Raw genomic sequence first — 72,089 nt, forward strand, 5'->3', positions numbered from 1 at the left:
GCTGTGGTTTACAGAGTTAGATATGCCTTATTTCTATAACTTTAGAGTTTATTGTGAGCACAGAAATGTGCCGCAACATAGAGCACCTCAACATCACTGACGGAACTGTACTGTAACTGTCTACATAGCAAAAATTAATGTAAACTCATTTATTTTTCCAAGAATTTAGATTAAGCTATGAATCAACCTACAGCTCAGTAGAGAATCAGTCACAGAATCATAGAATCATAGAATGGTTAATGTTGGAAAGGACCTTGAAGATCATCTTGTTGAACCCCCTCTGCCATGCGCAGGGAAACTTTCCAGTAGGCCAAGTTGCTTAAAGCCCCATCATATCTGGCCTTGAACACTGCCAGGGGTGGGGCATTCACAGCATCCTTAAGCAGCCAGTTCCAGTGCCTCAGCACCCTCACAGTAAAGAACTTCTTCCTAATATCTAACCTAAATCTCCTCTGTTTAACTTTGGACCCGCTGCCCTTTGTCTATCATGACAGTCCCTGATGAAGGGTCCCTCTCTGGCATCCTTGTAGGCCCCCTTCAGATACTGGAAGGCTGCTATGAGGTCTCAGTGCAACCTTCTCTTCTCCAGGCTGAACAGCCCATTTTCTTAACCTGCCTTCAAATGGGAGATGACCCTTACAATCCTTATATATTATATCCTAGTATATGAGATAATTTATTTAGAGCTTGCTGGGATGCCTGTAAGTCACACAAAAATCTGCCATGTGAACTTGTCAATGTACTGGGACTGTTTGGCTGAGCTGATAATTATTAGATCAGGTTAGGATTGGATTTTTTGGTTAGATAAAGATACAGCAATTTCATGGCAGGTGTCACACAAGACTAAAGTCTCCAAAAATGGTCAGAAAAACTGGTGAAACACATTTTTACATTAGGTCAGGATGTTAAGTATCATAATAAACACATCATTTAGTGTGCTGGTCCAAATTTAGCAGGTTTTTCTGGCTCGTCCCACTTAATCTTTTGAAGCTTGTGTTCAAAAAATTACATATGCTACTTCGCCCAGAAATACAAGCAAGAAACCCAGAAGTCAAAGGGTTAGAGTAACTAGTATGACTGACAGTCTTAATAGGAACCCTCAAATGAACTTTGTCAAGGATTTGGATTAATTTGTTAATGGATTAATTAGTTAATATTATACACCAGGAAAGGTGTTATTAACAGAAGCATGGGTGATGTGCCTTAGGGATATGTAATAATTAATAACAAAGGTAAACAAGAACTCCTTTTTCAAATGTAGAAAATATAATAGCTGGCAGTAAAGGTAACTCAATGAAAATGCTGTATTACCAGTCATATTGCCACCATTAGTGTGCACCATCCCTTTCAGCAACTGCTTGATGCTGGGAGCCAGCCAGACCATTTTGGCCAATCTCTACTCATCAGAGTGCAATGTAATTTGGGAACTACCATATGGCAATAAACACAGCTACACAGATACAGTACAGACCCTTTATCACAATGTTATTAGGCACTAAGAACATTATGTGACAGAAAGAGAGCAGATTGTCCAGGGTTGCCTTGCTGCTGCCTACATATATGAAATATGTTAGCATAATGTTTTGCTTTGCAACCTTAGAGAGATAAGTATCCTTTCTGAAATTGAATAAACAAATATTTCATTACAGTAGTCAGTTTTAATACACAAATCCTTCCATGCGTATGGTTAAAGAACTAATATTAGTTTGAGGGATAAAACTGAAAAGCTTACAGCCTACGCCAAAGCTCACAGAGTTTCTTTGATAGATGGATTCTCACATTTCCTTCCACAGGAGAGACAGATTACTTACACCATTCCTATGTATTTGGCAACACTGAAGAACTTAGGCTGACATACTTAAAGCAGAAATATTTAAAGGTTGACAGATCTGATGCATGGGCCATTCTTATTTTCTTTTTTCTTTTCTTCATTTTTCTGCCACACACACCTGTCAGGAAGCTATGGTGTGCCTCTAATACACTGGACTCTGTTTTCTCTTGTCTTTCAGTATTGCACTTAAAGTGCAGCTACCTGCTGAGACAGTAAACATGACTTCCCATGACTTTTCAGTAAATGAAGCTCACTTCTAAGGCCCCGGGGTATAGTCAATGTAAAATATAGATATGAGGGCTGGAATTAGAAATTTCATGATCAGCCGAGTGTACTTATAGCAGCTACATTTTGAAGGGGCATTCTTTCATCTATTAATTATATTCCACTTCCCCCTCTCACCAATACTAGCAACTCATCATTTTACATATTTAATGGAATATGACTAAAAATACATCAGAAAATTAAACAGTATTCATACTGTACCAAAGAATTTTCAGAGTTAACATTCATTTCTTTCAGACAGGCTGCTAAGTCTTGGAAAATCTAGAAACAAAAGGAAAGGACTTACAAAAAAAATATTACAAGATAGCTGCAGGATATAACAAAAAAATCAACGCTCACTGCGCAGCACAATTCAGCATAGAAAGTAGTTTCCCAATCTTTTTCTGTATCTTTGGCTGCCTACTTCCTTTCATGCCATGTATCACAATACAGATTTTGCAAAGTAGATTGCACAGTGACACTGCCAACCTCCCCAGACCTCATCTTTAAAGTTAAAAAGATACAGAAATGGAGAGGGAGAAGTATGCTGATCTGTTTTAAAGATACTTTAATTTTGTTGATACCTCAAAATAAAGAATACAAAAAAGGTAGACTCAAGAGAACAGAATATATACTATAAGGAAAACTTACTATCCTACTGCAGTTTTCATTCTGGGTAGTTTAGAACATAAGTATGCATTTTAAAGGCATGTGAGAGGACATTCTTTTACAGTATTAAATTTTAAGATGTGATTGTTAATTAGGATGAAAAAACAGTGTTGTTTTTTTTTAATATAATATTTATCATTTACTCATGCTGAGGTTTTGGTCCTAAAAGGCTTACTCACCTGCAGTAGGGAAAGTAGGATTTAAAACTGCCTATATTGGAATTAAGAATGAGGCAATAGGAAAAACTTCAAGAATTTGCCCATGGTGGATTTTCTGGTTTAGACTTTACCATAAAATGCCTGTCCAACCTGACCTTGAACACTGCCAGAGATGAAGCAGGGACTGTGAGAATGAAGACCTTGGGCCCACTGTAGGAAAGGATCTGTCTCGAGAACATCTTAACAATCTGAGCATGCACAAGTCCGTGGGTCCTGATGAGATCCATCTTTGGGTCCTGAGGGAGCTGGCAAATGAAGTTGCTAAGCCTCTGGCCATCATATTTGAAAAATCATGGCAGTCAGGTGAAGTTCCCGACAACTGGAAAAAGGGAAATATAACCCCCATTTTTCAAGAAAAAGGGAAATATAACACCCATTCTCAAGAAGGGGAAAATGGATGACTCAGGGAACTACAGACCAGTCAGTCTCATCTCTGTGACTGACAAAATCTTGGAGCAGATTCTCCTGGAAGGCATGCTAAGGCACATGAAAAACAACAAGGTGCTTGGTGACAGCCAGCATGGCTTCACTAAGGGGAAATCCTGCCTGACCAAGTTGGTGGCCTTCGATGATGGGGCTACAGAACTGATGGACAGGGGTAGAGCAGTTGATGTCACCTACCTGGACTTCTGCAAAGCGTTCGACACTGTCCCACACGACATCCTTGTCTCTGAATTGGAGAGACATCAATTTGAGGGATGGACCACTCGGTGGATAAAGAACTGGCTGGATGGCCTCACACAAAGAGTTGTGGTCAATGGCTCAATGTTCGGCTGGAGACCAGTAACGAGTGGCGTCCCTCAGGGATCGGTGTTGGGACCGGTCTTGTTTAACATCTTTGTCAATGACACAGACAGCGGGATTGAGTGCACCCTCAGCAAGTTTGCCGATGACACCAAGCTGTGTGGTTCAGTTGATATGCTGGAGGGAAGGAATGCCATCCAGAGGGACCTGGACACACTTGTGAGGTGCACTGATGCCAACCTCATGAAGTTTAACCATGCCAAGTGCAAGGTCCTACACCTGGGTGGGAGCAGTCCCAGGCACAGCTGCAGGTTGAGCAGAGAAGAGATTCAGAGCAGCCCTGCAGAGAAGGATTTGGGGGTGCTGGTTGATGAGAAAATGAACATGAGCAGGCAGTATGCGCTTGCAGCCCAAAAAGCCAACCGTATCCTGGGCTGCATCAAAAGGAGCGTGACCAGCAGGTCAAAGGAGGTGATCCTGCCCCTCTACTCTGCTCTTGTGAGACCTCACCTGGAGTATTGTGTGCAGTTCTGGTGTCCTCAACATCAAAAGGACATGGAACTGTTGGAACAAGTCCAGAGAAGGGCCACAAGGATGATCAGGGGGCTGGAGCACCTCCCGTATGAAGACAGGCTGAGGAAGTTGGGGCTGTTCAGCCTGGAGAAGAGAAGGCCATCAAATTTGAGAAATCATGGCAGGTGAAGTTCCCAATGACTGGAAATGGAAATATAACTCCCATTTTTAAGAAGGGGAAAATGGATGACCCAGGGAATTACAGACCAGTCAGTCTCACCTCTGTGCCTGGCAAAATCTTGGAGCAGATTCTCCTGGAAGGCATGCTAAGGCACATGAAAATCAACAGGGTGCTTGGTGACAGCCAGCATGGCTTCACTAAGGGGAAATCCTGCCTGACCAATTTGGTGGCCTTCTCTGATGGGGCTACAGAACTGATGGACGGGGTAGAGCAGTTGATGGCATCTACCTGCACTTGTGCAAAGTGTTTGACACTGTCCCACACGACATCCTTGTCTCTAAATTGGAGAGACATCAATTTGAGGGATGGACCACTCGGTGGATAAAGAACTGGCTGGATGGCCGCACACAAAGAATTGTGGTCAATGGCTCAATGTCCGGCTGGAGACCAGTAACGAGTGGTGTCCCTCAGGGATCGGTGTTGGGACCGGTCTTGTTTAACATCTTTGTCGCTGACATGGAGAGTGGGATTGAGTGTGCCCTCAGCAAGTTTGCTGATGACACCAAGCTGTGTGGTTTGGTTGATACACTGGAGGGAAGGAATGCCATCCAGAGGGAACTGGACACACTTGTGTGGTGCACTGATGCCAACCTCATGAAGTTTAACCATGCCAAGTGCAAGGTCCTACACCTGGGTCGGAGCAATCCCAGGCACAGCTACAGGTTGGGCAAAGAAGAGATTCAGAGCAGCCCTGAGAAGGACTTGAGGGTGTTGGTTGATGAGAAAATGAACATGAGCAGGCAGTGTGCGCTTGCAGCTCAGAAAGCCAACCGTATCCTGGGCTGCATCAAAAGGTGCGTGACCAGCAGGTCGAAGGAGGTGACACTGCCCCTCTACTCTGCTCTCCTGAGACCTCACTTGGAGTATTCTGTGCAGTTCTGGTGTCCTCAACATCAAAAGGACATGGAATTGTTGGAACAAGTCCAGAGAAGGGCCACGAGGATGATCAGGGGACTGGAACACCTCCCCTATGAAGACAGGCTGAGAAAGTTGGGGCTGTTCAGCCTGGAGAAGAGAAGGCTGCGTGGAGACCTCATAGCAGCCTTCTAGTATCTGACGGGGGCCTATAGGGATGCTGGGGATGGGTTTTCATTAGAGACTGTAGTGACAGGACAAGGGGTAACGGGTTAAAACTTAAACAGGGGAACTTTAGATTGGATAGAAGGAGGAAATTCTTTCCTGTTAGGGTGGTGAGGCACTGGAATAGGTTGCCCAGTGAGGCTGTGCATGCTCCATCCCTGGCAGTGTTCAAGACCAGGTTGGATGAGGCCTTGGGTGATACGATTTAGCGTAAGGTGTCCCTGCCCATGGCAGGGGGGTTGGAACTAGATGATCTTAAGGTCCTTTCCAACCCTAACGATGCTCTGATTCTGTGATTCTTCCTTATACCTAACCCGAACTTCTCCAGTTTAAGTTTTAACCCATGTCATGTCTGTTAATATGTCTGAAGTAGCTTGACTGGAGGATTTCATATGGAAGACAAAACAATGTATTATGGAATAAGATTGTTCAATGTCCCCACTTAAGCATGCAGCACAAATCCACTATTATCACAGAACCATTGAATGCATAAAAGCATTATTTCTGACCTAGCAAAAATGTCGTAGTTCTATTTTCTATTTTTTCCCAGATACATTTCAGTGTCCCCTGTCCTTCTTCTCTCAACAATATTATGCCTTTTCAATAATCCCTCATATCTCTATATACAGCTGAAAGGGTGCAAAGGGAAACGGAAACTAGAAACAAGAAAGCTGATGTAATATATCCAGCCTGCCAAACATTTATATTTTCAAGAATTTATATTAATGCACAGCATTTATTGTCCAGTAAATTTTATTAATTGTAAAAGATGCTGAATTTTTGAAAATCTTAGTGATTTCTGTTCACTAGGTTTGTTGTTGTTTTACTTTTGCGCATAAATTCTATGAGGATTTGTGGCCAGATGTTTTTAAGATTAGTACAAAATATTAGTGTAATTTCTGACAAAATTTCCAAATTTTAGGTGATATTCACCCTAAAATATTAATTCATCTCTTGTCCCTCCAGGTTGATAAATGTGTTGTATGTTGCTAGATTGTTGGTGTTATTATTATTATTAATTATATCAGTATGAATGATGTTATTATTAATTATATTATTATTAATTGTGTTAATAATAAGTAGTAGTAATATTACTTTTATATATTAATTTGAAAGTTTTGAGTGGTCTTTATTTCAAAGTCTGTTTATATTTGTCTGTCTATATTAAGCGAAATAGCAAATGCATAAATGTTTGGCTCTTCTGTACACTTTACAAACTCTCTAATGTAAAGCCCGCATCACATGACTGGATGAGACAGAGGTTAAGACTGAGGTGATTTAGTGAGTTATATGGTTCCGTTCCACTGTGCTAACTCTCAGCACTAGCCAAGATTTAGCTGTGACCTGCTTGTATGAATGCTAACATTTACCAAATAGTTTTATATGAACATATGTTAACGCTGTGAACTGCATGTGTGAAAATATATTTAAAAAAAAAGCAAGTAATATGAAAACAAAAAGTGTGGGTGAAAGAGAAGAGTCAGAAAGAAAATTAGTGAAAAAAGTACAAAGCGAACATCCAAATACAGGACAAGGACCAAGAAGCCCTGACAGGAGCAAAAGAAAAACAATTTAATTTTTTTGAAATATGAAGATACAAGCTTATATTGTGCAGAATTGGAGAGGTAAAAATCCAAGATGGTCAAGGCCACACTTTAAGAAATCCGGGACTCAGCAGATGAAAAAAATAATGAGATTTAGGCTTTAAGCACAAGTCCAAATGAATCTAACACAAAGTGACTATTTCCAGGAGACATCTGAACAATTGGAGATACAAATATGAATTATATAGATACAATAAAATAATACCTTTAGCTGTTTTGTCAACAAAACCAAGAAATATGGAAGTTTGGGGTGTAAGCTATGAAGTGCAATGTTGAGGTTTTGAGTAAATACAATGAAAACTAGGTCTCAGACAGAACTTTGTGCCTAATCCCATTGTGTTTATTGCTTGGTATCAAGGGATGGTGCCTGAAGCTGGAATTTGAAATACTGTACTTAAACCACTGTATTTGAAATACCATATAATTTAGATGGCACACCCAAATAATCATTTAAATAGTCTTTATTAAGCACCAACAGTGTAAAAAAAAAAAAAAGGAATAATATTATGTATGTTGCCTTTGGCTAATATGCTTAAGTTCCTCTCCTATGACTGGAAGTCATGATGAGTGCCATTCAATGGACACTTCTTACGCAGTTATGTGTGCATGAATCAAAGCTGCTGTTGCCATATTGAATTCCAAATTATGGATACTTGTGTGTGCAAAGCCCAGTTTCATAACTATAGATTTATTCTGGCTATTTCTTATAAAATTTTGCTTTGCAAACTGCTTTTTAAACCATTTAAATACCCATTAACTCTCAGAACAGTATATAAATTAAAAAATTGCAGAAAACACTCAGTCCAGTGAAAGGTTATCTATGGTCTTGGAAAGTATGTGTTTCTGGGTAATCATCCAATGATACTGCATTGCTTACATTGGATGAAAGTGAATCACTAATAAAAAAAAAGAAGTTAAATCATAAAGGGACTCCTTTGACACACCCATGTAAATGATCCTCCTATGTGAGTATTTATTTGAGTAGATACTTTGGCATTTTTATGTATGACTTGCAAGCACTTTGTTACTATGTTTGATCATGACTTTGAGGCTTTTCAATAAAGGTATCATTCCCAATCATATTCTGAGCCTCAAAATAGAAATTCCTTGAAACTTGACCTTGCTTATCCTGAAAAAAAAAATCTAAAAATGCACTTTCATTATTGAATCTGTTGACAAAAGTAACAGGTTTTTCAAGTAATCTTGAAGGAAAATGAGAATCAAATTGTCTTTAATTTTCAGGAATTTCTTGAGCTCTTTTCATTGAAGAACAGTCATATTTCAATAACTTGGAAAATGGGCGAGTTTCACATCAGGAAATTAAAACCATCAAATAACAGATGCTGTCAGCAGAATGGCATAAATACTACAGACTACAAAAAAAAAAAAAAAAAGAATCACATCTTTCATGGACTGGAAAGCAGGTCACAATGCTGTCAATTTCATCTGCAAAATGAACAGGAACCCTAGATGTTTTCTACCTTGCAATCTTTAGTTTTTAGAAGTCCCTCTGGGTTTTCAGGGTTAAATCCTTTGGCAGTAAGAGATTGTAAATATACCTCAGCCACTAGATAATAACCATTCTATAAGGAATATATGTTTTGCTGTTCAGAAGGAGACCCATAGTAATTTTCCATGCAGCCAACCTCCATGTAACGAAAGACAGTCTCATGCACTATTGTTATATACAGCTGCAGATACTTACTTATATTGCTGGCTTTCAATGCCAAACTACTACATACTGAGAAATGCAGAACAGTGAGAAAATGAGCTTGCTCCTCAGTGATCAGAAACAAAAGATACTTGTTTCCTTAGGAGCAGAATAAATGCAAGATCTTGCCTCCCTAAAGCCCTCACATTTTTGCCAAGATTATAGGCAGAAATAATGGGCAAATAAAGAGCACACTAGATAATAAAAGACATCCTCCCTACAGTTTTCTTTTGCCTGGAGGATGAATTGCTCCAGTGGATGGCCTCCCTGCCTTTCATGATGAGGTCAAGAAACTTGCTGTCACTATCACTGTTATGATTAATGATCCAACTGGTAGTGACAGTAATCAAACCATAGTCTCTCAAGTAGAGCCTGATTGTGCTAGTCTTCCAGGGCCTTGAGTCACTATGCTGGCAGGGGACCTACCTGCTTCTGCTACAGGCATCTCCTTGTGTCCTTCTTGAAGCACATTTCATGGAAATACAGGCAAAACCAGAATAACTTATGACTATTAAAAGGAAGAAAACATTAAATTCATTTTTTTGAAACCAAATGACAAAAACCTTTGTAAGATTTGGAAAAATCATGTGTAATGAATAATTAAACTATTAATAATATAATCCTCTTAAAAGCATAGAACTACTAGCTGAGAAGATTAAGCACATAACTGCTTTCAGTACAATGAAAGTGGTATAAGGAAAGAAGCTAAGTTTCCTTCTGCCTTTTTGCCTTCTTTTTTGTGACAGATTGTCAGCACATTCAAATTAATTGTATTTTATTAAATGTTTATTATTTGAGTATACAAAAACATCTGTATATAAGATTAGTAGGTAAGAAGTTAGTACACGATATATTACATTGTCTAAACAATTATAAGCATCAAGGGGTAACTTTTGAACCTGGGATTATGGCAAAATCCACAGAAAACCAGAAGGTGAAGACAGAATGCAGAAAAGAAGATGACAGTTGAAAATCAGGAGACTGGTAACATTATATAAAAATAACAATGGAAAAAATATATTAAACCTGCTATATTCTTAGGAAAAAAAAGAAAAAAAAACAACTTCTATCTGGTTAAATGCTATCTAAATTAATTTTTTGAATCACATAGAAGATACAGTGCTAGAAATAGAAAGTACTTGTATTCTTGTATCTAGTTAACAAGTCAATTCTTATTTTCTGTTTCTCAGTACTTGAAGTTGTCTCTCCAGGCCTAGCCCATGGCAGGAGTTTTAACTCATCATGCTGCCATGAGAAAGACTAGGCTGGAAGGAAATGATGAAAAGTCAAGAGTGGCAAGTCAAAAGTGACCACATGCAGAAAATTATACTCTGTGGAGAAAGGAAATGGAATAGCACTGGCAGCAGCCTAATGGACTGCAGTCTTCCTGGGCTGTCCAGGAATAACTCATTTTTTTTTTGTATGACACAACTTAACCGTTAATACCCATAGTCAATTAGACGCAAGTCTTAGCAGGTGAAGTCCTAGTAGTTATCAGGAGGGAGCTCTGCTGGGGAGTAGTGAGGGGTTGAATGTGCTGGATCAGGCAGGACAATGGGTTTTAATTGTTGGAAGGCAACTATCTTGGCTTGTTCTAACATTCTGGACTTAAGGAGAGACGTTGCTAAACTGGTGTGGTCTCTGTGTGAAAGAATGTTCAATGTGGAGAACTTCGTGAGCTATGTAACTCCTACTTCAGGGAGCCGTGACCCGGATCCCCTGCCTCAACAGAAGCAATTAGCTGCCTATTATTGTATTTAGTAGGTTTATTTATTTATTTATGATGACAAATACAATTAAAAAAAACCAGTTCTTACCAGGGGTCTGGGAAAAAGACCAAAAGGTAAGACATCGAGATTGCTAGGTGCAATATTGTCCTCCAAAGGCAGTCAAGGTCCAATAACCAGTCTAGCACAACAAACAACAAAGGCTTTGATAGCTTTTATTGCCATGAAGAAAAAAGCATGAGATAGATTTCATTCCAATTTTAAGCTCTTTTATTGCAGTTCAGAAAATAATTCAGTTCCCTCTCATAGTGTTTTACTTGAACAATCATCTACCAGATAGACATTCACTACCTTGTCATAGAAGAGAAGAATGGATGTTTCACTTTAAATTAATCTTATCAGTAAAACATTCATGGAAAAGAGCTGAACTGCATTTATTTGCTTCTAAGCACTAGCTCATAGAACTACATTTTAATCTCATTATAATATGACCTTCCAAAGTCTATTGCTCTTTTGCTTAGCCCTTTTTGGGGATGGATAGAATTGTCGCTTTGTTTTTTCCATAACTTCAACTTTATTTAAGTCATGTGGAAGAAGATGCACCCAGTCAAGTATTTAGTTTGCCTAAATAAAATGTAGATGGGGATGGGGGAGGGGGGAAGTGAAGGCAAGGACAATAATAAGCTCTAATATAGATATGAAAATAGCCTTCATAAAACAAGGATAAACAACATTGCGGTCTAACTTACCCCCACATAAAATGCAAAATAGAACTCCATGTGTAATAAAACATTAGGATCTTTATTGCCAGCATAATCTTAACTAATCCTTTCTTATATTATTTCTATAGTTACAGTAATTCATCTGCATGAAATTTGACTGAATAAGGTTAGCCTTGCAATTGAAACCACACCAATTTTCCCCTCTCTTCTATTCACAAAATCCTTCATTAGCATTTGCATATGTTCCTAAGTCAGTTCCAGGCAGGATCAGCCTCTAGTCTCCTCAGAATGTCAGCAGCCCAAAACAGTTTTCTTTTTAACATCCCCTTCCTTTGTAATACACAAATACAATCTTCTGGGGCTCTGTAATTATCCAAAATGAGCTTTAGTGTTGCAAATTACTTCAGCACCCCTATGATTTATCTCTTGTAAACACAATTTATAATATTTATATTCCTATTAGAACCTCTACTAATAATAAACTAACAGTACATAAATATTTATATGATAGTACATGGACAAATGTTGGATATCTTTATATTAGTTACGTTTCCTGTTCTCCCTACCACACTTGGAAAAAAGCTAAACCTTGATAATTTGCCATGTTCACAAAAATACCTTTGAAAATGGCTCAGAACATTAACAGAGCTTCAAATTTGCCACACTTTTCTTTAAAGAATGGCATTCCTTCGTACTTATGCAGTCTGGGTTATTGCTTCTTCACATTATGCATCATTACTCTGAGTAGGTGTCTTATCAGCAGCTCCAGTTGTTGTGGAGACGATTGGAATTAAGCACTGGAAGCCTTTTATTTATCTTACATTCTTTATTCCTACAAGATTTTCAGCATATAAGCTTCTTTGTTCAGCTCAGAATTGGATACATAGCCAGGCATTGTAAAATTTACATCTTTCTCTTTTTGTATTTTTTCCTAAAGAGGATTGAAAACAAAGTATAGCTTTAATTAAGGCTCTGCTTAACAATAGACAATTTTTTCCATGCAGTGACATTTCTAATCAGTTGTGAGGATTTTGCAAAGGCCTAGTAGGTGACATTCACCACTAAGCTGTAAGTAGAACTGCAACATACTTACCTGTGCTAAGTGTCTGACTGACAATATTCACACAAAGAGAACTGTAATAATGCTGTGGAAATACTGATTTAGCCAACAAAAGCCATGGAATTTAAAGTGAAGGTTACTCTAAACTGTGTATGATATGTAATAACATACAAGTTCAAGGGATGAATGTTGAGTTTTAGAAAAGCAAAAGGAAAGAAAGGGAAGACAGTGACAGAAGGGAGGAAGGGTGGAAGAGAGGAAGGAAGGAATGAGTACCTAGAGTCTATCATTCTTCATCAAAATTTATTGCATAACAGGGACACTCAAAAAATTTGGGAGCACAGAATTAATAATAAATGTCAACCTTTCTATTGAGGCTGATTCTACACTACTTATACTGCAGATGACAGAAGGATGAAAACAAAAAATTCAACCAAATTTACTGATCTAATGCATGCATATTTTTGAAAAAAATAATAATAATAAAAAAAAAATGCCTGTTAAAAGCTGTTCAATAAATGTTACTATTCCAAAGACTAAGTCTTTTTCTCCTTTATTTCCTCAATACTTTTCAGATGTCTGTAGTTCAAACACAAATTTGCCATCACCTGATAAAAGTAATTCCCAACAATATTGTACTTATTCTAGAGGTGATAATGCGTGAGAAAAACATTGGCATTTCCCAGTCCCCATTGAACAAAGGACCAGCGATTATGGCTTTCGAGAGGTAGATCAGGAACATCTAAAATGACTGTACAATGTACATTTGTAATATGTTTGCATACTTGTAACCTAGTGAATCTGCTTTGAAGAGTTGAGCAATAAGCTTTCCCTCTTTGGGAAAAGACTGACAGTGGAAGAAGATCAGCTAGGATTTCCTGCTGGGGTCAGGGAGAGAGAATATAAAAGAAGTTACCCAACCAGGTATGACTACAAATTGGCTAATTTCTGCGTACACTGCATTATACTGCTGTACTTGTCACAGAATATGTGCCCTGCAGATGACTCAGATTCCTACAAAGGCTATTCCTACAGCTGAGTCATTCACATTCTAAAGTGGAAAATAATGGGGCGGGGGGAAAGAAAGATATTGAAATAAAATCTTCCACGAAAGAGAATGAGTTGATACAGAAACCTATGATAAACAAAAGTATATTCCACTGCATGGAAAAAAAGTGTAAAATAATTTTTTGAGTCTTGAGTGTTTTTCTGCTCTGTACCAACTGCCTGATACTATCTTTTTAGCAGGGCTATATCAAGAACTGTTGCAGATATTACAGGGAAAACAAGTATTATCATATTTCTGTATCAAGTAGATTGACTGCTCAACAGAGACACAGAACCACTTAAGTTCAGGTCAGTGTATGAAACACTGGGCTACACAGACGTCATGGCAAGACTGAGGTATAGAACACCTATTCTCTTTCACTCTTTCCATGTAAATTTCATGTAGTTTAATCTTTCATCTGTGCTTCAACAAAAAATTAAAGAATGTTAGTTTTATGCAAGTAAAAGAAACTGACATATGTGTAAAAAACCCAAATAAATGTAGCTTTACTACATCCTTTCAGTCCAAAAAAAGACCTAGAAGTATTATGCAGCAAAGCAATAACATAACTTGGGAAATCAATTTTCACTTAGCCACAATACAAACAAAACCAAACATGTCACTAAAAATCAGGAATAATTTCTAAACAAGCAGAAAACGTCTAATGTTACTTACAGTATTCTTGATCGTTATTGTAGGTGCATGTTGCTTCTGTAACTACTAGTGCATGGCTTTTACGCTATCTTAATTTCTCTAAAAGATGCCTTTCTCCATAACTCTCATCCATCTATTTGCTATATTTTCTTTAATTCCACATATAGAAAAAGACATTTACAGAAGACTAACAGGTATCAGACTCTCTAAGTTTCATATTCTGATCAGAGAAAATACCTTGTCTTTTTAGCAAGTATCTTTTCAGGTAGGTATTGCATCAGTACCTAAAAAAATCAAGGTCTAGAAAACAGATAAAACTAAGAACTGCAATAATAGATTCTGAAATCACAGTTTACCTATTCCTGTCTCTTTTCTCCTACAATGGCTTACACCAAATTAGCAAAGGCACACATTAGACGGGTGTCATACAATTTACTCCTCTCATATCTCCTTGAATTTCAAGCAGCTACAGCTTGTTTTAAACTCTGAAAAAGGTGAATACAGTGACCGCCAATCTCATGTGAATATACATAACCAAACAAAAAATTGCCCTTTTTTTTTAAACTGATGAGGCTTTTCATTGGTCAAATGCAGTAAGAAAAGGCATTGGATTATGTTTATAGATAAACCAGTTGCCAAATGCAATTTCTGAAATGGAGACTATTTTTAGACTGCATGATAGGAAAAAAAAAAATATGGCTCTAAACTGGCTAATCTTCTATTTCACTAAATGTGTTCCCTGACTGAGATCTTGTACGCCAAGCTTCAGCCTGAAGCAAATTTTTATAGCCAAGCTATTAACTTCTAAAAATAGGGGGATGTAATGGAAATATTAAGAAACCCACTACTGGGCATCACTACAATCCAGGGGAGGATGGAACAACACTCCTTTATTTTTATTTTTTTATCTCATCATATTAGTGCATTTGTGGCACTGAACTATGTTTATGCCAAATGTGTTTTGTTTACCTAGTTTCCTTCTATCAGCAGTTTATGATGCTGATATTTAGTCTCTCTCTCCCTCTCTCTCTTGTTTTTAAAGAAACTTAATAGCAAACACATACTTCAGGTCAGCCACTTGCCATATTTGACTCAGTACTTAAAAAGGATGCTACTTCCTGGGAGAGAGAACAAACAGACTGGAGGATTGCAAGAGTGATCTGAAATTAAAATGCTCTGCAAACGGAGATTTTCGCATTTTCACTTGAACTCTTCTGAGAAACAGAATACTAGAGTGAACATTTTGTAACAAAATGTGCAGCAGTGATTTACTTTTCTGTCATGAACTGTGCATTCTCTGTGTTTTATTGCAGTGTACAACATTTCTCATCATCTGCTATTTATTTTATATTCAGCACTGTAAAACCAAAGAAGCACTGACTCACAAGTCAGCAGGTGGGTGCCCCTCTTCAGAGGCATTCCATGCTTTTTGCCAAACCATTTAGCACATCTGTAGACATCACTAAATCATTTTTAAAAGTAATATCAGTAATAAGAGTCAGAGATCCTTGAAAGGTATGTGTGGTATGTGTTCTGCAAACAGGCTCTCAACTAAAATCCCCGGAGCTAGGAACAACAGTAAAAATCATCTCAAAGGAGCAGTAGAGAGTGGAGAAAATGGATCTTGGTATAGAGGACATGCTATTTATAGAGGTCAATCTGCATCAGTGACATAACATTTCAGGGCTATTCAGCTATAAACACATTCTCATGAGTCGTGCAGGGTTTTAAGGAAAAGATCAAAAGATGAAAACACAAAATGAGTGTGCATGAGCACTTCTATCCCACACCCTAACAGATTGCTTTTCTACTCTGCCCACAGTGGGGTGTGTTGCAATCGGGTCAAAGGCAAGCTGGAAAACAGGCTTTAGCACTTCAGAAAAACTAACTAAATCAGTACACTTGAGACCCAGATGATGCATTTGCAATGAGGAAATTTTTGGAAGTGCCAAGTGCCAAGGAGGCTTAGAAGTTTGCTGTGCCTATGTTCCTGAAGTCACCTGGACAGTTCAGGAGTCACTCCCATCTTCTGCAGGGCAGAGTCCTAATTCTGAAACCATTTCACTGCAGGTAGGTATCTATCTGTTTACAGACAACCTGTTAAAATCAAGTTAGTCTCTTGGAGTTGTGCATGGCACGGGGAGGATTGCTTGCAGAACTACACAATTCAGAATTTCTTAGATCAAGAGATGACTTAGTACAGTATTTTAATTGCTTGTGGGGACAAAAGATTAGATTTTCAGAGCTTAAATGTCTAACTCTATTTAAATCCTACTTCTAAATCTATCCCAAGCCCTTTGTTAACACTTTGGTTATTTGACAAGCAAGGTAACCATTTGTCATGTCAGACTCTCCTGTGCCATTTTCAGAAACCCTACTGGCTTCTGAAACAACATTTTCTGGACATTTTTCTATCTTCTAAAAGTGCTATTCTCCAATTGCTACCAAACTATGCTTCTAGCATGACTGACTCATTCACTTGCCCAAGGGTATGTGATAGTTGTAAAATACCTTCTTTTGATTTCTGCCAATGTACTTTAGAGGATACACAGAACAGTCCCCCAAAACAGTTCAATTCTGTTCAATCTCAAGAGTATGAATGTTTATCTGTCTCCAGACCCTTTCTTGTTTTAGTCCCTGTTGGCATCAGGAAGTTCCAGGGAATCTGATAACGGAGAATCACTTCTTGTATATGCCATGGAATTTGCAAAGTTTATAAGAATATCTGTTATTTCCTCTTTAAAGGAATACTGGCCAGAGCACAGAATATTGCAGCTATTGGCCTGGATACTGGATTTCAGTAAATATGCAGTCCTTCATGTTTCAAAAAGATTATATTCTACAGAAAAAGCCATCTGACATTCTACAGTTTCAAATGTTGGAATTTCACTTTTTGCCATTTTTATGGTCACTTTCTGCAGGGCTGCTTTTTACCTGCTAGGTGTGTGAGGTCCAAAAAGCAAATCAGAAGCAACAAAGGAACTAAGCATTTTGATGGGTTGAACACAGAAATAGCAGATCTGCCTTATGAGCTGGAATGTGGTAAATATGAGGTAAGAGACATGGAGTCCACAAAATAATGCTGAAGACAAATTGTTGCAAAAAATAAAATAAACATGAGGAAGAAAATCCAGAAATGCTACAGCAACACAGAAAAAGACTGAGAAAGGAAAGTGGAGAAACTAGAGAATCCCAGGAACTTTAAAGTAAAAATTCAGTTGATTTTTAAATAACTTTAAACCTGGAAAGCTTCATGCAAATTATACTCCAAATTCATCAGTTACACGATTCCACAAGGCCAAGTATAACATAGGTGTAACACAGATTAGTTATCTGGGAGTATTGTAAAAAACACAGGTAATTTCATAAGCTCAAATATAAATAGAAAATATGTTTTGCTAATAACAGATAGTAGTTAATAGGCATCCCCTTTTGAGGGATGGGTAGGTAAAGAAAAAAAAAAAAAAAGGAGGCAAAACAATAAACCACTTTATAAAAACATTTTTAGGCAGACCAGAACTACCTGCTGCACACACACAAGAGAGCACTGTAGCTTCATGGGACACAAGCATTCACCTAAGATGAATGTTCGCATACAGGACATTGATCCTAGTTAATGCAGACAGAATTTATATCATGTCTTTTTCCTTCTTGCGTCCACCCATGCAGCAGTGACCAAGAAGATACAGAAGAGCTCCATTTGTGTGCTGTTGTTCACGATCATGACAATAAAACAGTTCTCTTCCTGGCGATTGATTCTGCTCTGCAAGCACAATAGTAGAAATTTAAGGGAAGAAAGAAATGCTCTGAAGAGGATCCTGGAGTAATGCAATCGTAAGAAAAATAAAAGACCTTTGAGACAAGAATTTCCTTCTGTTGGTTTGAAGAGGAAACAGTATTATTGTAAATGTTTCACTTGGAAGGGACAAGAGATGACAAACTCGGAAAATTTCAGCCTTGCCTGCAGTTGAACAGCCAATGTTAGCGGAAATTTAAGTATCTAATTGTGACTTAATGTGCCTAAACAGAGTGCCTAGAAGTTGATGAGCCTTATATTCCACACTCACATACTATCTTGTGTTGGAAGTACTTCATACCCCTATAGTACCTACACTTCTGATAAGCCATCACATGGAGATACATGTATTTACCTGTATGTTGTCATATGTATTTGACCACTGATCTTGCTGTGTGTCTCAGAGCCCTGGGTCTCTCCTACATGCAGGAAGACTTCTTATCAATTCCCTGGGAGAAGAGTTTGACAGTCTATTGAATCTAATGAATCTTTTGGGGGAAAATAAAAGGAAAAGAGAAAATAAATGATTTATTTTTGGCTTGGTGGCTCAAACTCTCACCTGGGATCTAGATAAGGAGACTCTGGTGGATTGTCGGGTTTTGGTTTGGTGGTTTTAGTGGGGTTTGGGAAAGTTGCTTTTCATATGCAATTATTTATTAAAAAAATAAATTAGCTTGGAGAGTAAATAATGAAATCATTCTCCTAGACTTCTGTTTTGTGCTTTTTTGTTGTGGGGATGTTTGTTTGGATTTTTTTTCCTGGAAGCCAGAATTTATGTTTCTCCTCTAAGCTGTGTTACTAGGATTTGATGATAAGGCTCAGTGACTGCTGTACTCAATATCCATAGGTGTCAGGGAAGTCTTCCTTCTCCTGCTTGTCTCCCAGGAGAAAGAGCTGGCCATAAGTACTTAATTCTAGAAAGTTCATAGCTGGCAATCTGATATCAGAGGGATTTCCAGGGGGAAATCAATGTGTTCTTGTGTTCTGGAATATGATGTCTGAACACATTTAAATCTCAGCGGTTGGGCCCCATTTCTTTTTCAGTTTCTCAAAGCAAATAGCCTGCTCACACAGCTGCCTTCTGCTTATCTATATTTTTAAGATTATTTCTTGTCTTGTCACAGTAGGCAGATAATTCTTGTGGATTTGCAGGAATGGGAAGAGTGCAGTTCATTTTTTTGAAAGGATCTATTGAAATCATGGGCCTACAGCTCCATACTTACCTGTCACAAATACCTGCTGGCTTATCAGAAATCGATACAAAGAATTTCTAAGGAGCTCCCACCTTCTTACTTCTGATTGACAATTTTGCTCTCAAAGCACAAGGCAATATCTCAGAGTATTAGTGAACTAGATTTCAACATTTGGCAGAACTCAATGATCTGCTGCAGAAGAGAGTCCTAACCTCTCCCATGAGCACAGTGGGGCAAACATGGCCAAATCACTCTCTTTGAGTTTAAAGAACAAGCAGGTAGAACCACTGTAACATTTCTATCACAAGTACAAGCTTAAAAGAAAAACCAGTTAGGTGTAAAATGAAGGTGCTTAATCTCAATGTTACAAAGGCAAAAATGATGTTTCAAGGTTGACATTGCCCTGCCAAAAAGTGGATTTCTTTGAGTAGCAAGACCTTACCATATGTCTCCTCCCCAAACAGCCCCAACAGAGAATGGCATTATGATCACCAAGCAGCACTTGTTTTGCTGATATATTCAGATTAAAATCAAAATCTGAATCTTTTGTTGTCTTTGATAAAAATGCCAAAAAAAAAAATTATCATTGGTACTGTTATTTCCATTAATGTTAATGGCATTTTCTGTACATTATTACTCTAATTTGCAGAGGTTAAAGAAAAAAATTTCAACATGTTAACAAGCATCTAATTCAGAAAGGAAATTTATCTCATTAGAACTGCATTTAAAGATTTAGTGAAGCTATTAGCGATTATTTTTCTGGCATCCATAAAAATATCTTTCTTCTGTAAAAAAAATCAGCCAAAGCTATGCAGCTGTAATTATCATCTCCTTCAGCATAACAGCACCAAGGATGGAAATGTAACAATAAATGTAATAAAAAAGCAACAGTGTTAGGATAATATTGCAGAAGAAATCGAATATTGTGAAGCATGGAATTACACACCAGAAATCTCATATAAATTTAAATGAAAAGTTCTAATAGGAGGCCTTTTGATCTAATGAAAACATATAAATTTGCAAAGGACAATGTCTCTCATTTAAGCTATCAAATTTGATAAAGCGCTCTCAGAAAGGTTTAGGTCTAATTGTATGTTCAAAAAATAACAGTTGACAGAGAAATGTAATAATCTTCTTGAAGAGAACTAACAGAAGAAAAATTAATTAAACCAAGATGCTACAGCAGAGAAAATGAGTCTGATATGCACCTTGTTTACCAGGGTAGAAACACCTTCAGCAAAGTAGATGTTGAAATATCAAACTCGTTTTATCAGTATTGTTTCATCAGCATACGAAATGTTCAAATGCCTACTTCTTGAAATATCTTTTCTTTATGACTCATCAAGTTTGACTATATCCAATCAATCTAACCCGTACCTATAAGCCAATGTAACACTAAACAATAACTTTCCTCAGATACATTACTTTCAGTGGTAAATATTCATATCAGTTAATTAATTAATTAGGCATTATTTTTTAAATGATCTGACATTATTTCTCCTGTTAATAGAAATAATAAATTGCTATTTATCATAACTTTATGCTTGCATAATTCTATATATTTGAATCCTATCATTCTTTCTTTTGGCTTCCTGGGAGACTCAAAAACTTGTTTCTAATTTATTCCTGTATTTTTAAGCATGTCTTAATAAAAACAGTGCAATAAATGATAGCGCCTGATGATACTATAATACTATTCATCACGTTTCTTAAATAAGTTTGTACTATTTGGTTTATTTAAAATGAGCAAAATGAATGCCACCCTTACTCTGAAAAATGTGAAATTACTTTTCCTTAGGCAAAATGAAAACTGCTCCCTTTTAGTATCATGATGTACTAATTGAGTTGAGATTTTAGCACATGTTTTTATACTAATTACATTATTTCCTAATACTATTAAATACATGCTGTTCAGGACCAATTTGGTATTATTTTTAAAATGTGCAGGAAATATTTGGTTTTATATCCGAATTTGAAGAAGCACAGGCATTATCCACTTTTGTTCTCTAAACCATCTTAGAACTAATTTCGACTTCAAGTAGGCTTCTGATACAATTAGCTACATATAATTTTTAAATATCAAAGAATATTCTAGACTTATTCTGTTTGAATTATACGCTAGGTCTTGAAGAAAGTTTTAAAAGACTTAGCTCATTGGAAGTCATTATGCTTTTCATGGGCAGTCAGAACAAATGTTATTAAAATGAATATCTCAGTGAGATTCAATTATTTATCACAGGGTTTGCTTATAATGATACCACTTTCCTTTTTTTGCATCCTGACAAAAATTTGTATGAAATAATAGTTATTCACAAGCTAGTATTATTTGAATTGAGCAAAGAAAAAGATTTTCCTTTGCCTCACAGATATTTTTTTTCTTTGCTGTGGTTTCTAAAGAGAGATTCAGTTTTTTGTGTTGAAAGGGTTTCTTCACAATTAGTTTTTCAGAAGAGGATAGTAGATGTGAGTAACTTGAAATTAACTCTTTCTTCCTGATGCCTGCGTCTGGAGACACTGAGTTTGTCTACAAACATTAACTTCAGGACTTCAGGAAAAGCATACCCCACAAGCTCTGAGCATGCTATTGTGAAACAAGCTATATATGTAGGATCCCAATGACATGTTCTCCAGGTCTAAAGTATCTAAAGTAACTCAAAATGTTTCCTTAGATTCACTCTATAAATTACTTACTAACAACAATTAAGAAAATTACAGTATTTTTATAAGTAGTGCTCTTAGAGGATTTAGGTACATTTAAAAGAAAGATACATTTTATAATATCTGTTTTTAAGTATGAAAAATAATGGTTAAATATGTACTATAAGCTTCCTTTACATTCAATCACTCTTCATGATATTTCACTAAATGTCAAGATTTTCTAGATAGTCCTGTTCATCAAATCACAAAAGCGGGCCATTCTTCTTAGCAGACCACAGCAGCCTGAACTCATAAGTTCTGATCTGTACAGCTCAGTGGGATTCTTAACAACCCCAGAAAAACCTTCAGACGCATACATATGCACTATGGCTTTTTACTGTGTTTTCCAGTTTAAAAACGATAGGATAAATCTGACTGAGAATGAATGGAAATGTCCCGATTTCTAGGTGAGTGCCTTCTTTTCATCATGAGAAATGTCTGGATCCAAAGTCCATAGAAATGAACACAAGTCTTGCAGTTCTTAGAGAAAAGCAATTCTTCAGAAAACCAATCTTAGCTTAGGGAATCTCCTAAGACTCGCTACAGATGATGGAGAGACAGAAGTAATCTCTACCAGCAATTCAGGATAGCGTTCTATAGTCTTCAGAAGAGAAAACCTGAGTCTAATTTTAGATTAATCTTTGCCCTCAGGTGGAACCTCTCTCTTCCTGTTGACTGTGTTGGACCTGGAGACATTAGCTACTAGGGACAATGAGTAGTCTTTATGTTTACACCCCAATGGTCAAACTGTTCTGTCATAACTCAGACACAAGCTGATCTAAAACATAATCTCAAATGTTTGTATCTACCTGTCGCACCTGGCTTATTCTTATTTAAAGTTTTATAACTTGAAATACTAAGTATTGTTATTGTCTGGACAAGAGTCAGCAGTGATAAACCATAAATAAAATACTATTAATGTATTTAAATGTATTTTATAGGAATACATATAGTAAAATATGTACACATATGCAAACTTTTAGTTTTGGGGAAATATACAAGTTCTTCTTGTGCTGTGAATAATCATTTAGTGCCTTTTATTTTTCCTTAAAGTGATCTAAAAAGAATTTTTGAATTCACTGAGGCAGAATTTATTGGGTAGATGCAATAAAAAGAAAAAGAATCTAACTAGTCCTGCTTTTAGATAATTTCCACTTCTGTTTATTTCAATCGCTACATGAGACTGGGACATTTAATGAACATTGACAGCACGGCAGCAGTAACAAGTACACCTCAGCAACCTCCAGGAAAGAAACCATAGTGTTGGAAATTAATTTCTTACAAGGTGACAACTCCATTTTCTTTTCACTTTAGCAGATGAAAAGCTTACTGCTTGGTTTGGGGTGCATGTAACAGGTAATATCATGAATATTCTGTCAAAATACAGCACTCTGTGACAAATGACAAAGGAAAGGCAGCCAGTATTGCAGTCTCTATGAATCATTGAGGTTAGATGTGAAAAAAATCAAGTAATTCTCCAAGTCTTGCTACTGGTTTATCCAGCTTTGTTTCATAAACTGCATTGTCTAGAGCTAATGTCTCAAGCAACTGGGTTATCCCTATCACAAATACCTGAGTTATCCACAGCTGGATAGGAAACATTCACTCATATTTAACCCACATTTTCTTTAACTGCTGCAGGGGGTTGACCTTGGCCAATTTATTGGGTTTGCATGGCAGGGTTTTGGTAGGGAGACATGTAAGGGGTGGCTTTTGTGAGAAGCTGCTAGAAGCTTACCCTGCGTCTGATAGAGCCAATGCCAGCACCTGGGCTCTTGCACTGCATGCTTTTCAGTACTATAAAAATTCTGCATCTCTTTGGTGTCAGATCTTGACCCCACTAGCACTCATGAAGAAACTTTGGCATTTAGTTTTGCTTAATCAACACAAAGTTTTTAGGTTTTATGCTTTCAAACTTGCCTTACAAAGGGGGAACTTAAAACTTCCTCCTTATACACTTCCCTTCTCTGTTCTTCCAGCACCCTTATTGTTTCTGCACTTGTTTCTGTGACTGAAAGAATGGAAAATCTTAAACTTGCAACTAGATGTGTCACTGTTTATTCTTACTGTATTCTGTTTACAGTTTCTTCGTTCTCAACCTACAACACATAATTACTTTGATCTGGATTTGTTGAGTATAACTTAATGATATTTTGAGTCTAACATTTTATTGAAATCTTATTATATTACAGCTAACCTTTCATTTTCATCTTTTGAGCAATTTTGCCTAAAATTCTTTGTCTTCTAGCAAAGTACATCCTTTGTATTTCAAGGTTGCTGTAGAATTCAGTCAGCTTTTTGATTTTGGCATTACACCGTTTTAGCTGAATATTCATTTTGAGAAAGAGAAATTCCAAAGTAACTGGGCAGTTTTGTGACAGTAATACTGGAAACCTTGGAGGACAAAGCAGTAACATTTGAAGAAAGGTCTGGTTAGCCCAGACAGGAGAGAAAGCATAGAAGGGAAGAAAAAATCATCAAGATTAAAAGGAAGAAGAATAAAATGGCTAAACACTTCCTTGACTGAGCTAATGACTAGACCATCAGTGACTTTAGTCAATGAAATGGATGAGATTGAAATTCATTTGGAAAAGATGAAGAAAAAGATTGAAGGAGAAGTCTAGGTTATTCATGTTTTGCACACAACTAATTTCCCAGGATAAAGCAATTCCATCTTTAAACAGATAAAGTATAATAATATAATACAAAATAAAGAATACATTTTTACATTATGTCTAGGGACTGTTAAAGCACAACAAATGTTAAAATAAATGAGCCTGTATTTGATAATGTTTAATAATACAAATCAAGACTGGTGCTTATATTGTCTTCTGCTTAAATATCTCTACAGTGAATGTTCTTAGATGACTTGAAAGAAATGAACAACTGTGACCACTGATAGAAAAATTGATTGAGAGCAGTACAGCTACTAGTCATTCTTCAGACCTCTCAGAGGACCTAATCTGGCAAAATGTGTCATGGGTGCTCAAGCAGGGATTTCAGAGGCAGATTTAAGGACTACAACACACAGAAGGCACTTTACTTTTAGTGAACTCACACATTGTTAACAACCTGTCATGTAAGAAATGTAAAGCACACAGCAAATACTTAAAGACACTATTCCAAGGAGAGCAAGTCACCACATTTTTTGTCCTTTTTGTTATACAGCTGTAATTAGAAACCGTACACTCATTTCATATGACAAATGCTGTACTATGATTGTATCTGTTCTAGGAGCAGTGATCAAATATTTGTAGGGATCATTCTGTGTCTTTTAATGTAATGTTTTACATGTAAAAAATAGGAAAACAGACAATTTTCATACAAATGAAACAAATATGTGAGTTAGAGGTGACCTGAAGTTTATTTTTAAACATCTAAATGTGGGCTCTGAAGGTCCCAAATACCAAGGGTAATGGGAACAATCCTCACATAAACGATTTAACTTTCTTTACATATATGCAGCACAGGTACATTGAAATACAGAATAATGTACTCATTACGTGATGCACAAACTTTTCTGTACTCAGAACTCTAATGTCACAGCTATGGAGGAAATTGAGTTAACCACAATGAGAGAATTTGGATAGCTAAAGGAATTTTATACTGGTCAAATTTAAGAGAGTCATGTAAAATCCAGAACAAGTACTCTTGTGACTCTCTTAAATTTGATCAACATAAAATTCCTTTAGCTACCTAGGGTCCAGAATGCACGTTTTCCTGATCAGAAAAATCAGCTATATGGTCAAGATGTTAAATATTTATGCAAGACACAAAGTTTAAAAGATTGTAGAAATCATCTTCATTAAGTTTAGAAAGTTTCCTGCCTCTGTAACGTATTTGGATGCTGAGTCACATTTCCTTGTGGCTGTAACTAGGTTACCAGATCATCCAGACAGAACCTTCTTGTCTAGTTTCTAATTATTCTTTATTACAGTTCATATTATTTCTAATATACGTGAACAGTTTTCAGGAATTATAATCACGTTTATTACACTACCATTACCATTTCTTATACCCAGTGGCCATTTATAATTGAAGAAGTAAAAAAGTTTTCAAATCATGAGAAATATCTCCACACTTGTCTTTTTTAAGAAAAGATTGAAGAATAAATTTGTCACAACCCTACTATAATCTAGAAGAAATATTTTTGCATTAATGGAAGTACCGTCCAGACATGTTTACTCACCCTGAATGGACCCTCTGGCATTTAAATTCTATCATTTAAGGACACAATTGGGTTTAGGTTCATTAAAACCTTTTAGCAGGAACAGTTTACAGGCTCTTTACACAAGGTAAAGCAATTTTTCATATAGTTTACCACTTTGTCTCATTATCCTTCCATTACTATGAAATTTGCAGCAGTTGGCGAAGAAGTTGCATGAAATATATATAATGCTGTTTATAAAAGTGAATATTCAGGTCGTCAGGTGAGGACTTTACTATCTTCCTTAGTAAACTACAGTATAACCATTGTTAAGATTATCAAGAGAATATATTCATCAGTACTCCACAGCATTTTATGATTTAGTTTGCCAAGAGAAACATTTCTGACAAAGGTGGACCAAACCTACAAGTCAAAGAGAGAGCAATGACCAGTGTTGCCATGTGACAGTGACAAAGTAACCTAAAACTGCATGAAAAGATAAGCCAGTAATTTCCAAGCTGCTTCACTGCAGAAATGACAAACCTCCTTCTACTTGCAAAATCTACATTCGCACTTACTTAGCTGGTAGCAAAGGAATCTGTGTTCTGGTCTTTGAAGAACTACTTACACACATTACAGATAAAATACATTTTGGGCACCCAAAAGAAACGTTGAACACTCAATCATAAACTCTCCTTATATACTATAAAAATATGTAAGTCATACACTATATATGGACACCATCTTTTAAACCCTTTTCTAATAAATCATAATAGAGTCATTCCTAATCTTGTGGTGAGATCAATTATCTTAGTTTTCACTTTTCAGTGGCCTTCAACTGTGTTTAGCATGCCCTCTGCTACCTCTCTGAATCCTCTCCTGTTTATCTTCAAGGCAGTTTTTTAATGGACATTTGAGAATTGTCTTATATAAGAAATTCTAGTGGTATTTTAACAGTGATAGCCTGAGGCTCACAGTTTATGCCATAAAGAGTGAAGTCCCCTAGATTACAGAAGACCACTTCAGGTTTTTGTATTCTTCCAGACTTTCATGGTTAGTTAAGGAGTCAGTCATTCAGTTTACAGCACGATTTGGCGATTTGGTGTTAATTTGCTCTATTTGCATATCTGGAGAGCAGAACATATTTATAGATTAGATTATTTTTCAAGTTTATTCATATAAAACATGATTATTTATCCTTTTTATATATATTGCCCCCACTTAAGAAGAGATAGATTTTTTTTTTAAGAAAAAGTGCCATTCCGCTTACTATTTTGTCTAAATGATCCTTCCTAAAAGAAGCATAAATGTTGATTTAACATTCCAGTCATGTGCATCATCCCCTTGAGTTTCAGTTACACCAACAAGGTTGTGTTTGTGCCCATAAATAAGCAACTCTTATTATGCTTGTTTATTACCCAAGCTCCTATTATTGGTGTATAGGCAATTAAAGATTAAAAAATTTCTTCTGTCTCATTCTTTGGTGTCTTGATTAATTTTGTTCTCAGCATCACAATTCTGTACAGAAAGTTCATATGTTTCTTCTTTTCTTCCTTCTCTTTTATTTGATGTCAACCTAACTGCTGCAGTGTAGTTCTTTGGTACCTCTCTTAGTGATGTTTTCTAAGGAAGTTAAGAAGGTTTTATGGACTTCCTAATGCCTAAGTTGAAATTAATTCTCAGAAATGATTGTCATTTTTTTAGCACACTAACACTTTAGTAGAAATCCATAGTTGGCTGGCAACATAGTATGCCATGTCTCTGTGTTTATCTTTGAAGGAAGCAAATAAACTACTTCAAGATCGTTAATACTGTGCCACATTTCCAATCTTTTTCATCAGAATAAGTTTTGGTAGCACAAAATATTTTGCTAGCAATCCACTTGAAGTTATGTTATATATTAACTTTCATCTAGGGTGCTACTGGACCATACTAGGAGAGACTGAATCAGATGTCACTTCAAATCAATAAATATCATGCTCAAATTCCTATTATAGCAAAGTAAAATAAATTGTGACATGGTGATATGATTTCCTATCACCAAGCTGCGAAGCTAGAAAAGATTCACAATTCACAAAAACTAGGCTCATAGGCCACCATTCTTAATTGTGTCATTTCTTAAGAAAGTTTTATAAATAATTCAAGCTGTGATTTTGATTAATATTTAAATGATCAAAAAGATATTTCTGCTTTAAAAATTATGTGATTTTACTAACAACTATTTTACCACCATGAAATCACAGAAATAGAAAACTTCTTAAGGTATCTAAATAAATACAGACTGGCTAATATATTTTTCTGTTGTTAAACTCAATTGCTTTAGTAGTGTTTACAGCGTATCTCTTGAGAGTATGCAAACATCTTAATAAACCTCAGTTATGTATATCACTGTTAGCAGATATTCTTAAGACTGCTCTATATGTCCTAACTCAACTTAGATAAAAGTCAACACAATGTCTTCTATTGCTAGTGTTTGGTGGAGGAAAAGATCCCTATTAATGAGACTCTTGGGGACCTCTAGCAGGATGTTGTGATTAGCGTTTTGCAGATATCATAACCATGGAATATAATTCCTGTTCCATGGAAACCATAGAGTCATAGAATGCTCCCAGGCAAGGCATTCTTAAATACAGCCGGAAACAGAGTCCCTGTTTCAGTTGCTGACACACAGGTGTTTAGTACCACTGAGACAACCAAAGTATCTGAAGCATTCATGTAAATGCAGCAAATGTAACACCTGAAGTCTGCACTTGCTGAAGGTCAGGTGGGGCACTGTAGAGTATCTCAGGTGGCACTAGACAGCCGAGTTTAGGCAACTCAATTCAGCCTATAGGCATGCTGGAAAACTTTGGCTAAAAGATGTTTCCAGATCATTATAGGCAGAGCAGAAAGCAGACTAGTCTAGATCATAGTTCCATGATCATTATTGTTGATGCCAAAGAAAACTATCCATCTCATGTCAGTCTGACCCCCAGCATATTATGAAAGCATACTATTGGCAAACTCTTCACAGGAGTTTACAATAAGACTGTAAAAGCAGTGAAATGCCTGCTATGGATTTAGTGTGGATTTTATTTACAGAGAAGTGGATTTCTAAAGCACAGCAATTTTATTTTTTTTTTCACCAATAAAAATAAATTCTTGTGAATTGTAAATATTCTCACACTTGTAAAGATTCCATTTGAGCAAGCAAAAGTTATCAATAGGGGGCTGCTAATTTCATTGTGTGCACTCACAAGCATCTCAAACTGTGATCCTGTGATCCACAAATTTTCAAACTAAAAGGGATTAAAAGTGAGCACTGTGAAGAATTAAAAACAAATAAGCAACTACTTATATTTCAGATAAATCCAACTTTGTTCATCATTGTGTCTTGCAGTATTACAGCAACGGTGGTGAGCTGAAGATATGTGTAATGCAGGGGTTTGGGTGACTAGTCTTCTTAGTTCAACCGATAGATAGTGTTGGGAAAGTTTTCTATGCTACACAAAGAATTACCACATTTTTCATGGGGAACAAAATCTCATAGGAAAAATCCTGATATTTTTCAAGGCACTTTTGAAGGACAACGGAAGACAGTTACAGAAAAAAGTTGACTTATCTGTTCTTTGTCTCACACTGTTGTTTCATGAGTAAGTCTTACAGAGGAAGAAGAAAGTCACTTTGCAGTCCTCCTGGGGTACAGCAATCATGTATGAATCCATAATGTCCTCTCATCTGTGCATCACTGGGGAGGAAAAATCAAAATAAGCTTTCTCTTCCAGCTCTGCCATGTGTTTACTTTCTCTTTTTACTGGTTACATGCTCTCTTTATTTTTGAAATAATATTAAAAACACATAACAAAAGCTTTAATTATTTGATTTAAACCATGTTGTTTGTCTCACTATATGCAGAAATGGTCACCCAGCCCCCAAACAAACTCGCAGCAGACAAACAAAATCAGCAAAAGCTACCAGGATTTAGAAGAGTATCTTACATTTCCTTCAGCATAAAACAGGGAAAAATAAATCCCATCGGTAAGTAAATGAAGTGGATCTCAGCATAACCAATCTATGAGCTGAAAATTAGTTTAATTCCCATGGTAGGAAGGTTAAGAGATTCATCGATTAGAGGGACAGAAGGGACTGTTGTGATCAAATTTATAAACTTATGCAGAGATTTTCAAAGGCACAGAAGACATTTGGGTACCTAATTCCCACTGACTTATAAAAGAAGTTGTAACTTCGTTTAAAACCTCTCCTTTCAAAGAATAGCAACTTGACCAATACCCTGAATCCTAAACATGATGCATAAGAGTCAGTGTTGCCCATAATTCAATTATCAGTGTCTCAACATGGTCAAAGCGCAAACTATAACACACTCAGTCCTCAGTTTTTTCCCTCTGTCATTACCTGCAGATGAGATAAAAGAAATTTGACCAGACATATTCACAGACAAGGGCAGCTGCGGTGCAGGTGAAAGTACCTTTGGACTGAAACAGGAAACACAAATGTTGGCCTGTTTCTATTTGAAGTAAGCAGAAATACGTCCAAAATCTTACACCTTGAGAGAAAACACATTTCTTATTTAATTTATTTAATAAGCTAATCATTCGTTATGCAAGATGATCTGACGACATTATCACATAGTAATAAATTAGAGGTTTTCAAGCTTACTAAAGCACTGACAAGATTTACTGCATTTGACTCAGAAAGGGTTAAATACATTTCAGTTAACAGAAAGAACTGTCCCTGAGAAGGAAATGTCATATTTATTAGAAAAGTGAGGAAATTTGTTCATGTCTTAGAATAAACTGTTTCTCCACAGTATATTTCCTATATTTAAATCCATTTGTCTTCATTTTAAAAATAGCATTTAAAAATGCTAATGTAACAAGAGGAAAGAGTAAAACAGAGGAAGTGCTATGCTGGATGAAACAGTGACCCATCTATTTCTTCTATCTGGTCTCTGACAGTAAACATTAACAAAAACGCTTTTCTTTTTTTTTTTTTGTTAGTTATATCTGGTGTTTCCTAATGAAAGTTTTAAAACTTTGTTTGCATTTGTCTTCTGTTAAGTTTTGTTATGCTTATTAGTTTATTTATTTAACCATTACTGGCTATGATTTCTGAAACACAACTGCATGCTTTTTTTTTATTTCATCTTTGCTGGCTCCGAAGAGCTAGCAATTGATGATTTTCTCCAGCAGACATATTTTGAAGAGTTCTGTTGGTCTGAAGGATTCTCCCTAGCTTCAGAGACAGAGAGAAAAATTAAGACTGGGAATATTTGTAGAGCTGAAATTTTCTTAATGTGGAAAAAAATGTTTTCAGTGGAGCTGCTGCTGCTGCTCCCTTCAAAAGGTGACTGACATGCAGGCTCTGGCTGCCAATATGCTCAAGTCCCAAGAACAAAACAAAAGAAATCTCAGCAATGTGTTTGCTATCTAAATATCCACAAAAAAAGCTGAACTGATCACAGGAATTTTTTTAACATTAGTCAGTTCTGTCTAAGGTCTGGGTTCTTTATTTTTAAGTGCATTACTGGACTTAAGCCCTGAAATTATACTTTTGAGTAATTCTGGACAACAGCTACTTTAACAAATGGAAATAAAGAGAAAATGATCTAACTGATGTGTTTTAGTGAGGGGAAAAAGTAGTATCATATTTTCTGAGAGGCAGGTTTTTCAGTCCAGTATCATATCCAAAAAATTAGGCTTCACTAGCTTCAAGAAACCATAAGGATGACTATTCTGAAAGTTCAGGCCTACACAAGGTAACACTTTTGAAACAGTAATTAAATTGTTGGAAAGAGGTAATCCACATTTTTTCTCTACATTCTCCAAGAGCAAGCATCACCTTGTCTTTCCTTGCTACTGCTGGCTGTAATAAAGATTAAGAGAGCACACTGAAAAAGAGAAAAAAGAAAAAAATCTGTTCACAGACTTAGTTCTAAACTCTTCTATAAAACATAGAAACATTTTTCTTTTTCCACCCAATCCTTCTTTAAATATTAATGCTCACAGTTAGATAAAAAATGATTTTTGAATCTTGTAAGTAGGAATGATTTCTTATATCCATTTTAACTAAGAGCTTCAGTTCATTTTATAGGGATATTTCATATCACTAATATAAGATCATTTAATTTGAATCTCCCACCATGGATTATTAATACATGGGTTCTGTTATACAGACCAGAAAATATCTTCCAAGCTGGATTTTTCCCAGGCTGCTGTCACCTTTGGCTTGTACTGTTCTTTTAGGCTTTCTTGGTTCTTTTTTCCAGTTTCTTCTCACACTTCCTCAACATAGCTCTGTCCATTCTGTTTCACAGAAATGAGATGTAATGACCCAGATGTCCTACCTCTCCCTTTGCCAAATGTCTCTTCATCCACAGACAGTGCGGACTTTCTGTTGTTGTTCATGCACCTGAAGCACCCTTTTTCTCAGATGTCATCATACCTGTGGTAGTAAAGTGGTACAGATTTTTCAGTCTGCACTTCAACTTGTACAAGGAACACAAGCCTAAAGAACATAAAAAACATTTTCCCTGATTCCATTTCCTTATTGCTTTTGGTCCTCCAATTGTCCTATTGCTCAAAGTCCTCCAATTTGCCTCTGCTGAGACAAATTCAGGCTACCTCTGCTCTCTGTTGGTTTCAAAACATTTGCAAACACTGGGGTTTGTGCAAGGTAACTGCACTCTCATCAAGTTTACATTGAACATAGAAAGTTTCAACACTGAGAAGTCTCTCGTTTTACCACAGCAATGCCATTTGCAGGTTTAAACCAGTATCAAGTATCACACTTCAAATGTCTCATCTGGAAAGAGGCAGAAAGGTCTGGGAGGAGAACCTGCTAACACCAGGGATTTTTCTTTCCTTCCCTCCCCCATCTTTCTCTCCTGATCTACTTTTTCTTTTCTCTGGATCCAAAAAAATTGGGGTCTTTTGTTATGCTGAAATATGTCCTTCCATGCACACCTTGATTAGAATACTGTACTGTGCCACCAGTGTGTCAGTAAGGTTGCTTCATACAGATGCTGGAACTCAATTTGTAAGGTCTTGTTTAAGTTCACTGTATAAGTAGCTTGGTTTTGATCATCTGAGTGGTTTTCTTGAGAATATTAATATTTATTCCTTGCTTCCTGTGAATGTAGAAGAAAATCTACCTCAAGGGCAGCTACTGTGCTTACTCAGCAAAATAAGACTGCCTTTGGAATGAATTTCTAGAATAGCCAAGAATAATCACAGACACTGGAGATGTGAGGTTCAGAGACAGACCCCACTTTTTTTTACTTTGGTTTTAAGGACAGAAATCCGGCATTTCTGGGAAAAAAAAAAAATAAAAATTATTTATTATTTTCTTTCCAGGGGAGCTAGGAGAAGAAACTGTACAGAGAGCAAATGCTGAGTATAACTTTTTTTTAACCCTGAAAGATGATCAAACATCACAGTAACATGGAGTTAATGGAGTAAAACCTCTATAAAAGGAAAAGCAATTAGAAACATGTAATGTACATTAAAATACATTGCATTTCTCCTATTTTCGTTTTACAGAATGCATAGACTGAAATGGGAAAACAGCTGCAGATCATTACAAACAAGAAAACATCAGGAATAATAGCGTTTTCTTAACCTTTTAGCAAGAACTTCATATTTAATCAATGTATGTAAAAAGTATGATCCTTAATATTATTTCATCATAATGGAATCTTTCTTCTCTCACATACTTCATTTTTTGTCTTATCCACCTCCTTTCTTGATGTTCAAGAGAGACGAGGAGAACCGTCAAAACACAAATTAGAAGATTTTAGGCTCTTAATGTTCCTTTAGAAACACACTGCTTTTAGAATGTAATAATGTTATGATAAATCTTTGCAGTTTGTAAATGTTGAAATGTTAAAATATGTATGCATTGTTTGAAAGAAAGGAGGATTTCAGATATTTGAGTCAAAATTATTTTGAAAAACATACTTTTGGAAAGTATTAATTTATAAGCTGTCTTTGATGTCAGTGTGTTCCCTGAAAAATAAATAAATAAACACACAAATAAAATTAATAATTTTTTCATCTTATATTTCCCAGTAAATATAGCTTCAGCTTCTTACCAAGAAGGAGAGAAAAATATCAATTTCACACATGCAATGAATTATAGTCATCAATAAATTAAATGTTTATCTAAAAATAGTCAGAAATTATAAAATCAGTAACCGAAATTTTCTAATATCTCACACTTCTTTTATTCCACAACATTTCCTTTGAAACCTATAATTCTGATAATTTTCTAATTCTTTATTAAATTGGTCACAACCAAAGTTCTCTCTATGAGAGGACTGCATCCAATAGACACAACCTGTAAGTACGCATTTCAGCTTTACAGCAATAGTGCTGAAGCAGATTTTACAGAGCAGGCATAGTGTTACATTTAGGTGAATTAAACTGTATTTTGATTTAACACATTTGTTATCGTTTAGTCATAAATAATGATTATGGTAGCTTTTAAATTCTGTTCTGTAATGTGCTGATAGCATGATTATTAGTGGTGTAAGTAAGAAAGGTAGGAAAAGTAAGTTACAGGAAAGGTAAAGCTAGGGAAAGGAAAACAGTGCCTGATTTCCTTGTGGAGGTAGAGAGAAAAGTTGTAGCTTCTCTCATTAAGATGAACTTATTTGAGGGATCATTTTAACTTTGAGATAGAACAGTTTCAGTTTTATTTAGGATCTAGGTAAGCAGACTGAGAACCACCTCTCCCTTTTCTTTTTCGGATAAAGGTTATTTTTTCCTCCCAAATGATTTATTATACTGATAAAGGTTTCTTTTTCCCTCCCAAATGATTTATTAAGAGTTTGTACAGATTTCAGCCTCCTGTGAAACCTCCTAATTTGTTCATCTTTGAGCATGCACCAGGAGGTGACAACCTAATATTTTTAATGCAAAAATATGCAGGAAATGTACTTAAAAATACCACAGGAACACTTAATACAGAAAAAAAAAAAAAAGAAAAGAAAAGAAATTGGAAAGGCACATCTGCATCTCGTTTTTCTCTCACTTAAGCCACACTTGGAAATGGTGGCTTCAATATTACCCATGTGACATTCTGAATGCCTTATACCTTGTTAATGAAATCTGTCTCAGAGATCTTCCTCTACATGCAGTCTGCCAGTACATAAGCCATCTTGAAAGCATCCTTTAAGTAGTATCTTTCCTACATTGCTCTATTTTTCATTATTAATGTCTTTCAGAGGATAGGTTGTGAACACGGCTTTCTACTTTTCATGAGCAGAACTACTATTCCTAGAGTAGTCAGCTCCAGCTGTGTCACAGAAGTCTAAAAATAAATGGATATACTGCAGCCTGGTGAGAGTGTTATACTCCTGTGGTGCTCATTCTTGCTCGTCAGTGAGTTACACTAGTTCATCGGGTCTACTCCAAAAGAAGTTCCGCCCTGCTCTCGTGTATTTGTAGAGAAACGTTTTGAAGTAGTAGCCTCTTTCTTGAGAATGAGGAGGAAACTTGTCTGTTCTTGTAAAGCAGATAATAAAAAGCATTGAAAATCCTTTCAAGTCTGCAGCATTTCTGACATCACATGGTGCCAGCACATGATTATTGCAAAGATCTAGATTGTGAAGGAATCAATCCATTCCTGCAAATAAGTGTAACAAAAATCATCCCCTGAAAAATATTGTTTTTTCCCCAAGCATACCCTCCTTAACCATTAGTGTACATATGTACACATGAAAGCTAACCAGCCTCTGAATACAACCACTAATGTGTCATTTACATAGCTTTCCTTCTTCCCAGCAGCCTTCCGTAGGCATTTTTGCTGTTTTCCCCAAACAACATGGCATCTCAGTGTGGATTTTCCCTATCAGAGGAAAGCAACAACACCTTGAAATAAATTCAAAGCCATGGCCTCAGAATAAAAAAAAAGTGTTAGTTTCAGAAATGTAAAGAGAGTATTTTAGATATGTTCTTCCAGTAGGGTTTTTTTTGTTGTATGGATTTAGTTAGCATGAGTCGGGCTTCTCAGCATAAGTAGAGCTTCTCTGTAAGTGGAAAAATACAAGGCCAGAGGGGAGGTTAGCCAGGGATAGCAGTGGGGGAAATGAAATTGCAATGTTAGCTATGTTAAGAACAAAAAATAGGATGTAAAACCACAGTGTAAGGATGTTGAGGTTAGTGCTAAACATAAGTAGCTGTAGTAACTTGTATTAGGCAACTTTGTGTAAAGCCCAATCAGAAGCTTGTTGGCAAGGCATGTTAACCAATCAGTGTATAATCAATGTGTGGATTTGTGTCTAAAAGATCATGTCTGATGCTCAAAAAATGGCAATCGCTTGATCACATTGATCGTCTCTGCGTAGTCCACGACACCCACGTCAACATTTTTTAAAAAAAAAAAAAAAGAAAAAGGGAAAGGGTCTTAAATAATTCCAGTGAAACCCAGTTAGTAAACACTAACTCCATTCCCTGACAGAGGCAGAGAAAACAGGTTATACCAGTTGCCTTTATAAAAGAAAATGTGTTAAAACACTTATAATATCCATCAGTAGCTATAGTTTTGGGGTTTTTTTTTTGTTAAAAAAAGGAGAAAAAAAAAAGCCACGTTCCAAGGAATACTAACAACATTGCTAAAATTCAAAAAGTTGCTTCAGGGTTTTGAAATTCTGTAATAAAAAGTAAGGCGCTATATACACTGTCAACTCAGTGATTTGGCTTCAGCTTTGTCTTCTCCAAAGCAAAAGGTCAGGGTTAAAGAACAGCCAGAAGACCTCTGCCTTTGGGACCAGCAGGGATGAGAAAGATCTGCCCTTTTGGACTCAGGGGAGGGAGGAGGTGCAGCTCACTTTTCCCTGGAGCACTTCCCAAGTAGACATCTAGCTACAGCAATGACAATAGTAATTACAATCTCAAAGATGAGAGAATAGCTGAAACAGCATGGGGCAGTATTAAAAAAAGAAAGAATCTTCAGGAGCTATTGAATACCCTCTGGAAGACTGAGCGTACGTGGAAGACTTAAGTCTGCTTTTTTTAGAAGTTTCTTTTAACAGTGAATAGAGGGATTTAGGACAGCAGGTGTAAAAACATACATTGTTGGAATCTAAGACAGCAGAAAGCAAAAAAATGTGAATCATCATTAATCATTATAAGGAAATAAAGGGATATGTTCTGAATACAAATGAAATCTTTGACAGAGGCAATGACAGCTACTGAGAAGACAACAGAGCTTTCAAACCTCCCTTATAATGACAGCACTACAGCTGGATTTTATATGAAGCATAGGCTGCTTGCTCCGTAGTTATAATTTCTGAATCAGCTAGGGTCTGGCACATCGCTGCTCCAACAAATAACTTATCATGGGGCTTACAAAAGGTTCTCTTTATTTATAGATCACAAAAGCAAAGAAGCAGTGAGAGACAGTACTCACTATTTACATTCATTTCTTGAAATTGTGTCCCTAAAAGTTGACTGTGACACAGGCTTTTAGCAAAGGATGTTGTTAGTACTAAGTCATTGTGGTGACCGGGCAAAAGTGTGCTGAACACATTCTCAGCCGCAATGCTCCACAGGAAGCATAGAGGGGTATCATTCCCTCTAGCTCAGAAGCAACCCTATTCCCCTACAAGAGATATCATGATAAGCAGAAACAAGACTTACCTACAGGAAGTAAAAAATTAAACAAACAAAGTAAAACCAACAATAATTTATTTTTAAACACTGTTGGGACAGGTTATCAGAAAACATTTTCACATTGTTCCTTGCTAGAGTATGCACTGACCCTTACCTCAGATTTCACATGTAAATTAGACTGTAGGAAATTAGTCCCAAAATCTTGTCTATCCCCTTGAGTAGTGATCACAATTTCTTCAGGTTAGTCTTGCTGCTCCCTCCACACCCTCATCATCTGTCATCTTTCCCCCTCAATAAGTTCTTGTCTTTCCCAACTCTTGCCTTCCTAGAAGAATGAAGGATGAGTTCCCCTCTTTCTCTGGTATTCAGATCAGCTTCTGTCCCTCCTAAACCTCTCCAAGGACTCACAGTGCTGTCCATCTTTTTCCACAGGCAAACAAACCAAACAAACAGTAATGAAGTTTTTACCACAAGACAGTGAAAGGTACTTGCATCAATTTTCTTGAAGACTTTAAGAGACTTCAATGTGGAGGCTGCACAGAAATTGTGTAGCTAATAATTTCTTTTAATTGGATCACAGCATAAGACCAGAAGGAATAATTAGATTATTTTTTCTTACATCTCATATATCATAAACCATTATAACTTAGACCATTATGTTTCATCCCATTTATGTCTTTAGAGAGCTCAATAACTTGCACTTGACTAAGATAAATCTTCTTGAAAGGTATCTGAAAGAAATAAAGAAATGTAGAATTTTTTACTTCTTTTGGTAATTTGTTCCACCAGTTAATCATCCATTAAAATCACTGTTAAACACAAAGGTTTATTTCCAGTTTAATTTTTTTTCTTACTGCAGCATCTTGCTATTTTTTCTTCTTTTTTTTTTCTTCTTTCTACGAGATTAAAAAGCCTTTAAGTATATGGGGTGTTGTCACAAAATGATATTAAAACACTGTAATCAAACTGCCTGCAAACTTTCCTTTTGATAGAAAAATTTGTCAGAATATCTCACTGAAATACATCTCTCCACACTGCTTAAATCAATTTTGGATGTCTTTTCTGCCCTACTTCCAATTTTTTTAACATGTTTTTCAAAATATATAAACCCAAACTGAATCCTGCTCCAGTATCAGAGTCCCCACTGCAGTGTTCAGAAACAGTATAAAGACCATAGGAGAAAAAAAAAAAGACATCGAAGCGTGTAATGAAAGAGTCGATGTTATTTTGCCATTAAAGTGCAGGATAGGAATTCAAATGTCTGGGGTTTAGTTCGCATCATATTGAAGACTTTTATGTTAATTTGGTTAATTATTTTTCAAAATTTTCTGGTTTTTTGTTACACCAGATGTTCTAAATTGCAAGTAGGACCTCCTCAAGGGTGTTGCAGCATTTAAATCTTTAGAGTCTCTAAGTGCTTTGGGATCCTCATCTAAAATCACAGAATCATAGAATAATTAGGGTTGGAAAGGACCTTAGGATCATCTAGTTCCAACCCCCCTGCCATGGGCAGGGACACCTCACACATTATTACAATTAACATTCCTACACCTCACCACATTTTTGTTAATGTGATATCAATAAAGGTACTCTAGAAATCATTATTAACATCTTTAAAGTACTTCTTTGTAATCTAAAAGAATATTCAATAAAGTTGAAAGAATCATGAATGTTTTTCTGATTTCATGTCTGAAAAATTAAAGGTATGAAAGACAGAAACAATTCTTAGGAAGAGACTTCATCTCTCCCTTTAACTACAAAGTTCAGTATATTTATGCACCTCCACTCTTTCAGTATAATTCTTCTATGTACACAAAGAAATACATATTTATGTACAAAGTTTAATTCTAAAGTTGGGAGGCATAACTGAGCCTAATTTTATTATACTTGTTATTTTTCCTAGAGGTGCATATTGATTTCCCACTGTCAAATAAACTGCAAAATACATTATAACGAAACAATTAAAACTGCTGATAATTATTACAATTAACTCGCTGCTTCGTACTAATGGATTGTTCAAGCATCTGAGAATTCCTGATTATCAGAAACTAATGGATGTTCAGAAGAGGATGTCATTTTCTGTAACAATTTGTTCTTGGCCAATTTAATGTTCCCTCAAAACAGTTTTCTGTTCCCAAATGTCTCGTTTGTGGCTTTGCAAAGGAAAGGATCATGACAATATTTTTCAGTGCTTATTTTGTCTTCAGAAGGCTTAGGTCTGTTCACTCTGCTGTTGTCCAAAATAAAAAGACTTGAATAATTTTATATATTCATTTGTTAAACTGAACTGGAGGATTTACAGCAGTGTTAAACATGCACTAATTCTACTGAAGCATACAGAGTTTTGTCTGAAAGAAGGACACTGAATCTGGCCCATTTTATCTAGCTGTATTTCTGTGTCATGGGTGCTACTGTGGCTGTGTGAAACCTCTTCATTACACAGCTCTTAATCCCTGTTGTGCTTCTGTTACACATGCAATGCTCTTCCAATGCCTGACTATGGTGCTGATCTCTCCGGCTTATAAGAAGCAGCATCCAACTGGAGTTTGGCTATTCAAATACAAACGATGTCTGCAGTAGCCCTTTGGTAGAAAACCAAACTGGGAACAGCAAAGAACAATGCCTCCAAGCTTACTTCTGTCCACATTCATCTCTTGCACTTGCAATGCCAGCTGCACATCATTTAAATGTTTCCCTGAAGTAGAATCTTTTCTGCAGGGAATCATACAGCTGATTTGGCAAACCCTTTATTATGCCACTGTTGAAACTCGTCATACAACAATTTCGTCTTTAATTTGCTTTATGAAATACTTTACCTACTTTTCAGTAGTGATCAAGGGTGGTACCAATTATATAACATGCATGTTTTACAGAACAAGACTTCTCCAGTAACGTACATCTTGGGAAAATACATTTCTCAAAAGCTGCAGTATCTACAAAAGCCAATTATATTCCTTTTTGAGATTTGTATCTCCAGTATCTTCATTTTGTTCTTCAGAAAAATAATGTAACTAACAGGGACAAGCAAGTTTTATTGTTTCTTCAACATCACCCATGCATTCTCTGTGTATTGAATTTACAGAAAAACATGGCTTGTGATGTAAGGGTCTTACCATTTATTACAAATAAACAATGCAATTCAAACAAATGAGCCATCACAGCATTACTAACCTTCCTATAGAAAACAAAAGAAAGTGAATGAAAGTTTTTTATTCACTTACTAGATGTGTTTAATACATGATATAGTCTGAAGAGCAGCAGTGTATCTGAATTTTTAAATAAAATTCTTAATAAACTGGGGCAGAATTTCCAAGGATTACTTTAAGACCTTTAATCTTTTTTTTAAAGCAGGAAATACATTAGTGCTTTGCTGATTTTTAAAGCAGGTAATACATCAGTGCTTTGCTGAATCAGGGCCTAAAAGAGCAATCCAGTCACAGTCTAGGACAAAAATATAACAGTGTGTAAAATATCCATAATGTGATTAAGAAGAAAAGGGTTATTTTGAAGCTTAAAAAAATTTAAGAGTTGAAACTTTATAATGTTTCCACACCTAGGATAAGCAATACATACTTTCACTAATATGTTAACCTAATAACGCAGCTTAGCTAACTACACAGTTTGAACAAACAGCTTTGTGTCACTGGGGATAGAGTTAAGGAGCAGGTAAATCCATTCTGGAGTTAGATGGCAGAACAATCATTCTTAGAAAACACCACAGCTGACAGACACCAAAGGCAGAAGATGCCACACTTCTGCTGTACACACCTGGAGAAGGAGCCAAGTCAAGTATCTCAGCAATTCTGCGGAAAGCATTAAGTTTCTGGGGAGAGCACTAAGGGAAAGATTTGGAAGCAACTAAGCAAAGAAATTGCCTGTTGTTGTGGCCTGACTGTGCTCACTGAAAGAGGAAGTTCTCCTCCTAATTGGAAGACCTCATAGCATCCCAAAAATGTTTTTTTCCACTTAGATCACATGGCAACATATTAGTGCCAAGAGGTATGAACACCTAATTAATTATTTCACTTAAAAGTCCAGCAACTTTTGTTATGAGACTACCACCTCTTTGTGACACGTGGTATATCTGGTTATATATTTGTACTGCATTTATCCAGTAGAACCATGATTTTTAATACAGACTTTAGATGCTGTCACAGCATAAAAGTTTTTTTTTCTTTTGCTGATTAATTTTAAAATGGCAAATAGAAGTAAAATGCCAGTGAAAAATTTAAAAAGTCTATAAAGCTTTTGAAGGACTTTGGAGTTTCTCCTCTGTGCTAGAGTACAAAAGCCCTATTAGATTCTTTTTCTCAAAACAGAAATGTGAGCTCACATCTTTAGCAAATATTTGGGAACAGCTGAATTTTACTACAATTTCTAGCATAGCACCCTTCTATGACCATTTCTTACTATAGTCTCTTCCCTCCCACCCCTCTTTCAGACTGCACAGCCAGGGTGTCATAAAGAGTTGCTTAGAATGATTCACATTTTAGCAGTACTATGGATATGTAAAACATGAACTAGTCTTACTAAAAGAATTAGGATCAGAATGTAAAGCAGAGAAAATACTTTTTCAAGGAGCTATGAGATTTGCTGTAGCTTCAGTACCAAATTCAGCTCTTGGGCTTACCATTTCATGGAAACTGTACAAGCTACCACACAGGGCAGAGACAGATCCCACAGCGTGAGTCTTTGCTGTGTTCAATTAGACATATCCTAGGCTCAAAAACTTGGCATACTCAGACATCTTATTTGTCTTTGTAAAAGAATTTTTTTTTATTTTTCCCCTAAAGAAATTTTCCCAAATACTCCCATGACTGCAGATGTAAAGCATCATATCCCAGTTCTGACCCCTTCTTAGACCTGAAGGTCACACTGAAGGGGATGAAATGCACATAATGCACATTTTAATTCTGGCAACATGACAGAGTAAACCAGGAATGAACAGATGAAGACATTTGTCATCACAGATCTCTGGAAGAACAGCAGGAGGCATTGAAGGTAAACACAGTAACAACATGTCCCAGCTCTAGCTGAATTTCAGCTAGAAAATGAGAAAATGGGCACGAAGATCAATTGAAGTCCTAGCTGAGTCATATAAGCATAGAGAAAACCTTTATTTCCTAATATCAAGATAGTTGAAATCAGCTTTAATAGCTGAGTTTTTAATTCTTCATTGTTCACAGCAGAATGCCCCTCCCTAAAAAACTCAAAGCTGTTGTAAGGATAATCTAAGAAGATTGTTAACTGCTGGTAGATGGGGAAAAACTCTAATTTGGGCATTTTATGAGGACACAATAAAACAAAATAAGACAACTGAACGATTTCTTGCCTCCTGCAGTGAATTTTAAACACTCAGAGAAATAAAAAGCTGTCATCACCTCAAGCAGTTTATGGTCAGCCTTGTACATGGGCTGAAGCAGTCTGCTGTTAGACTGCGGGGCTAAGACAGAATCGAACTCAAGCTTTTGGCTTCCCGACTGAACAGAGGTTCAGGTAGGTCACAGAGGCAAATCGCACAGAGCTTTTTATAGTGTTTGAAACAGGGAAGTATTTTCCATTTTTCACTTCACTTTGGAGTCACACAGAAAGCATACTTGTGTTACCAGTGGGAAAAGACTTGCCTTTTTTCACATGAGTGTTCATCTGCCATTTTTTTTTCATGACCAAAATATGGAAGACTCACGGCAGAACAAGTGTGATGGATACAAGAGTAATCAAGTAGTGCGTGAATCTGATACGTGCACTTCACATCTGAGATTTGTTTCCCCTTCTCCATCCCAGGCTGAAGTAACTGTGAATTATTTTAATTAAATTGCCATGCAATGTCATAGACTAAATGAGTTCAAAAGATTTCAATACAATCCATAGCACATCACAAATATCACCTTCAGTTAGTCATTTCTAAAGTCTTAAATCTGAGACATGCAGATAAGATGACAGGTATGGCATTGAAAGAATAAAATATAATAGAAATTAATTACAGTCAAATCATTTTTCTTCCTTCAGCAACACTTTTTTATAAAAAAAAAATGCTACAACAAAAATGCCTGTAATTAACTTAATGACTGAAAGATCTACGTATTTCCCCTAAAAACTAAATTTCACTCTTCCAGTGTAAATTATAAATAAATTGTCTAGTTTCCCATGACTGCTAAAGTTCATCACATCAGATACTGTGCCAACTGCACTGAGATGCACTCAATAACTCATGTCCTAAACAATTAGATGTAATTAATATGATAGTCACAATTAATATGATTTTTTCATGTCTAAGATGAAACAGACAGATGGGGAAAAGAGTAGCACATGCATCCGGTACCAAATAATGGGAGCCTGGCAAGAGATTTTTTGCTTGACTTGCAATTTACATATTTAGAATCATAGAATCATAGAATAATTAGGGTTTGAAAGGACCTTAAGATCATCTAGTTCCACCCCCCCTGCTGTGTGCAGGGACACCTCACACTAAATCATATCACCCAAGGCCTCGTCCAACCTGGTCTTGAACACTGCCAGGGATGGAGCATGCACAGCCTCACTGGGCAACCTATTCCAGTGCCTCACCACCCTAACAGGAAAGAATTTCCTCCTCATATCCAATCTAAAGTTTCCCTGTTTAAGTTTTAACCCGTTACCCCTTGTCCTGTCACTACAGTCTCTAATGAAAACCCATCCCCAGCATCCCTATAGGCCCCCGTCAGATACTGGAAGGCTGCTATGAGGTCTCCACACAGCCTTCTCTTCTTCAGGCTGAACAGCCCCAACTTTCTCAGCCTGTCTTCATAGGGGAGGTGTTCCAGTCCCCTGATCAGCCTCATGGCCCTTCTCTGGACTTGTTCCAACAGTTCCATGTCCTTTTGATGTTGAGGACACCAGAACTGCACAGAATACTCCAAGTGAGGTCTCAGGAGAGCAGAGTAGAGGGGCAGTGTCACCTCCTTTGACCTGCTGGTCACACACCTTTTGATGCAGCCCAGGATACGGTTGGCTTTCTGGGCTGCAAGCGCACACTGCCTGCTCATATTCATTTTCTCATCAACCAACACCCTCAAGTCCTTCTCAGGGCTGTTCTGAATCTCTTCTTTGCCCAACCTGTAGCTGTGCCTGGGATTGCTCCGACCCAGGTGTAGGACCTTGCACTTGGCATGGTTAAACTTCATGAGGTTGGCATCAGTGCACCACACAAGTGTGTCCAGTTCCCTCTGGATGGCATTCCTTCCCTCCAGTGTATCAACCAAACCACACAGCTTGGTGTCATCGTCAAACTTGCTGAGGGCACACTCAATCCCACTCTCCATGTCAGCGACAAAGATGTTAAACAAGACCGGTCCCAACACCGATCCCTGAGGGACACCACTCGTTACTGGTCTCCAGCCGGACATTGAGCCATTGACCACAACTCTTTGTGTGTGGCCATCCAGCCAGTTCTTTATCCACCAAGTGGTCCATGCATCAAATTGATGTCTCTCCAATTTAGAGACAAGGATGTCGTGTGGGACAGTGTCAAATGCTTTGCACAAGTCCAGGTAGATGACATCAACTGCTCTACCCCTGTCCATCAGTTCTGTAGCCCCATCAGAGAAGGCCACCAAAATGATCAGGCAGGATTTCCCCTTAGTGAAGCCATGCTGGCTGTCACCAAGCACCCTGTTGATTTTCATGTGCCTTAGCATGCCTTCCAGGAGAATCTGCTCCAAGATTTTGCCAGGCACAGAGGTGAGACTGACTGGTCTGTAATTCCCTGGGTCATCCATTTTCCCCTTCTTAAAAATGGGAGTTATATTTCCATTTCCAGTCATTGGGAACTTCACCTGCCATGATTTCTCAAATTTGATGGCCAGCGGTTTCGCAACTTCATTTGCCAGCTCCTTCAGGACCCATGAATGGATCTCATCAGGACCCACAGACTTGTGCACGGTCGGATTTTTAAGATGGTCTCGAACCAGTTCCTCTCCTACAGTGGGCGCAAGGTTTTGTTTCTCACAGTCCCTGCATCTGCCTTCCAAGACTTGGGTGGTATTGATTGATTTGATTAAGTACTACGAGGTTTTGTGTGTGAGTAAGCTAGAGACCAAGATATCCTATAAAAATTCCAGCACAGTAATCTTCCAGTTTCAAATGCAAAATGCATAGTGCATGTAGCCCACCATCTTCCCGTCTTAAGATGTGAGTCAAGTTTTTCAAGCCATAAAAAAAATGCTATTCTCGGCCATGCAATACACTACATAATTAGCAGTAAGAATCTCTCATGGTATTGGAAGTCTAATTAAGAAATGAAACACAGACAACAAATATATTTCTGATTTTTTTTCCAATTTGAAAAATCTTATTGTCGCATAGTTTTACTGGGATAATGGTTATGCTACCAGAGTTAGTAATCACAAACTGCCCCATCCCACCTGAGGACAGGTTTCACAAACTTCTTCAGTACAAATTGCACATCTAAGCAAGGCTTCTGACAACCTGACTCTGTCTCCTGCTGTTACCTTTCCAGGCTGATCTGTACCTTGGAAGATTCAGCTAGCAGAGGTGGAAATAATACCTCTGTCTTTTTAATAACAGGTTATTTTTTTTTTGAGCTTTTACTATGTACGAAAAATACATCCTGCAAATCTATCTCCTGCACATATTTCAATTTGTTTGTGAAAGAGAGTCTCTCACTCCCTCATGTTGAAGCTATTCCACTTTTTTAGTAGAATACGTACCATTGGATTATAACACTGAGAACAATCTTTCACTTCTATCAGTTTTGAGATAGAGGATTCAGGCACAGATCTGATCCTAGATACTAGCAATTTAGTTTTTTCTTTTATGGACATTTTTTCTTATTACTTTGAGCCATAACAAAACAAATGTTATTTTCTATTGCCAATCTGCCTGGGCACTGCAGGTAGTGAAGTGGCTGTAATCTATTCACTATTATGTGTCTGTTTTCCTTCAGTTACTGGATCATTTCCAAATGTTCCCAGTGATTATTTCCTAGGTTTGTTTGGGGATTTTTGTTTGGTTGTTTTGTTTTTTTTTTCGTTATTAGCAGGACTTGGTTTATTTTTTTTAGGGTTTGGTTTGGTGTTTTCTTTGGTTTTGGTTTGTTTGTTGTTTTTTCTTCTCCAGGTCATTCCTACCAACAGGAAACAGATTATTCTTGGATCAAGGGTAGAAAAGCAGTCAGTCAAATTATCTTTATATATACAAAAGCTGACTGTCAATTTGCAATAAAGTCATATGAATTTGTATGAATATTCCCTAATAGTAATTCTATGAAAGTAGAGCTTCATGTGAGGCACTGCTATTCAAAACTATCAAGTGGTTGTAAGTGGTGTAACTTTGGATCAAGTGTTTGTAACTCAGTTGAAATTCAGGGGAACCAAATAAAAACACCTGCAAAATTAAGGTTTTAAATTCAAAAGATAAAACTTTCAGGAGTAGAACTGAATGAGGCAGAGACTTGGAAGATGAACAGGTCAAAAGTACAGGGTTTTTCTTCAATTTTCATTACAAGTAAAGTAGAAGAAACTTGGAGAGAAGGGCCTCAGATCTAAGTGGATGAAAAAGTATTTTCAAAGTGAGAAAAGCAGTAAGGCTGCAAGAAAAGGAAAAAGGGTTTAATCAGTAGTGAGAGTTATGTGTTACAGGTCAATGTGTTTAGAGAAGAAGTGAGAACTGCAAAAGCCAAGATAAATTAGATCTTGCAAAGGATATTAAAACAAATACTGAAAAGTTCCTTATCCACATAATTAAAAATAGATCAAGGAAAGAGATTAAATATAATCTAGATATGGCCCGAAAACCTGAATTAATATTTTGTCTCAGTTTTCAGTGAATTTGAGGGCACTAAGCATAGCAGGAGAGGCAAGCTATCTTATAGAAATCGGGGTCTATAAATGTAGATTACCATAAGTAGGATGCAAAAAAAAATCTCCCTAGATATTCAATGCATTCAGGTTGGACAACGGGGTAATTTCTATCCAAAAGATGTTATGTATCTCCTGTAATTTTAAGTCTTCCATCTGAGTACAGCTGCTATTTTCAGTCCATATAGTACCGCTGCAGTTCTGAAAAGAAAAATATTATTTGGGCACCTATTGTTACATAATAATTTACACCTAATTTGAAGGAAATAATGATTTAAGACTTAAACAGATAATATCATATGAAAACCCTGTGATTTTATATAAATTGTGATAGCCAGGCTAACAGACTACCTAGATGTTATTTGTAGATTTTTTTAAAGGAGTAGTAGATAAATGAAATGAAGGAGAATTGACCAATACAGACCTCAGCAGAGAATTTAATACTGTAAATCATACTAATAAAAATTAATAGTATAGAGCAGAAGTTCATGTAAGTCAGAATTAATAACAGTACTTTTTTATATCACCTACTATTTCAAGCCTAAACACTCAAAGAAATTACCTTGACTGTCAAATCTGTTTTCCTAAGTAAAAAACATGCCATACATATATCATACGTTTTTACTTTCACATTCTGCATCTGATTTCATATTTCAAGAGAATTAGAATCAGAATCATAGAATCAACTAGGTTGGAAAAGACCTTTGAGATCATCAAGTTCAACCTTTACCCCAGGACTGCCAAGTCCGCCACTAAACCATGTCGCTAGAGACTACACAGATTTGAAGACTTCCAGGGTGAATTAGAGAAAAAATGCAGTTTTAGAGCATACAGAACTCAACAGGGTTTAACAGCACTTGACTCACCAGAAAGATGACCCAGTCTGCTAAAGTCCAAATAAAAACTATGGAACAGAAAGAGCTGCAATGTAATCATTTGCTCAGGAATAATATGTAAGTAACATTTTTCACTGATAATCACTCCCAGGTGGAACACAGTAAGGACAATCCTGTTAAAACATACATCCAAAAGCCCTTTCAATTTCTGGAATGTAAAACTGAAAAAATAGTGAAAAAACTTCCAAAGTTTTTCATCTCTTAGGTTGTTGCCTCTAGTTTCTGGGTACCAAGGGCACACTTCATTATACAGCTTTATTGGTCAGAAACAACTTCATATTTTGATAAAACTTTTAAAACAAAAGACTGTTGTTCTGTACAGAATATTGTAAAACCTTAGGAGAAGCAATTTTAACAGCCACAGAGATGTCATGTAAAATTTCCTTTCATAGAAATCTGGCCTACTTACTGATATTTAGGCACCATACTTTCCAATTCTTCTATAAGCATACTCTTGTATAACCGCTTTGTCAGATGAGATACTGTTTTTCAACCAGTATGACAAAACCCCATATCTGCAAGCATCTAATTCAAAACCATATCAAGATTCTCAAATATTTTAGGAACAGACACAAATATGACAAAATAAATGTCAGTTAGTTTGGTATAAAATTTTACAGGTTTTCAATGAAAAATGGTTCGTTTTCTATTGTTTTGAATGTTCCTTTTTTCAAACCAATTTGTTTATCTATTTGGATAAAAGAAGTAATTTTTGTCTCTCAAGAAGAGTTCCTACAGCTTTTACAGGCTTCTATGGATTAATCATATGCTAGCTTTCTTTTGCAGCAAGGTTTCACTGAAAATTACATTGATCTAGAGTCTCACAGTAGCAATTTGCCAAACAAGAATGTCAGCAGTACCCATATAAATGAATAAAAGCCTAATATCAACATTGTTTAGAGACAACATACAATCTCTAACCCTAAATTAAACAATGAGATTATATTCCTTAATGACACGCTAAATAAACTTACTAATTGTTATTTTAAAAATGACATGTCTAAAGTAATTCTACTGTGATAACACGTGTCCTCTTTTTTTATGAACCTCACTGGTAAATAGTTATTGCAGCGATTCAAATATCTAGAATAATTCACTATCATGACATGATGAACCACATGCCTTCTGTTACAAACTCCAAAAACAGTACTTAAAAATTGACAGGGCTTTTTCTTGTATTATTTGACAGACATTATCTCCTTAAGAGCAGTATTCTTTCTGAGACTTTATATTCTCTGCAAGTTCTCTAGCACTATTGCCAGGATGCTTTAAAGTGAAAATCCATGTAAGTTGCAGCAGTTTTGACAGAAAGGAAAAAAAAAAACACAACCCTAAAACTTACAAAACATGGGGCTTCTTTCCCGCCAAAATTTTGTAAGTGGTTATTTGTGCTTTATTATACCTAATACCGGCTATGAATCACTAAAACTACAGATTCTGTAAAACTAAACAATGAATTGTTAAACCCCTTTCAATAAGAAGCATTGGAGTTTCTTTCCTCTATTCAACCTAGTCTGCAAAGATACCTATACTGAAAAACAAATAAAATTGGATTATAAGGTGACTTAATACCACTTTTCAGCATACCTTTTGTAAATGATCCTGCCCAGGGCAAAATAATCTAATTTTACAAGGTGACATGAACACACAAAGGAGACTATTCATGTTCTTTACACATATATAATATTGCTCACTTTTCCTTAATTGGACTAAAGGTCTGATTATTCCCAGAGACACCTCAATGTATTTCTTTAGACCAGACTTTAATCCCTCTGCTGATCCATCATTTCTTGGGTCCATTTCACTTGACAAGGCCTTGACCAAAACCATACTCCAAAATTCTCTAATCAAGAGCATGTAATTGATTGTTCATGAAAAACTTTAAGACCTGTGTTCCCACCAATGAGCCACAAGCCATGGATCTTGGCATCATATTAGAGATTGATTGCAGGCAAAAACTCCCAGAACACTTTTCAGATCAACACATAAGGAAACACACTATTTACACAGCATACACGTATTTATCATCTCTTAAATAAAACCCATCTGACCTTGACTGCAAGCTAGCTGAAGTGTGCTAGCAGAAATGTGGAGACAATGAGCATAAGCTCATTCACTGCCTTCAGAATAACAGATTTATTTCTACATTCTGGGTAGAATGTAGTCATCTAGTTTCCTAGAAGAAGAAATCCCAAACTGTAGCCTTCTCCCTCTTCTGCCAGAGCTGTATTCTAACTCCTCTCCCACAGAGCACTTCTGATGCTTATTTGGTCAAGAATGTTATTAGAAGCAACAGAATAAATCTTTAAAATAAATTTACCATTTAAGATCACCTTCTGTCTCTGTGTTGAAAACATTGATTGTGGAGATAGTTTTCTTTTTCACTTCCAGTTTTTCCCATTGTTCCACAGAGTTTGCTGAATTTCCTCTTTTAAATTTATTATTCATAGAATCATAGAATCATAGAATGGTTTGGGTTGGAAGGAATCTTAAAGATCATCTGGTTCCAACCCCCCTGCCACGGGCAGGGACACCTTCCACTAAACCAGGTTGCTCAAAGCCCTGTCCAACCTGGCCTTGAGTACTTCCATGGCATGCATAACTGCTCTGATCAACCTGTTGCAGTGTCTCACCACCTCATGGTAGAGAACTTCGTCCTTGTATCTGATCTAAATCTCCCATCTGTCAGTTCAAAGCCATTCCCCCTTGCCCTATCACTACATGCCCTTGTAAAAACTCCCTCTCCAGATTTCTTGTAGGTCATTTTAGGTGCCAGAAGTCTGCTCTGAGGTGTCTCTGGAGCTTCTCTTTCCTAGGCTGAACAGTTCTCAGCCTGTTTCCATAGGAGAGATGCTCCAGCTCACTGATCATCTGGACTAACTCCAACGGGTCCACATCCTTCTTGGGGGTCCCAGGGCTGGATGCAGTACTGCAGGTGGGTTCTCACAAGAGCAGAGTAGAGGGGTCCCTCTGGATGACATCCTTTCCCTCCAGGGTGTCAACTGTAGCACACAACTTGTATTCATCAGCAGATATTATAAAATGTGTTTGAATGACCCATTAGCTGAAAAAGGAAAAAATATTTGGGCATAACCCTGCCTGGTTTTGAGATGTTCACACATATTTGGGGCTTTTGTGGTTTTTTTTTTCATCAGTAGCTGATGTGATTACAAAAATATATGCTATTAGTATACACAAAGTAACATGAAAGGAACTCTTTTCAAATGTGAAACTGTGCATTCACTACTACATATAGGTACTTGTTAAGGATTTTTCTGTGGCAGTTACATTTTCATTCTCATTCATCTTATTTTTATCAAGCAATACAGGTGAAAGGTACATTACATGCTAGGTGAAAAGCATGTCATTTCACAAAAATATTATTAGGGATAAAATTAAGTTATTTTTAAAAAGCCAATGTATTACTGTCATACTATCACTGGAAACCCATGTGTTTACACTGTTTTAGGGCTTCTAATGACTAGTAGTCAATGCAACTATAAAATATATAATTTAGAAGTTGAATTTACTTTAATATTTAGGGCTTACTTTCCATAAAGTAGTACTGCAGAAAAAGGTAGGATTTCTTCATTCTGCAGTTCTGTTGAAAGTTATTTCCCTGTTACCAAGTATAAAAGAATATTGCTTCTTAAAAAAAAAGAAAAAAAAAGAAGAAGAAAAAGGACAAGAGGTGTAGGGCAATGATGCTGACCTGATGTCTTTTACAGTGATTTTACAATTCTACATTAATGAAGTTACTTTGATTTTTCACTCTTTGTAACTCAGAACTGCAGTCCCAGTTTTAACGTCACTGTATCGCTGCTGAATTTTTTTCCTTCCCCTTCACTGTTTTCATTGTGAATGTCAACTTACTTCTTTTGTCACACTGAGGAAGATGCCAAAGGAAAGAATCATTAGCAAATACAGAAGTCTTCAATGTCTGAGCTCCCATCTCTGGGAAAAATCAAGGCACTGATATTTAAATAAAAATTCCTTCATTTTACAAAGTCAATCTGGCAATCCTTCACCTGACAGGATAACTGAACTCCCAGAGTAACAGAAAAAATAAGCCTTTTGGATTGCTGAGGGTTAAACCAAGCTGCCAGGAAATCCACGGGAGAGGAACTGACTCCCAGATGCCTCACTAGAGAAATTAATCCTGGAGTTTAGCATCTGGATCCTTCAACTGCCAAGCTTGCCCCAGTTGTGTTTTTCATCACTGGGCCAGATTTAAAAAAAAAGAATGATGAGCAGGAGCAGGTTCTGAACCATCAGTGACAAAGAAGAAGGAAAAAAACCCAAACAAACAAAAAACCACAACCAAAATCCAAAACCCAAGAAACAAAAAACTTCTAATCAAGCATGTATTGCGATTGCATGTGCAATGCTAATGCAGTCTGAAACAATGCCCTGCTTCAAAGCTATGTCAAGAAAAGCCAGTCAGGTCTGTCGGTTTGTTTTTACAAACAGTGTGGAAGTTAAAGGTGGCAAATTTCTGCAGGTTCAAATTCCCATTAGGGTGCCACCTGTGAAGATTTTACTTGAGCATACATGTTTATAAAATGTAATTTGTTTCAGGGTGATAGCAATCCTCATCAAGCATTCCACTCTCACACCTGCTTCATATACTCATGTAATGTGATTTCAAAATCCAGATGGGTTCCATCTGCAAAACTCAAACTCAGATCTAGGTGTAGTTCCACTTACAAATTCAGATGTCATATTCTGGGGATTTGGGCTGGTCCCATCATAGTTTGGAGTACATCTGCAAGGTTGGGTGTGTATTCAGATTCTAAAATCCCTACTTTGCAATTCATGTCAAGATCCTGCGTATTTATTTGCTTAAATGTAGGATGCTCAAGAGCAAATTTTGACATTTTGCTTATTTTCTTAAAGGAAAAAAAAAAAAATCCTTTGCAACCCCATTGTTTTGGAATCTAGCATTTTGCAAAACTCAGTAAAATTTTCCTTTGATTTTTCCCTTCTCAAAACAAGCTTTGAGAGCTTCAGTCATCTCACCGGGAGTCAAAAATCCCAGGACCAAACATCACTGATCCTTTCACCAAATCATTGGCAGAGATGGAGTGAATCAGCAAGGTTTTTCTTCATATAGGTGGCTGTGCCTACTAGTTTAACATCAGCATAATATCATGGCTGGGTTTATGTGGCCAGACTGCATACAGAATACTCTCTCAGTGTTACATGTTTGTATGTAATGTATATTTATTTGGTTTGATATGCCTGATATGTATATGTTCATAAACGTAAGCAAAAGCAAAAAGCAGAAAATTGCTTTTACTTTGTCCTTTCATGAATAATCATTTGGTCAACATAGCTAAGACTTTCAAAAGCTTCTATTGCTGCTAAGGGATGCACTTCTTTACATGATGTAATTTAAAGAAATAACATTTTAGAGAACACTGGAATCAAGTTGTTTTAAAAATTCGGTTTTCATTTTTTTTTAAGTAGGAAAGCAGAAGTTCTGTATTATTCAAATAGCTACTCATTTTGAAAAATACTGAAACACTGCACCTCACTACTGAATATTCTTGCTTACCTATAACATAGCTGCAACATACATTTGGAGATTTAGGAGAACAAAAGGAAATGTTTCTACATACAAAAACGTGGTTTATCCAATTAAAAAAATACAAAAATAAAAGAAAAAACAAAAATCCTAAACCAAAAACCTAGCAACAAACCCCCAGTTTTCAGAGGAGAATTCTTTCCACCCATAAAAATCCCTTTTTCAAGTTTTTTTGTTAGTTTTTGACAAGTTCCTTCTTTTTAGTTTCTTCGGGAAAAGAACCCCAGACGTGTCTTTTTCCAGTCTTCTTTCACAAATGAAAATGCAAGACAATATGTCCATTATTTTCTGGGGAAAGAAAAAGAAAACATATGTTTGCCATAGGATGAATTTAAGCTCTAAGCTCAAGATTTCTCCCCAAGCAGTCAGAAGTAAAGCAAATGAAAATTCACTAAATTTGTAGATAAATATGTGAGCTTTTGTAACAAAAAGAATATTTATGCTATTAATTTGCTATAACTTACCATGTGAGCATTATGCTGCTTGCTAAAAATTGAAGCAGCTGGGGCTAAGGGAGGAAGTTTGCCTTTGTGCCTTGTTATGCCTGTTTTACACTGGACCAGATTGACTCCTGCCCCAGAAGACCTGGCCTTTTCTCAAGGGCGACTCAGCAAGCTTCACTGCAAGAAATATGTGAAATACACAGTGAAGCAGTCAGAGGAAAACAGAGAAAATGGGAAATTTTAAATATAAATGGAAGTGAGAGACTTAGAAGAAAACCAAGGAACTTGCAACAGAGATGAACAAGAGGGATCCAGACTGTATACAAATTGTTCAATTTAACAGTTGCTGGCTGAAAAGCAAGACCCTTTTTCCTAGTATGAATTTATTTTGGGGAGTTTTGTTTGTTGCATTTCTAAAAAAAAAAAAACAAAACCACAGGTTTAAAGACTGAAACATATAAAGATTCATTTTGTTATCTTTTAGTATGCTTTAAAGAAAGAATGGAGCAGTCCCACTCCGTGGCCTTGGCTGCCTGGGGTCCTATTCCAACGTTTTTCTAAGCTCTTTGTCCAGCTTCTTAAAGCAAACACAAAAGAAACTCTGACATAATTTAAGCTAACTGGCTGTAGACTGAAAAAAAAAAACAAACAAACCCTAAACAAAACCAAGAATTTATCCACCAAATAAAGAAAATCTGTATTATTTCATGACGTTGTAAAAACTAAGTTGGTAATATGGGGCATCTCAAAGATACAAAATATGAACAAACTAGAGCTAGTACTAATTCTAGAATTTTGATTGGGAAACCATAAATATGGATATGTATTGTTAAATCATACAATTTAAATCAAGCAATGAAATTTAAAGGTTGATGAGAAATTGAAGATGTGACAGAAAAGCTCTCAGGATAAAAACTGTTTCCTAATGAGATCAGAAACACCTATTCTTACCAAGCAGATGAGTCAAACTGTAATTCAGTAACTTAAATGCACAAACTAGGTATTATGAATCATCCTGGAAACAGGGAGGCACTGTCTTCCTCCACAAATATTGTGTGGGTAATCTTTTGCATACTACTACTTTTGTGTCATAAGGTGTAGAGCATAATGATGACTAGATACAACAGAAGAATTAAGTGCCTATCTAACTTAGATAATACCTTAACATTTAATTTTAGGCCTGGTTCCCAGAATGCAATTCAAATCTCAGAGCTAAATATTGACAACTTTACAAGGTGTGAACAGCATCTCAGAAGGGTAATAAGAAAAACCTACATGACAAACAAGAAACCAAAACTAAAGCACAAAGAAATGCTGATCACTAAACTGTTGTGAAATCCAATGCTGTGTCTGAAACTGGAGTCACAAAAATCTAAGCACACTTCTTCATTTTGGATTCAGGTCTGAAATTCTCTCCTAGACCTAGACTGCAATTATTGTTCTTTCAAAGAATGAGATAACCTGGATATGGCTTAAGGTGCATTTACATTTTGGTATAAGTACAGTGTTTGCCATGAGAAAAACTTGGGCTTAATCCCTCCTGAACTCCAAGGAATTCTCTTCTGTTCATTAAGAATTGTTTGTTGCATTTCCCCAATGACTACTCCATATGAAATACATAAACAAAAGCTGACAGACAAGAACCTGTGATGATTCCCTGGTAGGGGGCTGCTTCAAAAACTGGATTATGGAACTATTCTTCCTTAGAATGCTCTTCCTGATCCTGCACATTTCCTGCAGTTCTGCAATGTTACAGTGGTGCAGCACTGACAGGAACATGTATTCATATCTCCACCTAACTCCACTTGACTCACCCCTTGTTGCATACACTTTAAATTGAGTTTTTAAGTGGCACTCCGGGCAGGTGACAATGCTGGCTTTTATCTACTTTCTGCTAAAAAGTCAGGACTAAGATCTTCTTTTTCTCCAGCAATGATGGAGGTAGCCCTACCTACCAGGAGAGAGAAAAGTGAGAAGGAAAAAATTTCTTCCACTCAGACTTTAGAAAGAAAGCAGATTCAACAATAAGACATAGGTGGGGGCTCTTAACCTAAGCAGTTCTGAGTATGCACAAAAAGAAGAAATGAGAACAATAAAGACATTCCACCCTGGGCATGAACACTGAATTTTAAACATTTTTACATGCAGGCAGATACTAAGCAAATGTTTCTTTACATAGCAATACTGGCTGGAATGTACTTTTGCACTGCTCAGTGGAGAGCAGGTCCACAGGAAGGATAATACATGCTCCTTGGCAAACACTCCACACATGTTAAGTCCATTACACTCCACATGACTTCAATGACTCCTAAAAATACATAGTGATCTGTTCCATATGTATTCAAAGTGACCTGCAACAGATACTATTCTGCTCAAGAAAATAGCCTGAACCAACTTATCAATTCCATATTCACCATATGGCATCACTCCAAGAACTTTTAGGAATACAGGTATAAAATGGACTTGATATCAGGGCCATTTCATGACCTGGCCTCTCAATGATGCAAGAAGAGGAATGAAATGGCAAGAATGCTTCTACTGCGTTCCAGAATCAGTCAAAAATGACACCATGTAAGTTTGGAGAAGTACCTGGACCAACACTTAAAATACACATATTTTTTGAGATTTCACAAGTCTTGTTTTAGGTCCCTAGTACCCCTTGAAACTGAACTTTGAGGACAATTTTTGAAAGGTTCTCATGTGAAAAAAAAAATCTGTAGCAAAAGAATTTAGAATCTCTAACTACATATAAGCAATTATAGGGTCTTTATTTCATATACAAGTGGCATAGAAACAGTGCTTGAAAATGCCAAATAAAATTAAAAGATTTTTTTTTGTTTAGGTGAAATGAGCAAAACTGATCTACTGTTAAAAGGAGAAAAACAAGTTAATTGTGAAATTGCGTGTTCTTTAATATGAAGGCAATTTACAAAGAGCAACAGAAAGGTTGAACAATTTTAAAATATTTTTTAAATTAAACAAATGTTATATAAGTAGATCTACATTTTGAAGGATACAAGGTATGTATTATTAGGAAAAGCAACATACATTACTTAAAACAGGTGAAAATAAATTATGCTGGAAAGTAAAGATGTGGAGACTATTTACATTCTGAAGCTCCTATTATAAATTAAAGGTATTTAAGAATACCTATAAAAATAATCATAAAACTGGTGAAAATGCATTTAATAAAACACTACTAATACTCATCTAGTCTGGCTGTGGACATGAAGTCTGTTAATGTAGGAGACCTGTGACTGCTGAATTTCATCCTGAGTGGTCACTTGCATCCCTCAAAAATAAGCTGTTCTGATAGTAGTTTACCCCTTTTCTGTATGTTTTTAGTTGCAGAATCATAGAATAGTTAGGGTTGGAAAGGACCTTCAGATCATCTAGTTCCAACCCCCCTGCCATGTGGTTGCCATGAGACACCTCACTCTAAACTCCCTGCCATGGGACACCTTGCTCTAAACAATGTCACACAAGGCTCTCTCCAACCAGGCATTGAATACCACCCAGGACAGAGCATTTGCAACTTCCCTGGGCAACACATTCCAGTGCCTCCCCACCCTCACAGTAAAGAACTTCTTCCTTATATCTGACCTGAACTTCCCCTGTTTAAGTTTGAACCCTTTACTGCTTGTCTTATTGCTACATGTCCTGATTAAGAGTCCCTCCCCAGCATCCCTACAGGCCCCCTTCAGGTACTGGAAGGCTGTTACAAGATCTCTAGGCAACTTCTCCAGGCTGAACAGCCCCAACTTTCTCAGCCTGTCTTCATATGGGAGGTGCTCCAGTCCCCTGCTCATTCTCGTGTCCCTCCTCTGGACTTGTTCCAACAGTTCCATGTTCTTTTCATGTTGAGGACGCCAGAACTGTACACAATACTCCAAGTGAGGTCTCACAAGAGCAGGGTAGATGACTATCATTTGTGTCAAACAATAGGTAACTGGTTCTTGTATCTTCACCAGCTACAAGTCATAAACCTTTTTCATTCAAATGAATATATTAGTGTGATTCATGAACAGAAGAGTGTAGAAATAAATCTTTTGACTACATCAGTACAATAGTTAGGTTTTGATGACAACTAAATCTCCCCATTTTGCCTAAAAGTTTTATAAGCTACATCAAGAAGAGAGAGGCATGGTTCACTCCAGGATCCTTAGAAAGGAATGAAAAAGAATTATATCTTACCAGAAAAATGAATTGTCCACCTTCATGTAAATAAAAAAAATGGAAGATTAGGAGAAGGTGTTTTGAATGTAGAAACAGCAATGCAAGGCAAAAATGACAGATCAGTGAGTCTTACGGAACATTTTGAAGAACCTGCTGAAAGTAATATTGAACTAAAATCATAAATGACATCATCTAAACAAATTAAGAAGTAAGGTTTGAATTTAATTACATATATATGTATGTAAAGTCAAAATACATTAAAAAGGTGCAGGTATGACTACGTTTCTTAGTCAATTAAAAAAAAAATCAAAATTTGTGATTAAATACAGCTATATTACATAAGCAATTAGCTACCTAATTTTTCAGGATTCAAACAGAAATGGTCTTCAATAGCAGTAGCAGCAGTCACAGCCAGACTGTGTTTTAACATTGAAGCAAACAGATGAGCAATCCACTGAATTAGCCCTGGGAGTCTCAAAACTCACAAGTGGTGTGCAGATGAATTCATGCACTACTGCTTTATAAAGCAGCAGAGGTATAAATGGAATAGGAAAGACTATTCCTACATGTATATGGATCAAGACGGTATTTAGGAACCATTTTGAACTGCATTGCTAGGTCACTTCTGTTCTTTAAACTGGGCTTAGTCTGTTAATTCAATTCACTTGTTTCATTTACATTATGCAGGCATCAAAATGAACAAAACCAGTAATGAGACAGGCAACTATTTCCAAAATTCTTTGGGGATCTCAGATATCTGTTTATTCCTCTTCCTGTTCCCTCTTCTGAGCAATCAATGTCGTTGTCTTCACGCTTTTCCATCAATGCTTCCACTGCATTTGGCAAACTCCTTGTTACCTTTTGGAGATATAACTCTTCCTCTGAGGACAATGCAATAAATTCCACTTACTTTAATGGTCCAGTGACAAGGCCTAACTTGCTAGTTTTTCATCATTGTCAGAGTTTCTCTGACTTCATAATATTTTCACTTCTTTGAATTAGCTTATAATGGCATACTCTAGCTCCATTAGAAAATCTCTCTACTGCTGCTGCATTTCACTTATAATCTATAGCATTTGTATTATTTAATTATGTGAGTTCTGGGAAATAGCATAATGAAAGGCATTATACAAAGCAAATATACATTGTATTGTAATTTGGTTTGGTTACTTCAGTATGTTTACATGTTTCAAGACTTTCTTCCCTAATAGTTAAATCCATTTATGTCACAGACGTTTGGTTATTGGTCTCTTGCCTCTGCTTAAAGGTACTGTAATTGAGCACCTGCATGTGGGGACAGAGAGCATTTAGAGGGCTCTTGGTTAATTTTCTCCAGCTATAAATTATTCATTGTCTTGTACCATTCTCTTGTTCTCCTCTCTGGGACTCCTTTAAACTGTCAGAGACACCTATTTACTTTTAATTGATTGCTACTCTGTGCTCATTGAGTTTTCCTAGATGACAAACATAGAAGAAATATTAAAACAAACTGTATTTAACTAGAAGAGGAAAGGATGGCATAGCACAAATTATTGCCAACAGTGGAGTCTAATCTTCTAAAATTCTAAATTCCAAGTAAGAAAATCGTGTTAAGCTCAAAGAATGACTAGTGAGTTTAAACCTCCTGGGCAACTTGCTATAGCTGACTCTGTATGAGGACAGGGATGGACTACATGAACTCCAGAGGTCCCTTACCACCTCAGCAATTCTGTGATTCTGTGACAGAGCTTCAAGTTACCTTTTTAATAAAAATTTAGGAATGTGAATTTGGCTCCTTACAATCCCATGCACAAATGTGAGCAAGTACCACTACTTCTCCAGTCTGTTCATGTAAAATCAACATAATGGTGCTTGTCTTCTTCAGAGTAGGACTTGCATATATGTTTTTTAAAAAATTACATTTTGACTACATGCTATATTAATATTATAATTGTCCCTGTTTTAACATACTCTGTGTTGAGTATCTGACAAGCATTTGTCTCACAAGAATAATGGGACATTGAATTAGAAAAAAAAAAAAAAAAAGCCAGGACTTCAGACATCAATTCTATCATTCTGGCTCACAAAAAGCCTGTGAATAAGAGGAGAAAAACTAAAATTATTATCTTTTCACAGGAAAATGTTGCCCACACTGTCATCTGGAAAAGCACTCTACCTGACAATAACTGGAGAATAGCTGTAGCTCTTACCTCATGGTAACAGAATCATTATAATATACCAAATAAATAGAAGGTCAAGGGTATGGCACCAGAGAACTCAGGAAAATAATAACAACATTTGAAGGAGCCAGTAGAACTGTTAGCAGTATAACATCCAGGTTCAATATCAGGCTGAAAGCTCAATACAGTTATAAATGGATGACTGTGAATCAACATCATCTATGGAAAACATCAGGATTCATACAACTCATAGTGCAAATGAATACTTAACTTTAAAAATATTATAGGAAGGCATGACAGAATCTATAACAATCTTCAACTATTTTTAAAATCTATCAAGAGTGACATTTTATTTAAGAATTCAGATAACGTGGAAGTACAAATCAACATAGCTACAATTTACTATATTGAAATTACCAGCGATAAGAAAAACATCACAATTCACTATATCATCTCTGTCTGAAACATTAGACCCTACTTTCTGAAAAAAAAATGATCTTGTTGGAAACTTTTAAAATGAGGACATTCTTGTCTGCCTTCAAAATATGTATTTATATAGCCTGGAAAGACAGCACACTCAAAATACACATTGTCATACAGAATGCATACAAGACCTTATCAGCAAGAATAGAAAGCTATGCCATCCCATTAGGTTTTAGTGGGCAAAAAAAATTATGATACATAACATACTCCTGTATCTAAAGCTTCTGTCACAGCGTTGCTGGTGTGCTGTTGTTTAGCTTTGATTATAGGCTCCTTAGGAAAGAGAGGCCAGGCAGATGGGGAAGAAGTGTACTGATTTATGTCAGTAATAGGCTGGAGAGTATAGAACTCTGGGGAAGTGTGATGAGCCAACATCACTTGATGAGCTTGTGGGTCAGAGTCAAAAAGAGGACTGCAGTGGGGGACACTACCGTGGGGATCTGTTACAGACTGCCTGATTAAGAGGATTCTGGGGATGAAGCACTCTACAGACAGATAGGAAAAGCCTCACGCTCACAGGCCCTTGTTCTCATGGGGGACTTCAACCACCCTGATATCTGTTGCAGCTACAGTACTGTCCGGCACAAGCAATCCAGGAGGTTCCTCGGTTGTTTGGAAGACAACTTCCGTCTGCAAGTAACAGAGGAGCTGACAAGGAGAGGTGCCGTGCTTGACCTCCTGCTCACCAACAAGGAAGGGCTCGTTGGAAACGTGATGCTTCAGGCAAGCCTTCATTGCAGCGATCATGAGATGGTCGAATTCATGATCCTCAGGACAGTGAGAAGAGCGTGCAGCAAGCTCACTGCCCTGGACTTCAAGAGAGCAGATTTTGACCTCTTCAGGAACCTGCTTAGTAAGGTTCCATGCAATATAGCCCTAGAGGGCAGGGGGGGCCCAAGACTGTTGGTTGCTATTCAAGGATCACCTGCTACAAGCTTAGGAATGTTGCGTCCCAACTAGAAGGAAGTGCAGCAGGAGGGCCAAGAGACCTCCTTGGATGGATAAGGAGCTGTTGAGGAAACTCAGAAGGAAAAAAGAAGCTTATAGAAGGTGGAAGAGAGCACAGGTGGTCTACACCTGCATCAGGACAATCCCAGGCACACTTAAAGGTTGGGTGAAGAGATTCAGAGCAGCCCTGTGGAGAAGGACTTGGGGGTGTTGGTTGATGAGAAAATGAACATGAGCCGGCTGCAGTGTGCACTCGTAGCCCAGAAAGCCAACTCTATCCTGGGCTGCATCAAAAGAAGCATGACCAGCAGGCTGAAGGAGGTGATCCTGCCCCTCTACTCTGTTCTTATGAGACCTCACTTGGAGTATTGTGTGCAATTCTGGTGTCCTCAACATAAAAAGGACATGGAACTGTTGGAACAAGTCCAGAGGAAGAACACGAGGATGATCAAGGGACTGGAGCACCTCCCATATGAAGACAGGCTGAGAAAATTGGGGCTGTTCAGCCTGGAGAAGTTGCCTAGAGATCTTGTAACAGCCTTCCAGTACCTGAAGGGGGCCTGTAGGGATGCTGGGGAGGGACTCTTAATCAGGGTATGTAGCAATAAGACAAGCAGTAAAGGGTTCAAACTTAAACAAGGGAAGTTCAGGTCAGATATAAGGAAGAAGTTCTTTACTGTGAGGGTGGGGAGGCACTGGAATGTGTTGCCCAGGGAAATTGCAAATGCTCTGTCCTGGGTGGTATTCAATGCCTGGTTGGAGAGAGCCTTGTGTGACATTATTTAGAGTGAGGTGGCCCTGCCCATGGCAGGGGTGTTAAAACTAGGTGATCTTAAGGTCTTTTCCAACCCTAACTATTCTGTGATTATATTACTAGCTTACTTTGCACCCATATTTTACACATGCGATGAGATATCCACAAAAAGATAGTTGAACTTCTCTTTCCTGGATAGTCAGGTAAATTCTTGTGCTCCCTCGGAATTTGCTAGCTGCATGCACTTCAAATTGTCTGTTGAAGTCAAAAGCAGGCACTGAGAAATAAACTATGTAGTCATTTCTCTATGTTAGTGCCACATGCCATTAGAACTCTTTGCTGAAACCTAAAGGCAAAGAATATGCAATGGAACACAGAATCTGCAACAAGAAACTTAAGTGGCTTATCCTGATTATTTAATTTATAATCTGTTCAGCGTTGTGTATTATTGACTCCCTTCACAAAACATGCAGACATTTAGTAGAAGGTACTTTTGCATATTATGCAAGAGCATAGACATTTGTATTTACTCTTGAATTTAAAAAGATATCTGAAATGCTATTTGTTCATCCCAATATATATTCACTCTCCCCTCTTTCAGAGAGGGTTGACTTTTAATCCCAGCAATATTTCTATATTCAAAAACAATTAACAAAAATTAAACCGTCATAACAGATTACCCATATATGCATTGAAATTCTGTAAAGGAAGAATCGGAAGATTCATTCATTTAACCACAATGAATGAAAGACTGGGGTTTTCATTTCCTAACCAAGTATATTGATAGGATTTTAACTAAGCCATCATCTTTACTGCGCTTTTACAAGAACCTTATCATAAACCAGCAGTGCTTGAGGCATACTAAAATTGTAAGGAATTTCTCTCTCAAAGAATTAACACAATGCCCCTCTGGCACTGTTTAGAAATTCTTCATTTGCTCCACAAACATTAAAAAACTGTCAGAGCATGATTGTAAGAAAGAATACCAAACTAACATTATTTAACAGCATTCAAAACCAGCTTATTTTTTACAAATTATTTCCTGAAGGTTACTATCATGATAGAAAATTAGAAAATAAAAGGAAGCTTTCAAAATTAAAGCTGAAGTTATAAACATTGCAAATATTAGTGTTTTAGCACCATGGACCAAGTATTTTTTATTAGCAATGCTAAAGCACTGCTATCAGCCCTCCTGAAGCTGTCACAGTTCCTAGTGATCAGCCCTGTCCTTTCTTCTCTTTCATTTTTTTATTAGGCTGCTCTAGGTGGATACCATGACTTGTCTTGCACCAAGCTATTGCATTTTAGTCAATTTTGAATTAAAAGTATGTCACTTTTCTTCCTTGCGGTTTTAGTAATTTCAGATCCATCTTTAGAAGGCAGCTTGCAGCTTCCTCAGAAACTTATCAAAGGGTATTTGTGCTTATGTTCCTTCAAGTGCACATTGCCAGCTCACAACCAAATTTTCATCCACAAGCATCCCCAAGTCTTTCTCTGAAGGGCTGCTCTCAGTTGATTCATCCTTCAGCTCATACTGGTACTGCGAATTGCCCTGACCCACATGCAGGACCTTGCACTTGGCCTTGTTGAACTTTATGAGCTTCACATAGGCCCACTTCTTGAGCCTGTAAAGGTCCCTCCAGATGTCATCTCTTTTCCTTAGTATGCTAAGGAGGCTGCACCCCTCAGCTTGGTGTCTCCTGCAAATTTGCTGAGGATGAACTCAATCCACTGTATATGTCATTATGAAGATATTAAGTGGTATTGGTCCCAGTACAGACCCTTGAGGGACACCACTCATTGATGGCTTCCACTTGGACATTAGGCAGTTGACTGCAAGTCTTTGAATGTGATTAGCCAGCCAATTCCTTACCCATCTGCCAATCCATCCACCAAACCCCTATGTCAAGTTTAGCAAGTATGTTGTGGAAACCATATCAAAGGCCTTACAGAAGTCGAGGTAGATTACGTTCATACATCTTTTCTGTTCACAGATGATTCACTTCATCATAGAAGGGCATTAGATTATTCAGGCACAATTTGCCCTAGTGGGGGCATAGTGGCTGTCTCAATCACCTCTCTGCCTTCCATGTGATTTGACATAATTTTCAGGAGGTTCTGTTCCATGATTTTAACTGGACATTGAGGTGAGGCTGACTGGCTGGTAATTCCCAGTATCCTCCTTTTTAACCTTTTTAAAAACAGGTGTCCTTTTTTCCAGCCACTGAGGTCATCACCTTTATAGTATGCACCTACAAATGCTGAAGAAGCTGTCTGACGTCCTTGTGAAGCTTATTTCAATTACTTTTAAAAGGTCACGGTGATCAAGAGAGGTTTCTGAGGGACTAGAAGAAAGTAAACATCCCCTCTATCTTCAAGAAAGGCAAGAGCTGGGATCCAGAGAACTACAGCCCCACAGAAGGTGATGGAGCAAACAACCTGGAAACCTTTTTCAAATCCATAAAAAGAAAGAAGAGGATTGGAGTAGTCAGCATGGATTTAGGAAGGGGAAGTCATGCCTGATCAACCTGGTAGCCTCGCACAGTGGATGAGGGGAAAGAAGGTACTGTTGTTAATTTTGCCCTTAGGCTTTGAAGGCTGTCTCCCATAACAACCTCATAGACAAACTTAGGAAGTATGGATAAGTGGAAAGTAGCATGGATCGAAAACTGGCTGAACTGCTGGGCTCAGAGGCATGTGATCAGTGACATGAAGTCCAGCTGCAAGCCTTTCTGCAGCATGTCATTGTCTCAGATAAATTTGTATGCCTGAGACACCAGCATGCTTATGACAATATAATTTCTAGTCACAAATGTTTCAAACACAGAAGTCTCCAAGACTCCTTCAGAGTGAAAAGCACTAGTGCCAAGCAATCATCAGTTCAAAGCAGTGTAGCTATTTATCTACAGTATTTCTCAGACATTCCTTCAATCACATTTTTCTTAGTTAAAGCCATCTTGATAACAGTATGTAAAAATTAAACTTACCCAGAGAGACAGGCATCATCCTCAGACCTAAGATTTGCTGTGAATCAGTTTGAAAACAAATGCCATTAGAGAGTGAGCTTTAACCTTATCTTTTTTATTTTATTTATCATGAATAGAATAACCTCAAATGAGATGCTACTTCCAACAGGGTAAATACACAGTTGTTGCAGGAGGTAGTTTACACCTATATATAACTTTCATACATCCTTAAGACCTTCAAAGTAAAATAAATTTTAATTGTGAATTATAGAGGGGTAAATAAAACAAACCAAAAGTAGATATTCTAAGACCTTCCAAGAAAAACAGAATGCATGCTTATGCAAAGCTACAGTATAATGTAGTTCATTTAAACATTTTCATTTTTTAAGTTATGATGAATTGAAAAAAATGAGCCAAATGCAGTTATAAGTAAATTCAATGCAAAGGAAAACAAGGGTAATAAAGGAGATGCTAAGTTGATTGTAAAGATTGTAAAGACAGGTGGAAAGTAGGAGGAAAGACAGAAAAAGAAAAGGGCAGATGATCTGCATGGAGATTCTGCAAACTAACGGTGTAGAACAGTGAACCTAGAAGCTCCGGGCCACCATCTCTGAACTCAGCCTTCACCGCTCTTCGCTAAGGGATTCTGCGATCCAAATTTCTGCTGGAAATAATTGCTACATATTTCCAAAATTATACCAGCCAGTGCTAATTCTCTCTATGTTGAAGGTAACTATTGCCCTTGGTCATGGAATGCTCTGGGAAATGAGTTGTCCTTCTAATGGTCAGAAAAGGGGACATGACACTAGTACAGGAACAGACAGTGGTGTGTGCAGCAGTCATGGGTAATGGTTCATTTACTTCAATAGCATTCTTTTTCCCTCTCTCTCCTTCCAAACTCCTTCCCAGTTACTCATTACAGCTGCGCTGAGGTGAATTAGTGGTGCTTAAAAAAAAAGGGGGGGAAATGGCACAATAAAAGAAGATCTAGAATGCAAAATATGTGAGAAAGATATTGCATTGAAAAACCAAATCTCTCTATTAATAGATAAGAAAGATGAATCTGTAATATTGCCACTTACTCTGCAGCAACATCTATGACTTAACAGAACTAGAACCACATAGCAGAGTCTTTATTTCAAATTAATAATTTTATTAATTTCTTTTAAAAAAAGAGTTTTTAAACTCTATATACATATATCGAAACAGATTAAGATAGGGGAATAAAAAAATGTTTGACATAACCCCAATTAAAGTTTATATTTATAGAATGCTTTTATATAAATGTTTACATGCATGTAATACCTACTTTGTGTCAGGTAAAATAGGTACATGGGGGAAAACTGAATATGTAGTGTAATTCTTAGACCTAGCAATCAATTTCTTCAAATGAAGCTTGACTACCTTCATTTTTTCAGGTATAGTTAAGAATAAATTCATTGAATTTGGAGTTACAATTAGACACAGCTTGTCATGTATGAAGAATCCTCTCTATTGCTTACAACAGATCTACTATTTTTTATGCAGTTATTAAATGTTAAACAATTATTATATCTAGTGCTTTGCTCTAGAGCAAAACATGACTCAACTCAGGGTAGCTTCAGTCATTGCAAAGTTGATGTCTCTAACAGCAATCTAAATACAAACTGTGACTCCATGTATGCACCAAATGTGCCTTCCATGTCATGATGGACATAAGGGTATGAACCGGTGACTGGTCTTTTGGACTGCTTTGAGCCATATACTTAGCAAGAATGCTCAGTCAAGGAAATAATGCTAAATCCAGTGCAAAGCTAAAACACCAGATTTCATGTGTGGCAGACATAAATGCCAACATGACTTGCTTTGATCTGCTGATCCTTCCCCATTGGACTGAATCACTTATTAACGTAAATATAGTCAATAACTTCTGGTATTTTACATTCAAACTCCTGCCCTTGGTGGGTGTTATGCAACCATAGCAGGGACTGCTCCACACTTTCCAAAAATCAACTGCTTAATGACTTTAGAATTTATCTCTGCAGGAATACATCTGTTAATTTTATGTGGCAGCAGGTCCTCAACTGCTTGCAATACTCAGAATACCACAACATCTGTCCACCTCTCTGATTCTTCATTGATACAAACAGGTTTTGACCAGTGTCACCCCTTAGTTTGTATAAGAATATAATAGTGTCCTTTTTTTTATACCACTTGGTAGTGTAATCAGTTAATTCCTTCATTTCAACACAACATCAATGACAGCAGACCCCCTTGATGTGAGTGAATAGAAGAACATGTACAGCAGAAACCAGTGCAGTGCACTGCAGAGGAGTATTTTCCCTAGCTTAGACAGCTCTGGAAATCTAAACTTTTATTTCTTTGCTCTATTAAATCTCCTCCAACTATCAGGCTGAATTTGCTGTGCCTGTATACTTCTTCCTAATCTTCTTTGACACAATTCTCTTTCTCTTCATATCTACCCACTGTTATTCCATCATCTTTGCTCATATTGTCACCAACAGGTAGACAAATCAAATAAACCTAAGAAATTTGATCACTGTACCAGAAAACAAAAGCATCCACGTCAAAAAAAAAAGAAAAGAGAAAAATGTACATTGACTCACAGTTTCATTAATGCACTCAGCATTAAGTTGAGATTTCATGAGTTAAATGGCCCAAGTCAGGCCACAAAGACATTTGAAAATGCATATGTATCTTACGGCTCTATGTGGCATTTGGCTTTAAAACAATTATTGCAGAATTCAATTAATTTTGAAGGGTATTTTATGCTGATCTGTAGATATAAAAGAGAACTTCAGGCAAAAAAAGTGCTGTCTTTCAGCATGAACATTGCAAAGCAAAACAACTCTCCTGGGACTATCTAAATAGATAACATTTCCTGTGGCAGCTTGGGGGATTGGAGGGGAGGCAATGGTAGGGAGGGAAGGTGCTGTCATCTCTGAACACCTTTCAGCGTTACAATTACCTTTGAGTAATGACTCTTGAGTAGTCATTTCAGGGTGGCATTCTTCAGCATAAAGGCAGCTTGTACTTGGTCAGCCCAAAGAAAAAGGGAATAGCATGAGTGCAGTGACAAACAAGTTGAAACAAACTAAATAGCCAGTACTTCCAAATGAGTGCTTTGTTCCATTTTCAGATAACACAGTAAAGGGGCAGGGTACCTGAGGTCTCAGATTAGAGATATTCTTAAACATCTTTTGTACTCACTGTGTAGAATATAGAAAAGACCAAGAGCTGCAGTGAGTCTTAAATCCATTCTGCAGCTGGATGAAGCCATGCCATAACAAACTACCAGGACGCAAGAAAGTCCCTCTCTAAATTAAATTAACCACTTCCTTCTAATAAAAAAAAAAAAAAAAAAAAACAAAAAAAGCTGAAAATAAATAATAAAAAAACAACAAACAAATAATAAAAAAACCAACAAACAAAAACCAAACAAAAACCAAACCAAAGGTCAAAAAAACCCTATGAGGTTCCAATAAGCAGAGAAGTCTGACTCAATGTTTTTGCCTCTTTCTATAAACTTTCTTAAGTTCAATGTGAGAAAGAGACAGAAGAAGGGAACATCTTGCTGCACAGGGTTATCACCTCTGAAATATGCCTTTCTTCACTTAAGGAGTTCATGTAGCATTTTGGGAAGGATTCAGTTGCTTGAACATCGGTGTCTAACAACTTTTGACACACCCTAAGAAAGCAGAAATGTGGGCTGACAGATACCACACAGGATTTACAAGGGACTGTACCCTTCAGTAACAGCAGCTGAGAACCAGGCAGGACAGCCTACAGCATCTCATGAGTAAGAGGTTTTTTATACATGGCTTAAGTGCATGAAGGTATTTATAGATAGCCTGGCTCTGTCAGAGGCGGCGAGTATAAGGACAGATCTGGTGAGCAGGTCTGAAGGACATTAAGCATGAGATCAGCCCAGGGAAGGAATTTCTTTCCCATCCTTCCTTCTTCAGCGCCGAGCTGTTTGCAATGTTAAATTCTGTTGATATTTAATAAAAGCTAGCATCTGTGCCTTGCCTGCCTCCAATTACAGAGCTTCATCCCAGGGCTACTATGGAGCTTCTTACAAGCACTGATGCTTGAATCACAGCTATAACAAAAGAATGGACTGACAGGATTTTTCTGCCTCTAGCTACCTTTGTATTCTTGTTGTGGTTTAAACCCAGTCAGGTAATTCGTTCACTCACTTCCCCCCCCCTTTCTTGCCCTCCCCCTCCTCCCGGAGGGACGGAGAGGAGAATCAAAAAGAATGCAACTCCCACGGGTTGAGATAAGAACAGTTTAGCAACTAAGGTGTAACACAAATCACTACTGCTACCACCAATGATAATAATGATAAAGGAAATAACAAGGGAAGAGAATACATCATCTCACCACCAGCCGACCGATAACTCGCCCCCCAGGCCCAACCAAGCTCCGACCGATACCTCCTCCAACCCTGCAGTCCCCCAGCCCTTCCGGCTAACTCCCAGTTACATCCTGGGCATGACGTGCTGTGGTATGGAATACCTCTTTGGTCAGTTTGGGTCAGGTGTCCTGTCTCTGCTTCCTCCCGGCTTCCCCTCCTCCCTGGCAGAGCATGAGGCTCCCAAAGTCCTTGGCCAAACCAAAACATCGCTTGTTATCAGCTCTGTTCCCGAGCTGAAAGTCAAAACATTGCACTGCACCAGCTACCAAGAAGGGGAAAAATGACTGCTACTGCTGAACCCAGGACAATTCTTTTTTATTTTATTTGCCTCAAATTTGGTTTTGGTTGGCCACCCTAAATGACCAGCCAGCAGCAATGGCACCCCTGTAGGAGACCATTTGATCAATCCTCTCTCTATACAAGGCCTCCCAGTAACAGAAAATATCAGTGAAGGATGTTTCCATGCCCCAGTTACATGCAAACACACATCACCACCACTACAGCACTGTAAGGACTATTGAACTGGCTAGAGAAAATAAGTATTCTTTGTGATAAGCAGTGATAGATAATATGAAAGTGCAGTTTATAATTGTTAACAATGAATTCAATATATGAAGGTTAATTCAGAATTGCTCTATAAAGCTACTTTAGGGATAAAATTTACATTAGATCATGGTCCACATCTGTCAGAGAGAAGGAAAAGCTGGAGAATAAAAGAATCTATCCAATTTTATCCATTCTTATATTTCTAAAAGTCTTCTCTGATAGCTAGAGGAGTAAGAATAGCTGGTTTAGAACCTCACATTTAGAAAGTAGGTAATATGAAACAAGAAAATAGAGAAAAGAAGAGAAAATGTAAAAGGAAAATAAAACAGTTCAACTGAAATCTGAGTTATATGAAACCAGGCATGACTTCACTATCTAGCAAGCACTTGCTAGTTACATACATTCAAATATTTTTTGTTTTCTGTCTCTAAATATTCCAGCTTTTCTGCAATGAAACTATTGGTCTTTCCTAAGTCATCACTGTTAGTGCTGACCATTTTTATAGATTATTAGTAAGTCAGATGTGATGTAAACAAAATGTTTAGGTCATAAGATGATTAAAAGTGCTGGTTTTATATGTAACCAATTACAGCTATAATGTAGAATTTCTTGAAGCTGTTATACATTAAAGAAATCAATATATGATCTGGATCTATATCTTTAATATATAATTTATTAACATATATGTATTTATGGATAATATGCATTTCTTGGATACAGGAAATAGTAGGAAATACTAACATTGGTGTAAACCAAACTACAGTTTGATAGACAAATTTCCAAAGTTATTTTGGCCTGCATGCTTTAACATAAAATATGGAATTTGGTTCTCTCCGTTTTTTCCATACCATCCAAGATATGGTTTTCTTAATGCTGTGAAAATTCACATTTTAAAATCAGGGCATATCCAGTGTACATAGGCAAAAATAAAGTTGGGACATTTGGCAACTCTGAAACTCTTTGATTTCATGTTGAGAAAGCAAGTTCTCTGTTGTAAACTGGTATATACAATACCAAGAAACGTTACAGATCCAGCTCAGAAATATCTACATCATTTGTTATGCAAACATATGGATAACTGCATGTTATTTTTGCTGTATTGCAAAATGTTACTCATGAGGGATGTCTAATATTCCCACATGTCACACTAGTCAAAGCCAGGCTTAACACAAGCAATTGCAAGCAAGAGAAATATGTTACTTGCATGCCAAGAATTCAGGTTAGATCCAGCAGTCTTTGAGACACAGTAGATTTTTTCCCCTTTTCCCCCAAGGACCTCCAGGTTATTCAGCAAATAAAGCTGAACCACTCTACCATTTTTCA

This window comes from Pezoporus occidentalis, unplaced genomic scaffold, assembly GCF_034315485.1.
Source record: "Pezoporus occidentalis ecotype Australia unplaced genomic scaffold, CSIRO_AGI_Poc_V1 ctg5, whole genome shotgun sequence".
In the NCBI taxonomy this organism is placed as follows: Eukaryota; Metazoa; Chordata; class Aves; order Psittaciformes; family Psittacidae; genus Pezoporus; species Pezoporus occidentalis.